The 68,722-nt window shown below is 42.5% G+C and overlaps 1 protein-coding gene across 2 annotated transcripts; it reads right to left on the bottom strand.

Moving 5' to 3' along the window:
- Positions 1 to 15,670: 15,670 nt before the first annotated feature.
- On the bottom strand, positions 15,671 to 50,924 carry LOC101141821 (small ribosomal subunit protein uS5m). Of its 2 annotated transcripts, XM_004031394.5 has the most exons (12): positions 50,624 to 50,924; positions 46,755 to 46,835; positions 43,189 to 43,326; positions 38,048 to 38,173; positions 36,309 to 36,542; positions 34,554 to 34,588; positions 32,762 to 32,852; positions 29,815 to 29,861; positions 28,987 to 29,044; positions 28,625 to 28,687; positions 18,548 to 18,684; positions 15,671 to 16,053 (listed from the first exon to the last, which is right to left on the bottom strand). In XM_004031394.5, the coding sequence occupies exons 1-12, from the start codon at positions 50,679 to 50,681 to the stop codon at positions 15,829 to 15,831; spliced, it is 1,293 nt and encodes a 430-aa protein (XP_004031442.3). In that variant the 5' UTR covers positions 50,682 to 50,924; the 3' UTR covers positions 15,671 to 15,828. The 2 variants fall into 2 exon arrangements, with proteins under 2 accessions (XP_004031442.3, XP_018876531.2); XM_019020986.4 differs by lacking the exons at positions 43,189 to 43,326; positions 46,755 to 46,835; positions 50,624 to 50,924 and having other exon boundaries at positions 36,388 to 36,542.
- Positions 50,925 to 68,722: the final 17,798 nt, after the last annotated feature.

Raw genomic sequence — 68,722 nt, 5'->3', positions numbered from 1 at the left:
TGTTCCAGATGAGACTGCAGAGGGCCGGGGAGCCAAGCACCAAGGGGACGTCAGGAGGGGCCATGAGGCCTCCTCTGAAGGCCACTGTGGCACCAGCATTTGCGAAGGGCCTGAATGACTCCTCTTTTAATGGACAGGCATCCAAGGGCTTCCAGAGAGCCACAGAAAGCCTGGCATGGAGGTTGCTGCTTGCCTTCTAGGAATGATCTTGGATGTGCTGGTGGCAATTCCCCCTCCCTTTGGTGACCCCCCTCACATCTGCCCCAAGCGACTTCTCCAGGGCCAGCCTTAGGAGGCAGAGAGATCCCGCTCTGGACTGCTGTCCCAGGCCCTGAGGGTGCCATGGGTTACATGTGTGTTTACATGAGTCTACAAGTTGAATCCCCATAAGCCCGGGGGAAGCACCATGTCTGAAGCAGCAGCTGCATTTGTAAGATGAAGATCTGAGCCAGTTTTTCATTATATCTGCAATGTTCATCAAGAAAGGGCCTCCGGGTTTGTGTTTACTGGACATGAATTGAGCTGCTCTCCAGAGATAAGAAAAAAATATTACAGCCCTGCTATGTGGGCACCCCACAGCAGCCCCTGGGGTTAAGGGGCAGCTTTCTTTCCAAGGAATCCCATTGCCAAAGATGAACCTTCAGGTAAGGGCTCAGAGCTGCTTGCTTGGGCAGATACTTCCAGCAGGGTTCCCAGGGATGTGAGTCCATCTCCCCACAGAGGAATCTGTGCTCAGGCGCTGTGCCCAGGGAATATCAAGATCTGCACCCTGGAAGCCTAAGGCTGTAGCCTCAGCCCCAGTTAAGGATCATGCGGTCTGGTCTGTCCCTTTGTTTTACAGATGGGGAAACTGAGGACCCAGAGGAAGCAAGAGCAGCCCCAGGCCACACAACCCTCTTTTTATTATTCATTCACTGACTACACTGCAGAGCTGGACCCATATCTCATTATTTGAATAGTAATTTGTTTTTTCTTCCTGACCCTTGGTCTGTTGGGTCTCTCATTGCGCCATGCATCCAAGAAAGAAGGTTCTGAAGCTTTCCAATGCCACCCAATCCCTGCATCCTACTTTACGCTTGAAAGTAAAGCTCATGGGTTTTTTTCTACTTCAGGTTGTTTAAATAACCACAATCGGTCGGGAGCGGTGGCTCACGCCTGTAATCTCAGCACTTTGGGAGGCCGAGGCGGGTGGATCACCTGAGGTCAGGAGTTAGAGACTAGCCTGGCCAACATGGTGAAACCCCGTCTCTACTAAATATACAAAAATTAGCCGAGCGTGGTGGCGGGCCCCTGTAATCCCAACTACTCGGGAGGCTGAGGCTTGAACCCGGGAGGCGGAGGTTGCAGTGAGCCGAGATTGCGCCATTGCACTCCAGCCTGGGGGACAAGAGCGAAAAACCGTCTCAAAAAACAAAAACAGTGGAAAAAAAAAAAAAACCACAATCAGTGCAGAGTGCTGAGCCCTCGGCCAGCAGTACCTCCCTCCCTCCCGGAACACCCTTCCTGGCTACCCTCAGGCAGGCCCCGCCCACTAGGTCACCCCTGGCAGGAGGGTGCCTCCTGGGTGCAGCTCACCTGGCGGGACCGGCGCCTCAGCACTCTCGTGAAACTCCAGTGCCCAACCCAGTTCGGGCCAGCAGGTGGCGTTCGCGGAGCAAACACCGAGTGGTGCTCGCTTACTCGCCCCCTCTAGAAAGCACCTTGTTCAGGCGGGGGCGTCTAGACCCGCACAGAACCTTCCTCAAACCAGCAGCAGCTAAGAGGATGAGACTGCCGGGGACACGGAACAAAGCCTCCTTCCTGCAGCTGAGCGCGCCGCCAGCCCGAGGGTGGGGGCAGGGGACGCTCCCCAGGTCCCAGCAGGCGCCACCAGCGTCCCAAACGCCAGCGCACTCCGCCCGCACCTCCCAGAGAGCCTGGCGAAACAGGGAGGTTTTCCTGGCCGCTATCCTGGCGGGGCTCCCCAACCTGCAGGGACCCTACCAGGGCTCAACAGCCCGCTGGGCAGAGCTGGGGGAGATTGGGGGGCCCCAGGACTACGGCGGGGCGTCCCACCCACCCTACAGGGGCCTGTGCAGCTGCCGGGGTCCTCTCCCTTCCCCCTCCCCACAAGCCTCCGCAACCACTATGTGTCCCACTGTACACAGCACCCTTGACATAACTAACTCCATCTTAGAAAAAGACTGCATTTTACGTATCATAGGACACTTTGCTAACAGGGACCAGATGTTTTGCCTGATCAATAAAGACTGCATCCAGCCAGACAAGGACATAACCAAGCACGCTCCTCCACTCAGTCCTCATCAGAGGACACTGTGGCCGTAAGAGCAGGACTTCAGCAGCCCCAAATGGCCGTCTTAACAGACCCAGTCTTACAGTCACTGGTGATCAGCACCTGACATCTGCTCACATCAAAGACACTTCCTAAAAGTACCGAAGATTGCACCAGCCCACACCAGGAGATTTCTTTTTCTCTGTTACTCTCCTTGGACTGGTTTGTTAACCTTTTTCCTGCCGCCCTTCTCTTCATGTTAAATGTTACTGTGTGCTGTGGAATGTTTAGTCTATAACATGTATATATTGATTAAGTATATATGACTCTGCATGGCTTGTAATACTGACGGGCTTGTGGAGTGGCTTGAGCATGTGTGCTCTGACTTGGGAAGTGAACAGAAAGTACTAAGGAGAACTGCCCCCTGGGGAACTCCATGGCGCTCATGGCTCCTGCGATTGAAATAACATCAATCAAAGTCTGACACTGTGGAAAGACAAAACGTGCAGACCTGGTTATCCTTGAATTTGCACCGTTCACGACAGATGGCTTGGGACCCACATGCACACAAAATCCAGCTTCAGCTCTGAACTAGCCATAAGCTCCCCGAGGCCACAGTCCCTTGGCCCTCTACCCAGTGTGTGCACGAACATGCACACACACCTCCTACTGTCCCTTATGACCCTACGCAAAAATCCTTTCACTCCTCAGTGCTCCTTGAGCTTTCTTTCAAAGGCCTTGAAACCCTTGCCTCCCCTCAACTCTCTGAGCTGGGATTCCCAGGTAAGGGAACTTGTCCAGCCTCATTGGGGCAGCTTGTCTTAGGAGCTGGGCACTGGAGCCAGCCTGCCTGGGTGTCAACCGTGGCCTCACCTCTTACTAGCTATGTGTTACTTTGAGCAAGTTTTTTAATTTGGGGATCTAAGTGCTCAAGGTTGTTAATTTAAATATGTAAGTGGATTACAACACTGTCAAGCACATGTCAAGTGTTCAATAAATGTCAGCACATAGAAAAAAAAAAGCCTTAAAGTCACAGGACACTAACACACACCAAACAATATTCTAGTTAAGAATGAGGAGCTCAATCAACATCAAAGTAACGAGCAAATCTCTGAGGGTCCAGAATCACTGATTTGAGTGCTAAGAAAAAGCCAAGGTGCTTCTCCCTGTCGCAGGCTGCAGAGCTGTGGCAGCCAGTGACAGCACTGTGCAGCATAGACACTCATTGCTTCTGCCTGCACCTAGAGCTCGGCTCTCATTTGCTCGCCTTTCTAAAAATAAATGAGCCTCTGGCCGGCGCAGTTACTCACGCCTGTAATCCCGGCACTTTGGGAGGCTGAGGCAGGAGGATTGCTTCAGCACAGGAGTTCAAGACCAGCCTAGGCAACAAAGTGAGACACTGTATCTACAAAGAGAAAAAAAAGATTAGCTGGGTGTGGTGGCATGTGCCTGTGGCCAGTTACACGGCAGGCTGAAGTACAGGATCACTTGATCCCAGGAAGTCGAGGCTGCAGTGAGCTATTTACACCACTACACTCCAGCCTGGTCAACAGACCGAGACTCTGTCCCTAAAAAAAATTAAAATTTTTTTTAAAAATGAGCCTCTTAGAAGTAGCAGCACTGGGCTATTGAGATGCTGACTCCAACTCACATGCCACAGGTCTAGGAGCTGAGCTGCTGTTTGTCCCCTGCAGCCCATCAGCCACCGATGACACACAGCAGGACGCTTTACTCTCCACCCATGCTACACTGGCTGACAGTGTGGATTTTATGTAACACTCACGCGATGGAGAGCTCATTACTTTCAGAAAGCTAAGATGGTGGTGGAAGGTGCTGGGGGCGGACAGAAGAGTTAAGCAACACGACTGACGTCACACAGCAAGTTGATGAGTTTTCAAGCTGCAGTCCCCAGATCCTGTGTGCGTTTTGCCTCTGCCCCACAACCCTGACTTACACTTTAGGCTAGTGATAAACTGCAGTGTGAATGCATGATCTGCAGCTGAAAGGTGTTTGAAAACCGCTCAGGAGAGGAAGAAAAGCAAATGCGATTCATTCAAGGTAGTCTTTGTCATGCAAATCTGGAATCATGTTGCTAGTAGGTATTTAGAGCTTGAAGATCCCACATCTAGCATTTCAAACAGAAGTGATTACCTCTGTAGGACACAAGCATTTTTCTTTTTTTTTTTTTTTTTTTTTTGAGATGGAGTCTTGCTCTGTAGCCCAGGCTGGAGTGCAGTGGTGCAATCTTGACTCACTGCAACCTCCGACTCCCGGGTTCAAGCGATTCTCCTGCCTCAGTCTCCCGAGTAGCTGGGATCACAGGCATCTGCCACCATGCCTAGCTAATTTTTGTATTTTTAGTAGAGACGGGGTTTCATCATGTTGGCCAGGATGGTCTCGATCTCCTGACCTCGTGATCCGCCCGTCTCGGCCTCCCAAAGTGCTGGGATTACAGGCGTGAGCCACCGTGCCTGGCCCGGACACAAGCATTTCTAACTGCAAACTACTTCACTAAAAGGAGAAATAGATTTCTACTAGAATCATCAATGTCTATATTGCAGCATCCAGCAAACAGGGACTGCTATATTTGGGAAGCTCTTCTTGCCCCCTGGTGGTTGTAAAGATGTTTAGATAAACTGCACACTAAAAAGTGTACTCTTGGCTGGGCGCGGTGGCTCATGCCTGTAATCCCAGCACTTTGGGAGGCCGAGGCGGGCAGATCACGAGGTAAGGAGATCAAGACCATCCTGGCTAACACAGTGAAACCCCATCTCTACTAAAAATACAAAAAATTAGCTGGGCATAGTGGTGGGCCCCTGTAGTCCCAGCTACTCAGGAGGCTGAGGCAGGAGCATGGCATGAACCCGGGAGGCGGAGCTTGCAGTGAGCCGAGATCACGCCATTGCACTCCAGCCTGGGCGACAGAGCAAGACTCTGTCTCAAAAAAAAAAAAAAAATGTGTACTCTTGGTGAAGTTTTGAGATATATATATATTTACACTGTGAAACCATCACACAACCAATTTGTTGAACATATCTGCCACCTGATCTGCAAAAGCTGCTTCATGCCCCTTTGTAATCCCTCCCTCACACCCATTTTATCCCCTCCCAGCCCCAGGCAACCACTGATCCACTTTCTGTTATTATAGACTAGTTTGCACTTCCTAGAATTCTACAGAAATGAAATCATACAGCATGTGCTCACTTTTTGGTCTTACTTCTTACACTCAATGCATTTTGAGATCCATCTGTATTGTGTATCAATAGTCCATTTCTTCTTTTTTTTTTTTTTGAGACGGAGTCTTGCTCTGTTGCCCAGGCTGGAGTGCAGTGGCGCAATCTCGGCTCACTGCAAGCTCTGCCTCCCAGGTTCACGCCATTCTCCTGCCTCAGCCTCCCAAGTAGCTGGGACTACAGGCGCCCACCATCACACCTGGCTAATTTTTTTGTATTTTTTTTTTAGTAGAGAAGGGGTTTCACCAAGCTAGCCAGGATGGTCTCGATCTCCTGACCTCGTGATCCACCCACCTCAGCCTCCCAAAGTGCTGGGTTTACAGGCGTGAGCCACCACGCCAGGCCCAATAGTCCATTTTTATTGATCGTTCATTTATCAAATGTATATCAACAGGTAAATGGCTACACAAATTGTGGTATATCCATACAATGGTTATTACTCAGCAATAAAAATGTAGCCATTTACCTGTTGATATACATTGGTGTTGTTTCCAGTTTTTATTACAAATTAAACTGCTATGGACATTTATATAAAAGTCTTGGTAAGGGCAGATGCTTTTGTTTCTCTTGGATACATACCTAGGAAGGGAACGGTCAGGTTATGTGGCAAGTATATCTTTAACATTTTAAGAAACTGCCCAAGTATTTTCCAAAGTGGCTGTACCATTTTACATTCCCACTAACAATGTACAAGAATTCCAGTTATTTCACCCTATCTTCACCATTTGGCAGAAGGATCTTTAGACATTCTGATGTATGTGGTGGTATCTCTCAGTGGTTTTAATTGCATTTCTCTAATGACTGATAAGCACCTTTTCATGGACTTATTTGCCATATCTGTATCTTCTTTGGTAAAGTGTCCAAATATTTTGCCCATTTTTATTGTTATTTTCTAATTACGAGTTTTGAGATTTATGTATCCTGAATACAAGTCCTTTATTAGATATGTCTGGCAAATATTTTCTTTCATGTGTGACTCACCCAGTCTGTGGAAGACTTTTTCAAACAATCTTTTCAAGAGAAGAAATTCTGAATTTTGATAAAGTTCAATTTATCAACATACAGATTGTGCCTTTGATATTGTAGCTATAGGTCACAAAGACTGCGTCTAGGTTTTTAGCAGTTTTAGTTTTGGGTTGTAAATATAGGTCTGAAACATCACTGGTTAGTTTTTGTATATAGTGTGATATATGGTTCAAAGCTCATATTTTGCATATGGATATCCATCTATTCCACCACTCCTATCTTTCTCCTATTCTCCTATCTTTTCTTCACTGAATTTCCTTTGCATCTTTGTCAAAACTCAACTGACCACATTTGGAGGGTGTATTTCTATATTCTATTTTCTTCCATTGACCTGTGTCTATCTTCACTGGTACCACAAGGTCAATGACTGTAGCTTTAGTCTGTTCAGTTCAAAATGCTAATTTCCCCCTTTTTATTTTTGTTCTTTCTCATGGTTATTTAGGTGTCATTTAGTTTCCAAATATTTGGATTTTCCAGATGCTACTGATTTCTAATGTAAACCCACTGTGATCAGAATATATACTCTGTGTGACTTAAATCCTTTTAAATTTATTGAGACTTGTTTTATGGCCCCGAACATAGTCCATCTTGGTAACTGTCCTGCATGCCCTTGAAAACAGTTATGTATTTTGCTGTTGGTGGTAGAGTGTTCTATAAGTCAATGACAGGCCACAGCAGGAGGATTGGTTGAGGCCAGGAGTTCAAAACCAGCATCGGCAAAAAGGTGAGGCCCCCATCTCTACAAAAAAAATTAAAAACTAAAAATCAGCTGAGTCCAGTGGCACATGCCTACAGTCCCAGCTGCTCAGGAGACTGAGGTGGGAGGATCCCTTGAGTTTCATTGTTCCAGGCTGCAGTGAGTTATGATTGTGTCACTGCACTCCAGCCTCTGCAACAGAGAGAGGCCCCATCTCTTAAAAATGAAAAGAAGAAAAAAGAAGCCAATGAAGTCCAAGCTGGCTGATAATGCTGCTCACATCTTCTATATCCTTACCAATTCTATTTGCGCCAATTACTGAGACAGGGATGTTAAAATCTCTACTAATTGTGGCTCTATTTTTCACTGTAGTCCGATCAGTTTTTGCTTTATGCATTTGAAGTTCTATTTGTAGGTGTCTGAATGTTTAGGACTGCTATGTTGTCCTGATGAATTATTATTATAAAATGGCCCTCTTTATCCCTAGTAATAGTCCTTGCTCTGAAATCTACATTGTCTAGTATTAACATATCCTTCAGCTTTCTATGAACTTACATTAGTGTGGTTTATTTTTCCACCCTTTTACTTTCAACCTATCAGTCTTCATATCTAAAGTGGATTTCTTATAGGCAACATATAGTTGGGTCTTGCTTTTTAAAAATGAAATCTGGTAATTTCTACTGTTTAATTGACATGTTTAGACTTCTGGTTTCTGGTCTGGTGTATAAGGAGCCTGGAGGCCAACACTCCATACTAATAAGTAAAAACTTAAATAAACTGAAAAATCAAAACCTCTTCTTATATTTACCAAAGAATTGAGTTCACAGGGCAAACTGGTGTCTCCAGAAGTTGAGAAATTGGCTAGACTCAAAGAATCACAACTTACCAGAGCAGAAACCCACTGGCAGAACCATTCCAGGAAGAAGTTCAGGGTAGGGAAACCTAACTGTAACTGATGAATTGCTAGACGCTCAGTGTGGCCAAATTTGAAAGGTGAAAACTCCAGAGGGACCCAGTCATGGTGGGGGACATTTCTACGAGTTTTACCTCCAGGAACTTACCATGTCCCCACAGTGAACACCTACCAGGCTCCTCCTGCTTCTGGCAAGGAAACGGGGAAAGTAACCATTTTGAAATATGACAGAATGCGTTCTCAAAAAGTCTTGCCCTTATGAGAAACTGTGTTATCAGAGCCTATCTGACCTGAGAGAAGGGAAATACTCAACTCTGTTATCCTGTTCTAAGTGGGTAAAAACCAAGGAGTACTTGTAAAGATTATGGCCCAAGGCCACAGATTCACTAAAAGACTAAGACCTAATCACAGGACTAGAGAAGCTGCTTCTATTCCTCACCTTAACTCGCCAGATCACTAAAGGCCTATTTAAAGGAGTTCCCTTTACCCAGTACATCATGTTTGTCCAACAACAAATTACAAGGCATACTAAACAACCAAAAACAGTCTAAAGACACAGAGCAAGCATCAGAACCAGACTCTGATATGGCAGGGATGTTGGACTCATCAGACTAGGAATTAAAACAACTACAATTAATATGCTAAGGCTCTAATGGAAAAAGGGGACAACCTGCAAAAACAGGCAGGTAACGTAAGCAGAGAGATGAAAATTCCAAGAAAGAGTAAAAAACATGCTAGAGATTGTAAAAAGTGCTATAGCAGAAATGAAGAATGCCTTTGATGGACTCCTCAGTAGACTGGATACAGCTGAGGAAAGAATCTCTGAGCTTGAGGACATGTCAGTAGAAACTTCCAAAACTGAAAATCCAAGAGAAAAAAGACTAAACAACAACAACAACAAAACTGGAACAGAATATCTAAAAACTGTGGGACAACAAAAAGTGTAACATACACCTAATGGGAATATCAGAAAGAGGAAAGAGAAAAAGGAACAGAAAAACTATTTGAAGCAATAATGACTCAGAATTCCCCCAAATTAACATCAGATATCAAACCACAGATCCAGGAAAACACACACACACACACACAAAGGTGCCAAAAAAGTACACCTACACGTCATTTTCACCCTACAGAAAATCAAAAATTAAGAAAAAACCTTGAAAGCTTTCTCTGCTCGCATGTGTCATGGTGGCATCAGGCACAGCCTCAATGTGCAAAACAATGCCTGCGAGTTCATGGACCTGAATGTGCCATGGAAATACTCTGCCAGCAACTGTGGCATTGGTGCCAAGGACCTCACGTCCATCCAGATAAAGTGGCCAAAATTGACAAGGTTGCAGACAGGTTTAATGGCCAGTTTAAAACCTATGCTATTGGCCAGGTGCAGTGGCTCACTCCTGTAATACCAGCACTTTGGGAGGCCAAGGTGGGCGGATCACTTGTCAGGAGTTCAAGACCAGCCTGGCCAACATGGTGAAACCCCGTCTGTACTAAAAATACAAAAATTAGCTCGGCGTGGTGGTGCACACCTGTAATCCTAGCTACCGGGGAGGCTGAGGCATGAGAATCGCTTGAACCCAAGGAGGTGGAGGTTGCAGTAGGCCAAGATTGCGCCACTGCACTCCACTTCAGCCTCGGCAACAGAGCAAGAGTCCATCTCAAAAAAACAAAAACAAAAAAAAAAACCTATGCTATCTGCAAGGCCGTTTGCACAACGAATGAGTCAGATTACTCGATTCTTTGAATGGCCAAGGCGACAGCATTGTTTCAAAGAACTTCTGACTAGAGAGCATCATGAATGTGCAGTATGTCTCATAAAGTTTTTAAAAAATCTTGAAAGCTAGAGGAAAAAACATCCTACCTATAGAGAGCAAAAATAGGATTATATCCAACTTCTCCCCAAAAACCATGCAAGCAAGAGTGGAGTGAAATATTTAAAGTAGTGAGAGAGAAAAAAACACCCCACCACCTAGAATTCTGTATCCTGTGAAATTATCCTTCAAAAGTAAAGGAGAATAAAGATTTTCTCAGACAAACAACAGGGAATTTGATGCCTTGTGAGAAATGTTAAAAGTTCTTTAGAGAGAAGAAAATGACAAAAGTCAGAAACTTGGTTCTACATAAAGGAAGAGCATCAAAGGAGGAATAGGTGAAAGGAAAATAAAAACTTTTCACTTTTCTTGGTTGATCTAACAGATAACAGTTTGTTCAAAGTAGTAATAGCAACAATGTACTTGATGAGTATAGTTTATATAAGTAAAATGAATGACAGCAAGGGACAAGAGGGAGGAATTAGGAATACTTTATTAATGCAAGGTACTCGCACTACCCAAGAAGCAATATACTGTTACTTGAAGTTGGCCTTGGATAGTTGTAAATGTGTACTGCAAGATCTAGGGTAACCACTAAGGAAAGCTTAAAAAAAAAAAATAGTATATGCCAAGAAAGGAGAGAATATGGAATCAAAAGGCAGAAAAAGTGGAAAACAAAAATAGGAACAAAGAACAAGGGCAGCATATAACAGTAATGTTATGGCAGACATTAATTCAATTCTATCAAGAATCACTTTAAATGTCAAAGGTCTAAATGCACGAATGGAAAGACAGATTGTCAGAAGGGGCAGATTTTGATTCTTGATCAAAAATCAAGTATATACTGTCTACAATAAACCCACTTTAAATATAAAAATGCATGTAGATTAAAAGTAAAGGAATGGAGAAAGATATATCATGCTAACACGAATCAAAAGAGAGAGTAGCTATATTAATTTCAGACAGAGGTGACTTCAGAGCAAGGAAAATTAGCAAGGATATGGGAAGATGACATGATGATAAGGGGTCAATTTTCCTAGAAGACATATCCTTGTTTTTTGGGGTACAAACATGGCTCATTACAGCCTCAACCTCCCAGGCTCCAACAGTCCTCCCGCCTAAGCTTCCCTGTAGCTGAGACTACAGGCACGCACCACCATGCCTGGCTGATTTTGTAATTTTTCGTAGAGATGAGGTCTCACCATGTTGCCTAGGTTGGATAACAATCTTTAATGAACAACAGAGCATCAAAAAATACATGAGGCAAAAACTGATAGAACTGCAAGGAGAAATAGAGGAATCCAGTATTATAGGTTAGAGACATCAACACCCCTCTCAGAAACAGACAGATCTAGCAGGAGGAACATCAGTAAGGACACAGTTGAAAGTTACCACCACCATCAACCAACTGGTTATAATGAACACATTGAGACCATTTACACTTTAGTGATTATGAATATGGCTGGGTTTAAATCTACTATCTTGCGTCTTGTTTTCTATTTATTCTACCTGTTCCTTGTTCCTCTTTTCCTGACTCATTTTAGAATACAGTCTTAAAACTTATCAATAAAAAAGTTTTAAGATTGCATTTGTATCCTCTTTGTTGGTGTAATAGCTGTAGCTGTGTCACTTCAGTGATTCCTTTAGGGCGAATTTCTAGTGCACATCTTTAACTTAAACGAATCTACCTTCATATGATACTACACTTCAAATATGTAAGAACCGCATGACTACGCATTTCCATTTCTCCCCTCTGCCTTTGTGCTATTATCATCTATTTTACTTCTACATGTTGAAAACCACAATACATTATTTTTGCTTTAAGTGGTCAATTAGGTGTTAAAGATGTCTAAATAAAAGGATATATGAAATCCTTTATGCATATAATAACCTACCTAGTTATCATTTCTAGTGTTCATTTATTTGCATAGAAGGTTTCCATCTGTTACTATCTTTCTTCTGCACGAAGAACCTCCTTTAACAACTCTTGTAAGGCAGGTCGGCTGATTCTTTCAGATTTTATGTCTGGAAAACCCTCCATGATGGCCTTCATTTTTGAAAGATATTTTCATTAGGTAAAGAATTCCAGGTTGGTAATGTCTCTCTTTCCCTACTTTAAAGATGGTGTTTCCCCATCTCTTACCTTGCATTGTTTCCTACAAGAAAGCTGCTGTCATCTTTACCTTTGTTCCTCTGTACCTAATCTTCTCTCTCTTCCTCACTTCTAAAATTTCCTCTTTATTGCTAGTTGAAATTTGATTGATACAGTTATTATATTTCTTGGGTCTCAGTAGTTGCCATCAATTCAGCTATTATTTCTTCAAAAAAACCTTTTTTTGAGACTTGCTCTGTCACCCAGGCTGGACTACAATGGCGCAGTCTCGGCTCACTGCAACTTCCGCCTCCTGGGTTCAAGTGATTCTCCTGCCTCAGCCTCCGGAGTAGCTGGGGTTACAGGCACCTGCCACCATGCCTGCCTAATTTTTGTATTTTTAGTAGAGACAGGGTTTCACCATGTTGGCCAGGCTGGTCTCGAACTGCTGACCTCGTGATCCACCCGCCTCAGCCTCCCAAAGTGCTGGGATTACAGGCGTGAGACACTGCGCCTGGCCATTTCTTCAAATTGTTTTTTATACCTCCCTTCTCCACGGACTCCAATTATACACATATTTGGCTCCCAAAGTTGTCCCATAGTTCTCTAATGCCCAGTTTCTCCTACCATCTCTTCTTCAGTCTTTTTCCTGTTTAAGTTGCTGTCTTCAAATTCTTTCATATCTCTTTCTGAGATGTCCAATCTGCTGTTAATCACATTCAGCGTTTTTCATCAGATATTGCAGTTTTCATCTCTAGAGGTTCAACTTGGTGTTTTGTATCTTCCATGTTTTTCTCTCTAGCTTTCTGAACATATGGAATACAGTCATAATACCTGCTTTAATGTCCTTGTCTACTGATTGTCATTGTGCCATTCCTGGGTCAGTTTTGATGGACTGATTTTTCACTTCATTATGAGCTTATGTTCATGCTTCTTTGCATGCCTAGTATTTTTGTTTTTGTTTTTGTTTGAGACGGAGTTTCGCTCGTTGCCCAGGCTGGAGTGCAATGGCATGTTCTTGGCTCACCACAACCTCCACCTCCCTGGTTCAAGCGATTCTCCTGCCTCAGCCTCCCAAGTAGCTGGGATTACAGGCATGTGCCACCACGCCTGGCTAATTTTTTTGTATTTTTAGTAGAGATGGGGTTTCTCCATGTGGGTCAAGCTGGTCTCAAACTCCTGACCTCAGGTGATCCGCCTGCCTCGGGCCTCCCAAAGTGCTGGGATTACAGGCGTGAGCCACCGCGCCTGGCTGCCTAGTGATTTATTAGATGCCAAGTATTGTATATTTTACTTTATTGGGTATATTTTTTGTATTCCTATATTCTTGAGCTTTGTTCTGGAACACAATTAAGTTACTTGGAAACAGTTGTGTTCCAGTTTGGTCTTGTTTTTAAGCTTTCTGAGTTGGCACCAGGGGTAGTTTTTATGTAGAGTTAATTTTTCTACTACTAGGGCATCTTAGTTCTCTTCCAATGCCACCTAGATTACAAGGTTTTCCACTGTGACTGTTGATAACAGGCACTATTTTCCACTCCAAACGCTGTTCCCTCTAATTCTTTTGGGTGAGTTTCCTCACCGGCATGCACTATTAGCGTGTAACTAAATATCTGATGGAAACTCTCTGCAGATCTTAGTTCTCCTGCTGTGCAACTCTCTCCTCAAAGGCATTCTCCCCTGTGAACTCTAGCCATTTCGACTGCCCAACTGCACCTCAACTCCAGGAGACCGCCAGGTCCTGATGGGGTAACCCTTCCTAGAACCACCGACTCTCCACAGATAGTAAGTACGGATAATTTTGTTTCCCCTCTCCAAAGGATCATTGTCTTTTATTGCTTAAAGTTCATTGTCTTTATATTTGTTAGGTACTTAAGAAAGAAAACTAACAAGACAGATAAGTTTTAGGAAATAACTACCTTACTCTAGCAAAATACCACACACAAAAAAAGGGGGCCCACCCACACCAGACAACGTCACAGGCTGAAAACTTTCACCATCCAGCCTAACATGGCCTGCTCCCTATCCCATGGTGCCATTAGGGTGCTCCTACTTCCAGCAGAAAGGCCTCAGCAGAGGTCCGGAGGACAGCGACAGGAGGAAACCTGGATCTCCATCCTCACCAGGCAGTAACGAGGCAGTGCCCCATCCCATACCAGCACTGTCAGAGGAAGCATGCTGAGAGATTTAAATAACTCCCAGAGCTTCATAACAGTGAAGATGACCAGGATACAGCCAAAGTCACTCATCATAACAAGAACTAGGACATTGTAAACTTGAATGAGAAAAAACCTCAAGGGATGTCAACACTAAGATGACACAGATGTTGAAACTTTATGACAATAATTTTTTTTTTTTTTTTTGGAGACAAGGTCTCACTCTGCCACCCAGGCTGGAGTGGCATGAACAAGGCTCACTGCAGCCTCAACCTCCTGCAATCAAATGATCCTCCCACTTCAGCCTCCTATGTAGCTGGGACTACAGGCATACACCACCATGTGTGTCTAACTTTTAAATTTACTTTTACTTTTTGTAGAGATGAGGTCTCACTTTGTTGCCTAGGCTGATCTCAAACTCCTGGGCTGAAGCAATCCTCCTGCCTCACCTTCACAAAGTGCTGGGGTTACAGGCGTGAGCCACCACACCCACCTGATGACAAGGATTTTAAAGCAGCCACCATAAAAATGCTTCAGTGAGCAATTATAAACACTCTTGAAGCCATTTAAAGAAAAAAAAAAGTCTCAGCAAACAGTCTAAGCAAATAGCCTCAGCAAATAAAGATATAAAAAATAAACCAAATGGAAATTTTAACTGAAATATACAATGACAGTCAAAGTTAAAGTACTGCATGGATGGTTCAAGAGCAGAATGGAAAGAGTAAATAACCAGTTATTCTGAAGATAAAACAATAGAAATTACCTAAACTGAGCACCACAGAGAAAACAGACCGGAAAAAAAAATAAACAGCGCCTCAGGGACTCATGGGACAATAGTAAAAGATTTAACATTTTGGTCATCAGTGTCCCAGAAAGAGGATGTGGGTGGGGCAGAAAGAGTATGCAAAGAAATAAAAATATATATATTCCACAGAATGGGTAAAAACTTCTGTAAAACATGTATCTGATAGGGGGGCTTATATCTAGAAACTATAAGGAACTCAATAAAAAATAACTTTTTAAATGGGCAAAGGCTCTGAATAGACATTTCTCCAAAACACATATACAAATGGCCAATCAGCACATGAAAAGATGTTCAACATCATCAGCCATCAGGGAAATACAAGTCAAAATTGCAATGGTATACAATTAATATACCATTTAACATTCCCAATAGTAGCCTACAACTTCCATTTCCACTGTGGAAAACGGTCTGGAAGTTCCTCACGGTAGTCAAGTTACTTAACTGCTCTGTAAAAGGAAGTTAATCACATTCACTGGATGAATGAGTTCATATATATTAGCTATAATTACTACAGCAATTATCATTGTGTACATTATTACTGATTGGGTCAAATTATTAACCCCGTCTCCCTAATTCATTTACTTTTGTTACTTTGGATGAATATTTAAAGTAGTCTTGAACTGAGATATGTATGTAAAGGTTCTATCACATTGGCATATAACATGTGCTCAATAAACAAAAGCTATAATTATTTATTTCCAAAGAGTTTAAAGATTAAACTTCCCTCAAAACAAACAAAAGGCAAGGCAACACCCCAAGCTGTGAGGGGCTGAGTCTCTCCTAGGTGCAGGGCAGCACAGGAACTGGCTGCACAAGGCCAGAGAGGTTACGTGGCGGCTCTCTTTAAATTAGACCACACAGAGCGCTTCATTCCCTGTGCAGTCTTCACGTCTTCCCAGTCCAGTTTGACGTCTGGAACCTCATCTTCTGGCTCTGGATCCTTCCTCAAGGCCCCCCGGGGGGACGCAACCACAATGGGCAGAGGGCCACATTCCTCCCGGATTTCCACAACATGGAGGCCCTTCTTATCAGCCAGCTGTTGATGGGTTTCCTAGGCAAGACCAAATTCAGAACAGGTTAGGTCTGAAGTACATTTGCAACATAAAGAGCAGGAACTTCCACAGGCCACAACAGTACAGCCTGGGGGGATTCAAAGGCCATTTCAGTGGATTTGGGTTAACGTGTTTTGTGGCTAAACTCTAATAACCTGTCATGGGTGGAGTCATTTCAGCCTCATCTGCTGCATCTGCCCGCCCCAAACTTGGACAGAGGAAGGGCCTTGGCCTCTGGTCTCTTGCCTTCTAAACCCTCCTGATTATGCACCATGCTGTGCCAAACACTGAACTTGAATCTCACCAACCCCCTAGATCTAACTACCAATTTACAGTAAATATAGGGGAGATAAGACATTAAGGACCCTACAGGTATTTTAGTCAGCAACAGGCCAGGAAGCACTACAAAACAAACAACCTGGTTTCCTCAACAAAAAATCATAAGTGGGGCGGGGATGGGGGAAGAGGAGGGGAACCTATTTAAAAGGCATAGCAAAAACATACATTAACCTGTTCTGCAACCTGATTCAAACACATTGTGTAAAAAAAAAAAAAAATTTTTTTTAATATAACAAATGGAATTTGCTCATTTGTATGAACATGGATTGGATATTTGATGATACAAGTTACTGTTAACTTTTTAGGTATGATAATAGTATTACAGGGTATTTTTTAAAATCCTTATCTTTTCGAAGATACATACTAAAATATTTAGGGTTGAAATAAAATGTCTGAGATTTGGTTCAAAATAACTGGGGGTGGTACTAAGAAGCAAGACTGGTCATGAGCTGGGTAACAGGGCCATGGGGATTCACTGCAGAGGGAAGCCACAGAGATCTGGAAGCAGGCAGATTAGTTCAGTAGATGTTATTCATGGTACAATGACATACCTGCTACGTCAATCCCGTGATCCCAGGCCTTATGGCTGCCTTGCACTATTCTAATTATATATCTAATGCCTTGCAGTATGTTTGAAATTAGAAAACAGATGAGCCATTTCATAAACAAAATAAAATAACTTATATTGGTGTATCTTTCAATCAAAGGCATATCACCTAAAGTGGTGGCATCTTTTCCTTTCTGAGTGACATATTAAATAATGCAACCTTTTATAGCTGATGGCATTTTAGGAGAGATGACATATGGTAACTATATCAGAAGGTTTAAAAGACTAACAGAAAACAAAGATATCACATAAAAGAACAAGTCTAGGCTGGGCGTGGTGGCTCACGCCTGTAATCCCAGCACTTTGGGAGGCCAAGGCGGGTGGATCACGAGGTCAGGAGTTCAAGACCAGCCTGACCAACATGGTGAAACCCCATCTCTATTAAAAATACAAAAATTAGCCGGGCATGGTGGCACGTGCCTGCAGTCCCAGCTACTCAGGAGGCTGAGGCAGGAGAATCGCTTGAACCCGTGAGGCGGAGGTTGCAGTGAGCTGAGATGGAGCCACTGCACTCCAAGCCTTGGTGACAGAGCGAGACTCCGTCTCAAAAAGAAAAAACAAACAAACAAAAAACCAAAAACAGAACAAGTCTACTGGATCATAAATACAACCTATCTAAAATCAACATCTTAATTAAACCTCTAATGTTTCAATTTACAAGCGCTCTGAAGGGTGTTTTAGACCGTAACACACACAAAAGCTGTTCAGAAAACAGAAGGCTTTTACCCAAAGCCTTCTTTTTCTTTTAATTTTCCTACTTTAAACAGAGACATGTAAAATTACTCCATGGATCACTTTACCTAAAACCCACCACTGTACTCCTGAAATGTCAGGAAGCCTGCCAAAGTCCTCAGCTAACAGAGTTCAGCAAATGGAGCCTATTGAACCTGGTTGTCTTTTCGGTTCATCCACCTATGCTAAGGTCTACCCATCCTTTCAAGAGACAGGCCAGCCCTCCTGGGTAGGTAGGGGAGCTGCCCAAGAATGGGGGCCTGGTGCAGTCACAGCCCTGCCCTCCATGGTGGGTGACTGGGAGCCGGGCCCAGGGCTCCCACCTATGAGGAAAAGTAACCTGATACGTTAATGTTCATAGTTCCCTACCAACTCAGGCATCAGTCCGAACCACCTACACAAGTAACAGGGAACTGACTGTGCCTGCCCTGAATGCAGAGGTGCCCTGGGTGCTTCATCCTAGCCCCAACTGAAAGGACTAAATTAGGAAATGAACTTTCTCTTTTGATTTTACTTTTCTATACTGTTGGAGCTTTAGAACAAGCAGGTGTTATTTTCATAATAACATGTAGACTGTAATTATTGGCTTTAAAAATGCTGCTTAGAAAAACCCATGAAGTACTTTTTAAAACGTAATTTTCATGAACTTGTCAGTGGATTTAACTAAACTTTGCAGTCACAGACAGCAAAGAATGCCCAACTCCTCAGGTGGCCCCAGGAAAGCATCTCCAGGAGGCCCCAGGGCATCGTAGCCCCAACACACACAACTGAAATACAAACTAGAACTTCTGTTTCAGACCCCGGGAAAGGATTACCTGTCTGGAGAGCCCACGGAAGAGGCCCTGGGTGAGGCTGAGCATATTAATGGACCCAGAGACCTTGGCATACATGTCTTTGATGCCAATGAGTCGGCAGATGGTGATGATGGCCCTGTGGCAGCGGAGGCCGTAACCTAGAAAAGGAGAAACCAGGTGAAACACAGCCCACTCGCCTGCAGCGGGAGGAGTCACCCTGCTGGCTTTCGCATGGCTTCAGGCTCTGGGCTTCGGGAAACTGGTTCATATTCTGGTATCACCACTTCCTAGTGAGCTGACCCTTGACAACTTACTTAACTTCCAAGATGACACTTACTCAAACAGGATACTACAAGGATTAAGAAGATGACATCTACAAATATCTTGAACACATTTTGAGGGCAAAAAAACAGGATTGTTATTGAGATTAATAAACATGCATGAAAATTCTTGGCACCCCAGACTCATTTAACTAAGGATGGAGGGACACATCTCTTCTCACCCTCCTTGATAGTTCCGTTGCCCTGAGCAGAGGGTCCACTTCCTCCTCCTGAAGAAGCTCCTCTTTTCGTTTTGGTAACACACCCTCTCCTGGATTTCCTCCTAGCTATTGGCCTGTCCTCTCTTCCTTGCTGGCCTCTAAATCTTGGGGGGTCTCCCGTCCAGCCACTTGCCCTACCCTTTTCTGCCTGTAATTCCTTCTCCAGAGAGCTTTAAAAACACAAACCAAACACGTTGCTCCCCATTTAAAGATCCCTCCTTCCCACTGTTCTCGAGATGAATATAAAGAACATCATGGCCTATTCAGAGCCTTCTGTGCCTGAGTCCTGCCCACCTCCCTGACCTCATCTAGAGACATGCCACCTCCTGCTGGCTTCCTCACCTTAAGGACTGCATTTGGGATTCCCTCTGCCTGGAATGTCCTCCCAGCTCTGCCCCCTTGGCTCCTTCTCACCTTCAAAGTCCCACTCAAATTGCTCCTCCTCAGACAGGCCTTCTGTGACCATGCTATTCAAGGCGGCATCCTTCCTTCTGCCTTCCTCCCTCCTACTCTAACACAGTACCCTGATTAGGGCACTCAACAAAACCTGTTTATCCAATGCTTCCCCTGAGTGGCAGATGGCTCCCATAAGGGCCAGGATATTGTTTACCGCGGTGTCCCCAGAGCCCGGAGCAGCACCTGGCAAATGCAGGTGGAGTGAGGGAGCTGCAGGGCCCAAGTTTGGCCTCTAACATTATTTGCCAGACATAAAACTCGGCACACACCTCTTCTGCTCCAAGGCAGAAGATCTACTCTGGAAATTGGACATTACTGGCTTTCTAGTTTGACTTTTTATGGTCAAAAACTATTCCTTCTACTTGAAAGGGCCAATGAACTGTGGCCTCCATAATTATGCCAGAGCATGCAAGAACTTAAGGGGATAGCTAAAGACAGGTCACAATGGGGTCCTCTGTTCTTCCAGGTGGAGTTATGTACACACAGAACAGGTGCCGCCGACGTGAACATAATGCACCCATGTCTGGATGAGCACTGGTGTGCACACACCTAGAGAGAGGTACACGTGGAAGGGGGTATCATGCAGATTCTGGAAGGAGCTGAGAGGCAGCCTCTACCCTGCCACTGCTCGCTGAATGACTGTGACAAGAAGATCCCTCCCTAAAACACCTACTTGGCAGTGCTGCTGATGAGCACCGAGATGTGTAATACACAGTACCTGGACCAGCACAGACACTGCATGAACACTGGCCACTGTGTGACACATACACAAACACCCGCGTGACAGTGGTCATAGTCCGATGGTAATGATTTGACTACCTTCCAGGCACAGACTGTCAAAAAACACTTGTTTAATAAATATGGCAAAGTTTTGCAGTGCTGTGTGTGGAACTGAATACTGTTCTATAGCCGAAGTAGAAGTGTTCCATGGTTAAATACATTTGGGAACACCACACCCTCCATTTCTCTTGGGAGATTCATATTGCATGGCAGTGCATTAAAGATTGCAACACTCACAAAGATGCAAAAACACTTTTGGTGTCTTTCCTTAATCCAGTTCTGCCATCTGGCATCCTTTTTGGAATAAAACCTTTTCTATCTCCTACAGAACTAGTAACACATAGGCACATCATTTAGGAAATGCCTATTTGTACACGTATGTACAAAATGTCTATAAATGTGTATGTATTCAGGAAACGTCTAAAAGTATTATATACTGTTTTAGCTTCAAAATCAGAATATTAACCCCGATACACAGGTAATGGTCTAGATCATACAAAAAACTGAAAAATACAGCTTTGATTAGAAGACAGGAAAGATTTTAAAAGGTAGCTTCTTCAATTAAATTAAAATTACAGCAGTCATTTGAATAGGATTCCATTCCAAGATGGCCGAATAGGAACAGCTCCAGTCTGCAGCTCCCAGTGTGACTGACGCAGAAGATAGGTGATTTCTGCATTTCCAACTGAGGTACCTGGTTCATCTCACTGGGACTGGTTGGACAGTGGGTGCTGCCCACGGAGCAGGGCAGGGCATCGCCTCACCCGGGAAGCACGAGTGGTCCAGGGATTTCCCTTGCCTAGCCAAGGGAAGCTGTGACAGACTGTACCGGGAAAACCAGGACACTGCCATCTAAATACTGCGTCTTTCCAATGGTGGTAGCAAACGGCACACCAGGAGATTATATCCCAGGCCTGGCTCAGCAGGTCCCATGCCCATGGAACCTTGCTCACTGCTAGCGCAGCAGTCCGAGATCAAACTGTGAGGCAGCAGCCCTGGCTAGGGGAGGGGCGTCCGCCATTGCTGAGGCTTGAGTAGGTAAACAAAGCGGCCAGGAAGCTCCAACTGGGTGGAGCCCACCGCAGCTCAATGAGGCCCACCTGCCTCTGTAGACTCCACCTCTGTGCGCAGGGCATAGCTGAACAAAAGGCAGCAGAAACTTCTGCAGACTTAAACGTCCCTGTCTGACAGCTCTGAAGAGAGCAGTGGTTCTCCCAGCATGGTGTCTGAGCTCTCAGAATGGACAGACTGCCTCCTCAAGTGGGCCCCTGACCCCCGTGTAGCCTAACTGGGAGACACCTCCCACTAGGGACCGACTGACACCTCATACAGCCGGGTGCCCCTCTGAGATGTAGATTCCAGAGGAAGGATCAGGCAGCAATATTTGCTCTTCTGCAATATTTGCTGCTCTGCAGCCTCTACTGGTGATACCCAGGCAAACAGGGTCTGGAGTGGACCTCCTGCAAACTCCAACAGACCTGCAGCTGAGGGACCTGATTGTTAGAAGTAAAACTGACAAACAGAAAGGAATAGCATCAACATCAACAAAATGGACATCCACACCAAAACCCCATCTGTAGGTTACCATCATCAAAGACCAAAGGTAGATAAAACCACAAAGATGGGGAGAAACCAGAGCAGAAAACCTGAAAATTCTAAAAACCAGAGCGCCTCTTCTCCACCAAAGGATCCCAGCTCCTCGCCAGCAACAGAACAAAGCTGGATGGAGAATGACTTTGACAAGTTGGCAGAAGTAGACTTCAGAAGGTCGGTAATAACAAACTTCTCCAAGTTAAAGGAGAACGTTCAAACCCCATCACAAGGAAGCTAAAAATCTTGAAAAAAGATTAGACAAATGGCTAACTAGAATAAACAGTGTAGAGAGTACTTTAAATGACCTGATGGAGCTGAAAACCATGGCACGAGAACTACGTGATGCATGCATAAGCTTCAGTAGCCAATTCAATCAAGTGGAAGAAAGGGTATCAGTGATAGAAGATGAAATGAATGAAATGAAGCAAAAAGAGAAGTTTAGAGAAAAAAGAGTAAAAAAACGAACAAAACCTCCAAGAAATATGGGACTATGTGAAAAGACCAAATCTACATTTGATTGGTGTACCTGAAAGTGACAGGGAGAATGGAACCAAGTTCGAAAACACTCTTCAGGATATCATGCAGGAGAACTTCCCCAACCTAGCAAGGCAGGCAAACATTTAAATTCAGGAAATACAGAGAACACCACAAAGATACTCCTTGAGAAGAGCAACCCCAAGACACATAATTATCAGATTCACCAAGGTTGAAATGAAGGAAAAAATATCAAGGGCAGCCAGAGAGAAAGGTCGGGTTACCCACAAAGGGAAGCCCATCAGACTAACAGCGGATCTCTCAGCAGAAATTCTATAAGCCAGAAGAGAGTGGGGGCCAATATTCAACATTCTTAAAAGAATTTTCAACCCAGAATTTCATATCCAGCCAAACTAAGCTTCATAAGTGAAGGAGAAATAAAATCCTTTACACACAAGCAAATACTGAGAGATTCTGTCACTACCAGGCCTGCCTTACAAGAACTCCTGAAGGAAGCACTCAACATGGAAAAGAACAACTGGTACCAGCCACTGCAAAAACATGCCAAATTGTGAAGACCATCGATGCTAGGAAGAAACTGCATCAACTAACGGGAAAAATAACCAGTTAACATCATAATGACTGGATCAAATTCACACATAACAATATTAACCTTAAATGTAAATGGGCTAAATGCCCCAATTAAAAGACATAGACTGGCAAATTGGATGAAGAGTCAAGACCCAGTGTGCTGTATTCAGGAGACCCATCTCACGTGCAGAGACACACATAGGCTCAAAATAAATGGATGGAGGAAGATCTACCAAGCAAATGGAAAGCAAAAAAACAGCAGAGGTTACAATCCTAGTCTCTGATAAAACAGACTTTAAACCAACAAAGATCAAAAGAGACAAAGAAGGCCATTACATAATGGTAAAGGCATCAATTCAACAAGAGCTAACTATCCTAAATATATATGCATCCAATACAGGAGCACCCAGATTCATAAAGCAAGTCCTTAGAGACCTACAAAGAGACTTAGACTCCCACACAATAATAATGGGAGACTTTAACACCCCACTGTCCATATTAGACAGATCAATGACACAGAAGGTTAACAAGGATATCCAGGAAGCAGACCTAATAGACATCTACAGAACTCTCCACCCCAAATCAACAGAACATACATTCTTCTCAGCACCACATCGCACTTATTCCAAAGTTGACCACATAGTTGGAAGTAAAGCACTCCTCAGCAAATGTAAGAGAAAAGAAATCACAACAAACTGTCTGTCAGACCACAGTGCAATCAAACTAGAACTCAGGATTAAGAAACTCACTCAAAACTGCTCAGCTACATAGAAACTGAACAACCTGCTCCTGAATGACTACTGGGTAAATAACAAAATAAAGGCAGAAATAAAGATGTTCTTTGAAACCAATGAGAACAAAGACACAACATACCAGAATCTCTGGGACACATTTAAAGCAGTGTGTAGAGGGAAATTTATAGCACTAAATGCCCACAAGAGAAAGCAGGAAACATCTAAAATCGACACGCTAACATCATAATTAAAAGAACTAGAGAAGGAAGAGCAAACAAATTCAAAAGCTAGCAGAAGGCAAGAAATAACTAAGATCAGAGCAGAACTGAAGGAAACAGACACACAAAAAAAACCTTCAAAAAAATCAATGAATCCAGCAGCTCATTTTTTGAAAACATCAACAAAATTGATAGACTGCTAGCAAGACTAATAAAGAAGAGAGAAGAATCAAACAGATACAATAAAAAATCACCACCAATCCCACAGTAATAGAAACTACCATCAGAGAATACTATAAACACCTCTACACAAATAAACTAGAAAATCTAAAAGAAATGGATAAATTCCTCGACACATACACCCTCCCAAGACTAAACCAGGAAGAAGTTGAATCGCTGAATAGACCAACAACAGGCTCTGAAATTGAGGCAATAATTAATAGCTTACCAACCAAAAAAAGTCCAGGACCAGACAGATTCATAGCCAAATTCTACCAGAGGTAAAAAGAGGAGCTGGTACCATTCCTTCTGAAACTATTCCAATCAATAGAAAAAGAGGGAATCCTCCCTAACTCATTTTATGAGGCCAGCATCATCCTGATACTAAAGCCTGGCAGAGACACAACCAAAAAAAAAGAGAATTTTAGACCAATATCCCTGATGAATGTCGATGCAAAAATCCTCAATAAAATACTGGCAAACCAAATCCAGCAGCACATCAAAAAGCTTATCCACCACGATCAAGCCAGCTTTATTCCTGGGATGCAAGGCTGGTTCAACATACGCAAATCAATAAACATACTCCATCACATAAACAGAACCAAATGTCAAAACCACATGATTATCTCAACAGATGCAGAAAAGGCCTTCAACAAAATTCAACAGCGCTTCATGCTAAAAACTCTCAATACACTAGGTATTGATGGAACGCATCTCAAAATAATAAGAGCTATTTATGACAAACCCACAGCCAATATCATACTGAATGGGCAAAAACTGGAAGCATTCCCTTTGAAAACTGGCACAAGACAGGGAAGCCCTCTCTCACCACTCCTATTCAACATACTGTTGGAAGTTCTGGCCAGGGCAACCACGCAAGAGAAAGAAATAAAGGGTATTCAATTAGGAAAAGAGGAAGTCAAATTGTCCCTGTTTGCAGATAACATGATTGTATATTTAGAAAACCCCATCGTCTCAGCCCAAAATCTCCTTAAGCTGATAAGTAACTTCAGCAAAGTCTCAGGATACAAAATCAATGTGCAAAAATCACAAGCATTCTTATATACCAATAACAGACCAACAGACAGCCAAATCATGAGTGAACTCCCATTCGCAATTGCTACAAAGAGAATAAAATACCTAGGAATCCAACTTACAAAAGATGTGAAGGACCTCTTCAAGGAGAACTGCAAATCACTGCTCAATGAAATAAAAGAGGACACAAACAAATGGAAGAACATTCCATGCTCACGGATAGGAAGAATCAGTATCGTGAAAATGGCCATGCTGCCCAAGGTAATTTACAGATTCAATGCCATCCCCATCAAGCTACCAATGACTTTCTTCACAGAATTGGAAAAAACTACTTTAAAGTGCATATGGAGCATATGGAACCAAAAAAGAGCCCGCATTGCCAAGACAATCCTAAGCCAAAAGAACAAAGTTGGAGGCATCATGCTACCTGACTTCAAACTATACTACAAGGCTACAGTAACCAAAACAGCATGGTACTGGTACCAAAACAGAGATATAGACCAATGGAACAGAACAGAGCCCTCAGAAACAACACCACACATCTACAACCATCTGATCTTTGACAAACCTGACAAAAACAAGAAATGGGGAAAGGATTCCCTATTTAATAAATGGTACTGGGAAAACTGGCTAGCCATATGTAGAAAGTGAAACTGGATCCCTTCCTTACACCTTATACAAAAATTAATTCAAGATGGATTAAAGACTTAAATGTTAGACCTAAAACCATAAAAACCCTAGAAGAAAACCAAGGCAATACCATTCAGGTCATAGGCATGGGCAAGGACTTCATGACTAAAACACCAAAAGCAACGGCAACAAAAGCCAAAATTGACAAATGGGATCTAATTAAACTAAAGAGCTTCTGCATGGCAAAAGAAACTACCATCAGAGTGAACAGGCAACCTACAGAATGGGAGAAAATTTTTATAAGCTACCCATCTGACAAAAGGCTAATATCCAGAATCTACAAAGAACTCAAACAAATTTACAAGAAAAAAATCAAACTACCCCATCAAAAAGTGGGCAAAGGATATGAACAGACACTTTTCAAAAGAAGACATTTATGCAGCCAACAGACACATGAAAAAATGCTCATCATCACTGGTTTTGCAAATCAAAATCAAAACGAGATACCATCTCACACCAGTTAGAATGGCAATCATTAAAAAGTCAGGAAACAACAGGTGCTGGAGAGGATGTGAAGAAACAGGAAGGCTTTTACACTGTTGGTGGGGCTGTAAACTAGTTCAACCATTGTGGAAGATAGTGTGGCGATTCCTCAGGGATCTAGAACTAGAAATACCATTTGACCCAGCCATCCCATTACTGGGTATATACCCAAAGTATTATAAATCATGCTACTATAAAGACACATGCACACATGTTTACTGCGGCACTATTCACAATAGCAAAGACTTGGAATCAACCCAAATGTCCATCAATGATAGACTGGATTAAGAAAATGTGGTACATATATACCACGGAATACTATGCAGCCATAAAAAAGATGAGTTTCATGTCCTTTGTAGGGACATGAAGCTGGAAACCATCATTCTGAGCAAACTATCGCAAGGACAGAAAACCAAACACCGCATGTTCTCACTCATAGGTGGGAACTGAACAATGAGAACACTTGGACACAGGGTGGGGAACATCACACACTGGGGCCTGTGGTGGGTTGGGGGCAGTGGGGGAGGGATAGCATTAGGAGATATACCTAATGTAAATGACGAATTAATGGGTTCAGCAAACCAGCGTGACACATGGATACCTATGTAACAAACCTGCACATTGTGCACATGTACCCTAGAACTTAAAGTATAATTAAAAAAGAAAGAAAGAAAACATGAATATAATACATAAACATATGGGGACCTTGCCAGAGAAATAAAAATTATTATTATTATTATTTTATTTATTTATTTTTTTTGAGACGAGTCTTGCTCTTTCACCCAGGCTGGACTGCAGTGGTGATATCTCGGCTCAGGGCAAGCTCCACCTCCCAGGTTCACCCCATTCTCCTGCCTCAGCCTCCCGAGTAGCTGGGACTACAGGCGCCTGCCACTGTGCCCAGCTAATTTTTTGTATTTTTAGTAGAGACGGGGTTTCACCATGTTAGCCAAGATGGTCTCAATCTCCGGACCTCGTGATCCGACCACCTCAGCCTCTCAAAGTGCTGGTATTACAGGCGTGAGCCACCGTGCCCGGCCAAAAATTATTTTTAAAATTAAAAAAAAAAAAGTTGTAGCAGTCATTCAAATATCATTGAGATATAAATGTGTCTAAACTATGCTGCCCAACATAAACATGATCCAAGCCGTAAGCAGAAGCCATATATATAATTTCAAATGTTCTCATAGATGCATTTTGAAAAGTTTTTTTAAAAAGTTTATTTAGTGATGTGTTTTATTAACCCAATATGTCCAAACATTATCATTTAAAATGTAGTCAATAATATTTTTGAGATATTTTATATTCTTTTTTTGTACTAGGTCTTTGAATTCTGGTGTGTATTTGATAATTAGAGCACATCTCAATAGCCACATATTACGTGCTCAATAGCCAGGCCCGCTAGTGACTAGTGGCTGCTGTATGGGACAGCACAGATCTAAACCTTGAAGTCCACTCAACACCTTTTCTAATGACAAAACACATGGTTTTTATCCAGCATTTAAATGATTAATTATGGCTTTAAAGCAGAAGGCAAGTTCTAGTGCATTAACACAACTGATTCTGTATTTGAGGGTTTTTTCCCGATTTATTTCCAAGCCATGGCTCTAGCAACGTTGTATTAGAAGCTTTGATATGAAATTTTAAATATAATGTTTCATCTCTTCTGACTCACACTTTTTGAGACTTATATACCAAAAGTTACATAAAATCATTTTTTACTGTAGAACTACAGGCGAAATGCAAATCAGCAGGTTCAAGAATCCTACACTCAGAGACCACTAGGCATGACTGCCCTAGCCCATGACCCTGAACTCTGCCTGCCTGCCTGCTTGTCCACAAAACAGGAAAGGCCATCTCTGCATCATCCCTAGTGCTTAGCATAGCACCCAGCTCACAGAAGGCATCCAATCAGAATTTGATGAGCACTAAACCTGGACCTGAGTCAGAACTGAAACACCTAAATGCATCAATGAATTCCCTATGAGGAACTAATGTTCCCACTCCTCCAAACCCTACTACTCACTCAGGTGTTATTTCCCGTTTCCAATGTGCTCTCCCCACCGTAAATTATTCCTGGAACAGGCCTGTGCTCACAGTAGCCTGTGTGCCTTGACTATTCTTATTTCTCCAAGAGCCTCATCGTTCTTAAATCTAACATAAGCCTTTTACATTCTGGTGTTTCCAAGATGAGTTCAACTAAAGATGAACAAAAATAGAGAGGACAGAACTGTTATAATTTCTCTGCTTTATCATCAACAAATGGTAAGAGTTTTAAAGTTACCTTTGGGTTGTTTCTTCATCTTGATATGCGTCCTTTTAAATCTTAATGAAATATCATGGAATACTGGAGGGTAAAAACATAAACACAAAAGGATTAGGTATGTGGCTTTAATGAGCCTTTGCAAATATCACAAAGCAATGTATACTAGCCTCAACAGCCAGCACATATTGACCAAAGATAAATGGTAAGCTCTGATTTCATTCATTTTAGTAACCTTCTTAGGAGATTTGTTTTCACACTTCATTTATTTGTAAGAATGTAATAAGAGAGAAACACAAAGATACCTATAGAGATACATTGTCACACAGACTTTAACAAATGTAATCCTGCAAATTAAAAAAAAAAAATAGATTATCACTCACTTGTATGGTCTTCATATCGTTCTATATAATGCAAATGGTGAACTGCTCTGTTCTTTGCCTGAAAGGAAAATGTTTTTCTTAACTCTATTGTTGAAATTTACATCTTTTCAAGGATTCCAAAAACACTTTTAATAAAAATGTTTCATTATCAAAAATTCACTTACGCAAAAAGGTTAGTATATACTTCTAAAACATAAGGACTTATTTTTTAAAACTCTTAACTACAATATCACTATCACCCCTAAAAAAATTAACAATAATTCCTGGCTAGGAATGGTGGCTCACATCTATAATCCCAGCACTTTGGGAGGCCGAGGCAGGCCAATCACTTGAGATCAGGAGTTCGAGACCAATCTGACTAACATGGAGAAACCCCATCTCTACCAAAAATACAAAAGTTAGCTGGGTGTGGTGGTGGGCACCTGTAATCCCAGCTACTTGGGAGGCGGAGGCAGGAGAATCACTTGAATTCAGGAGGCGGAGGTTGCAGTGAGCCGAGATCGTGCCACTGCACTCCAGCCTGGGTGACAAGAGTGAGACAACATCTCAAAAAAAAAAAAAAAAAAAATAACAATTCCTTAGTATCTTCAAACATTCTGTCAGTGTTCAAACTTCCACAATTGTCTCATAACTTGGCTAGACAATTACAAATCTGATAAAAAATGGTGCAAAGGAATATAAGTATTTTATGAGCTAATTAACCCTTGACAGCAAGCCTCATGGGAAGGTTCTGGGACAAATTATTATTGTTTTGTGGTTCCGACTGTGTCTGGCATATAACTTACTAATCTTTTACTGAGTGTCAACAAAGAAAAAAAATGTACATACTTTCCTGAAAGCATCCATCCGATCAGTAGCTTTCCCAATAGAAAAACCTTTAAACAAAAAAGCAAAAATAAGAAAAGAGACAGAAATTTGGCCCATGTGGTTTTTGCCACATTTCAAGTTTCTGCTCCTACAATATTTCATAGCACTTCATCTTTCCACCACCCACAAAAGACTTGCTATACAAAACCAGTAACAGGCTGGGTGTAATGATTCACATCCGTAATCTCAGCACTTTAGGAGCCTGAGGTGGGAGGATCGCTTGAGCCCAGGAGTTTGAGACCAGCCTGAACAACACAGCAAGACTCTGTCTCTATTAAGAACAAAATTTAAAAAATTAGCCAGGCATGCTGGTGCATGACTGTGGTCCCAACTACTCAGGAGGCTGAGATGGGAGGATTACTTGAGTTTAGGAGTTTGAGGGTACAGTGAGCTATGACTGTGCCACTGCACTCCAGATAGAGCAAGACCCTGCCTCAAAACAAAAAAAAACCTAACAATAACAAAGCACGAGGCTAGAGATCTGTTTTGAAGCATTCTGGAAATAACAAATTTAGATGTATTTATAAAATCCAAGGTTAGATGCTGCCTTTCAAAAATAGCTAGATAAAATACACTCAATTCAAAAAAAACTAAATATGCTTTAAATGAATTAGGCAAATCACTTTGAACATTTAAAGATAGATTAAAATAATCAGAAAGGGGCCAGGTGCAGTGGCTCACGCTTTGGGAGGCCAAGATGGACAGATTGCTTGAGCTCGAGTTCAAGATGAGCCTGGGCAACATAGTGAGACCCCATCTCTACAAAAAATATAAAAATTAGCCAGGCATAGTGGTAGGTGCCTGTAATCCTTGCTACTCAAAAGGCTGAGATGGCAGGATCACTTGAGCTCAGAAGGTTGAGACTGCAGTAAGCCGTGATGGTGCAACTATACTCCATCCCGGGTGACAGAGCAAGACCCTGTCTCAGGAAGGAAAAAAATATCAGAAAGGTTGGGAAAAAACATCCACTACTATAGAGTAAAACCATGATTTCAATGGAACTTCGAATGGAATTCAGATTTTAATTAGCCAGGAAACCAAATCAATGACTCTTTAGTTTATGAACACTTCACTATGAAATACAGTTTACCAGCAGTTACAGAGATACTGCCATTATCTGCTGCCACTGTATTTTGTTTTGAACAACGTATTTTGTTTTTAAATTATACATGGGAAAATAACATAAAACAATACTGCTCTATAAGATACAAGGGACCTCTGAGACCTGGGACAAAAGAGGATGTGAATGCCAATTCCTAGTTTAAACAAAACAAATTAAACCATGGAAGTCCTAGGGGAAAACATGGGGAAACTTACTAACATTTACAATCTTCAAATGAGGCTTTCTAAGCAAGACACAAACCCGAAGTGATAACTAATTTATAACCCTGTAGTGATACAAGACTGATAAATTTGCCACAGAGCTTAAAACTTCTGTGTGGAAAAAAATTAAAACCTAAGTCAAAATATCTGACTGACAAAGGGCTAATGTCCTTAACTTACAAAGAGCTTATACCATTCAATAAGAAAAATAATAACCACCCAATAGAAAAATGGGCAAAGCATATAACGAACAGATCTCAAAAAGGAAATAACAACAGCCAATAAACATGTAAAATGGTGTTCAAGCTCTCATAATTTAAAAAATGCAAATCAAAACTGAGAGATTTGTTTCACAGATCATACTGACAATCAGTAAGGTCTGATGAAACCCGAAGCTGGCAAGGGTGAGATGGTGTAGAGGAACACAGACATTGATGCAACCTTTTGTGGGGAGGCAATCTAGGAATATTTATCAGCACTTAAAATACATATAACCTTGGGGCAGCAATTTTACTGCAAGAAGTTTCCCCTATTGATATACTTGCAGAAGTAAAACAAATTACACATACACGAACTGTACAGTTTTTTATAATTAGTAAAAATTTGGAAACAACTTAAATATTCAGCAGTAGGGAAAAGGTTACAAAAATTATCCATGCACAATGGAACACTTTGCAACCAGTACAACGAATCAAGGAGAATGTTTATGTTAATCTGAGTATTAATATCTCTGAATATAATACTATGTAAGAAAATCAAGGTGCAAAATTATGGCTATAATGTGATCCCTTTATGTGAATGTTTTTAAAGATGTATGATAATAATATGAACATAAAATTTAGGAAAATTACAAAAGTAGCTGTTAGGCCTGGTTTCCTTTGGCCACATACTATATATATATGTATTACTTTTGTTAAATGTCAGTATGGGCTAACTAGGCCATTTTCCTGTGTTCTTTTCCTTCAATAGACATGAATACATTTCAAAAACAGGTGTCCACTATGGTAACTATACATAGGAGAAAATTTAAATCATCAGCAAACCTACTAATTGGAGTAAACACTATTAACCTTTACAGTGTATAGTTTTCCAGTCTTTTCTTGGCACATAAATATACTTTTAAAAAAGAAAATAACAAAACTAGGATTTTATATGGTCTTATATAACGTTTTTGTGTTTTTTTTTTAACTTAGCATTATTTTAAAAGTAATTTCCCATAATTCTTTAATGGATACAGAATATTACAGTGTATGGCTACACTGTTTTTATAACCATGGCCCTATTGAATATTTAGTGTTTTTCTCCCTAATTTTCCACTATTATACATAATAAAATAATGTCTTCAGCCTTTTATAATATTCCTTTTCCTCAGAGGAAAAGGCAAGTACAGTAGAATCTATTCTCTCTTTTCTCTCTAAGGGAAGTCACGGACTTACCACAAGCTTTGTGAACCCAAACCACTAAAAGGTTTAATCAATGGAAAAAGTCCGGCCAGCAGCATGAGCCCATGGGCTCCACAGCACGGCCCGTTCCACGCCTTTCCCTGCACACCACCGCCACTGTGATGCCATCACTCCCCATTCACCTGCAGCTCCTTTTCCGTTCCCCACAGCCACCAGGACACGGATCGACTTCTTTCTTCCCTCTTTCGCAGTCATAGTGAAAACGTTTCTTACCTAAAAGGCAAAATGTCTCATAGATATTGCACATTAAGAAAATCTGAAGGAGGGAACTGGAGGGAGCCGCCTTCCTTGCAGGCATACACGGTGAACAGGCACACACAGAGAACAGGCACACCATCCTCCAACTCCTGAGCACAAGTAACAGCCTTTTTCCAAACAAAACCTCCTCCTGGACTGCTTCAGGAAGAAAACAGAAATGAGACTTTCTCTTCATTTCACAGGCTTATGAGGTTTAACTGAGAAAACCTTTAAAGGAATTTGACATTATACATCTCGATATACCCTATCTTAATGAATGTATTACAAGAAAGAAAAAAGTTGCTGATCAAACTTTGATGTAATTTATCACTGATTATAAGATGTAGCCCAATGTCAGAGATGTTAAAATGTGAGGAAAATGTACACCTCAGAAATTATCATATGCAGTATATAGACATAACCAGCACAGGGCTGGCCTCTACGCTAAGGATTAACATATTTGGAAATACCTGCTTATTCTGTGTATTTTTTTTCTGTGTATTTAAAAGGCCAGGAACAGCCGGGCACAGTGACTCACGCCTGTAATCCCAGCACTTCGGGAGGCCGACGCGGACGGATCACGAGGTCAGGAGATCGAGACCATCCCGGCTAACACGGTGAAACCTCGTCTCAACTAAAAATACAAAAAATTAGCCGGGTGTGGTGGCAGGAACCTGTAGTCCCAGCTACTCGGGAGGCTGAGGCAGGAGAATGGCGTCAACCCGGGAGGTGGAGCTTGCAGTGAGCCGATACCACTGCACTCCAGACTGGCAACACAGCAAGACTCCGCCTCAAAAAAAAAAAAGGCCAGGAACTATTGAACTGTTAACTAAACTGCTTACATGGCAGCTGGCTCTCTGGTGCATAGCTGTCTCTTCCCCATAAAATGGGGTTAAAAGAAAAGGGAGCTTGAATCCACCTCTGTGGATCTTATAGAAAATCACCCACATATATACGAATTCTTCAAAGAGATTAACTTCCAAAAGCTGTAAGTGGGAATACCAAAGACATAATATGTGTAAACATTTTAAATCCTACAGTGCAATTGATATTGAGGAAACAATACATATATTCAGAGGCTCAATCACAAACTCAATAAATGATTATTCCACATGGTATTTAACACTGAGCATTCAGTGCCAGCTCAAAGGGAAGTTGGCTATTTTAGAGAATGCTCCGCAAAGTGACTATAGTTTACCTGATACAGACTTTAGTTTCAAGGGCCTGTGAGCAACCCAGAGACCATTTCCCCATCAAGAACCAGACAGGCACCACAACTCTTAAGCTTTCTACTCTGCCCAGGGCTCCCTGTAATCCCAGATCCCTGCATAGACTGCTAGACACAGCTGGTTTATAATTCAAACATAGACTCCCAATGCTACTTTAGCCTTAGGAAGGAGATAATTTAAACCTCATCTCCAAATCCTGTAGTTAACAATACCACCTTATGAGACCTCAGTGGCAGCTCCCCCCCCCCCCAAAGAGAGTAGTAGTCAGAAGAGCCAGTATCAAATAACTGAAATTAAAGTTGCATAATTTTCCTTACCCAGATCAGCTGTGTGTCAGAAATAGTCATGCATCCAAGGCCTTCCCTTACAGTTCCTCTTGCCCTGTCCCTGCCCCACCCACCCCAACCTCTCCAAAGGCTTAACCAGGTATTTAATTCTGCATGCCTACCTCAAGTATCCTGCTATCAAAATCCTCATATGTTTCTGTAGGGAGAAAAGAAACAGGGATTCAGATGAAATGTGTGTACACAACTAACATGAAAGCATTTTCAACACAGGCACCATCACAGACCTTTCGGGGAGAAAGAATCTCAGATCTTTTGGTCCCACTCTCAAGGCCATGCTCCAGTCACCCCTCATCACTAGAGACTGCTCCACCAGTAAGTTCATAAACTCAGTCACTGATCTCCCCACCTGCACCCTCCTCCCCATCCATCTCTCATCAGCTCCTGGCCCCTCCAGACCCTGGATCCCTGCTCTCCCTTCTCCTTCCCTCCCTCTCACGGCCTCTCCCCCTAGGCCAAGACACCACAGTCCATCATTTCCACCAAACCTTGTGATGCCCTCAACCCCTTCACCCTTTGCTCTCTCCACCACACTAGCCAGGCCTGAATCCATGCAGCTCTCTGGCCACTCCTGACCTGCTGGGTGCTGCTGGAAAGAAGTCAAAGTATGCATACACAGGGCCCACTAAAAATCCATGAACCCCAATTCCGTCAAGTCCTCCCTGCTGCCAGCTGGCCTTTATGTCCTTTCGGTTAGGTCTCTCTCAGTTCACCACTGCAGCCATTTCAAAGACTCCCTACGTTCTTTTATTTTTTAAAGATTTTTATCACAGACAATTTCAATCAAACAAAAATAGAACAGCAGAAAGCTTATGTATACATTAGTCAGCTTCCACACGCATCAACTTACAGCCAATCTTTCCTCTAAACTCTGCTCAACTCTCACTCCATTGGATAATTTTGAAGCCAGTTTCAGATACTCTACCTTTTCATAAAGAAATAATCTGGAGGCCATAATCATCAATGTCCCCATCTCACTCTCCGCAGATGATTCCACCTCTTCCTTACAGACCAACTGCGGCCACATCACACAACACCCCCACCTACCTTTCCACTACAACCCCACAGGCTCACCTGATTCTGTGCCCTGCCCTTCCTTCTGTGAGCAAGTGAAGCCACTTCTCCAGACTCTGGATCTGGGCTGTCATTAGGGACTTGGTTCATGGATTTTGTTCTCTCCCTTCCATACCTTCATCCTCCTGACTGAAGCATTTTGATCAGTTCTAAGCATGTTCTTTGGAATCTCTCCCCTCCAGTTTCAACCTCTCCCCTCCTCTTTAAGCCAAACTTCTTAAGAAAGCGGCGAAACTCTTACCTATTTCCTCTTCTCCCACTCATTGACAAGAACACGTCTCTTGGATGATTTTTACTGCTTTACATACTCAAGGAGGGCTGGGGGAAACTTTGTTTTCAAATTTGGCCTAAGTATTTTCAATTTTTGCTTCATTTGTGTTTTTATAGGGTTAACATGACAACTATCTGCTTTGCTGATTTCTAGTACAGAAACAGCATTCCCAAGCCATGCTGCTCCACAGGTGCCCGTGTGGCCACCTGTGTTTTGGAAACAGTGTATCCTATAGGCAGCTCCTGTAGGTCCACGGTGCACATCCCCACGTTTAAGGATCTGAGAAGGTACATGATAAATACCAGGAACCCAGTGCTTTCTATCCTGTTAGTGGAATACTTCTGCACTCCACAAAATATAGTTGGGATATTGATGTGATATGTTATTTCAAAGATGTTCAAATCTTTTTTGGAAAAAGGTAGTATAAACAGACAAGTAATAACACCATTTCAAGGAAATTCTAAACTACAAGTACTCTCTGTCACAAAGGCAAACAAAACCAGGAGTTTGCTACCTCCACAGGGACCAGGGTCAGGGGGGCCAAGACTGATGCCTCCCCATGAGTTTCCACTCCATCCTCGCTCCCGTTTAACCTTCATCTTCTTCTTTCGGTCCCACTCTTCTCTCTGCTGGATCATGTCTGCCTCCACCTTCTCCTGCTCTTCCTTGCTTCTTTGGGCAATGGTCCGCACTGCTCCGTTTTTCATTAGAGGGACATTCAGTCCAGGCCATAGAAAACCATAACGCCCTGAAGGTTTAAAAATATAAATAATAATTTTTTTAAAGCACTCATTTTTCAAGTGTTAAAATGTCAGGCAATGCATGTACAGATAATGATGACACACTGTTCACTGGAGCTTAAGCTAACATTATTAACTTGGTAGGTCACTTGGCACAATCAAAATTTTAAATATACTTCATGGTATTACCTAGAGAAACACTCACATACAGGTACAAGGCATATGGATGCTTGGACAAGGACGTCCACTGAAACGTTATTTGCAAAGGCAAGAAATGCAACTAATACAAATGTCCAGCAATTATGGACTGGTTAAATGAACCACAGTGTCTCCAGCATAGGAAACACTCTGCACTAAATCAAAAGAACAAGGTAACTCTCTAGGTTCTGATGTGGAATGATTTCCAAGACCTATTATTAAGTGAAAAAAGTAAACTGTAAAACAGCATGTACCATGTGATATAATCTAAATTTTTTTTAAAAAAGAAGATATCTATTTCTTTTTAGGTATTTATATATAAATTAATAACAATTTAATACATAGTACCTTTTGTATTAATCTTTTTAGGTATTTATGTATAAATACCTAAAATTTAATACATAAATACCTTTTTAGGCATTTATGTATTAAAAAACTGAAGGAAACACACCAATATGAGGCCAGTGGTTTCCTTGAGGGAGACAATAGGATTGAAGAAGGTAGAAGAAGCATCCAGGGGGACTTCAAGTTTCTCTATAATCTACATTTTTTACTGAGAAAGTATAAATACATGATTCTTATAATTTAAAAAAAAGTGTTAAAAAATAAGATATAAGTAATAAAGAAAAATATCCAAGTAGACACGCGATGCTGGAAGTGTGGTGCCAGGTGTTTTCTTTATCCCTGAAGGCCACTACTATCAAAGATGGTTTGTCAGCAAGCACAGGACAAGACGGGCTGATTGAAGTACAATACACTATTTTTACTCTTCCAAAAGCATGAGTATAAACAATCACGCGTTCTAGGTGTCAACAAACTAAGGCCCACAGGCCAACTCAGTTCGTGACTTGTTTTTGTAAATGAAATTGTACTGGAACATAACGATGCCTATTCGACTGTGTGTTATCTGTGGCTGTTTCTGTGCTACAACAGAAGAGTTGAGCAGTTGCAAAACAGACTATGTAACTCACAAAGCCAGAAACATTTACTATCTTCCCTTTGCAGGGAATATTCGCCAACTCTCCATTTAGTCTCTATTTTATCACTAATTATAACCTATTTGAGGGCAGGCACTATTATAGGAGATGACACCTAGGGACATTTAATGCTTGCTGAATGAACAAATCCATTTCTATGGGATTTTCCTCCCCCAGAATCCTGGGGCAATGAGTAAGTCAACTGGTTGAATTCTAAAACCACAGATCGTAGTGCCCTTCATAAGAAATGTTTTGATGCTTCTAGTTTGTAAAATATCTATAAAATCTGGGGTAAGAAACTTACAAAGCACTTTAGCTATTTTTATAAATAAGTTTACCTTCACCAATGATCTGACCCCTGTTCAGATCCTTTCTTTTCTTCTTTTTAGTTCTTTTGCCTCTTCCTTTTTTTGCTCCAGCACCAGTCTCTGCTAAAGCGCCTTTCCACAGCTCATCTGCAGTCACTGTAACGAAACAGGGTTTCTTTTCTTAATTCTGTACTTTTCAAGCAATGGTCTATGATCTCCTATTGAATAATAAGAGAAGTGGAGGTCAGCTTACAGCTTTACCCATGCATCACTGAGGTAATGAAAGCAAAATTAAATCATCCTTTGCACACATCAAACGGTTACACTTGGAAAGCCCAAGAAGAGACAATTCTATTACTTTCCTCCACAAAACTCTCACTAAATATTTTATTTTTCCCTCTAACTGCTTAAAAGCCAGCATTCAAATCTCAGTTACTTACCAATAGGTTCGTTTCCCTGACATTTTATCAACCATGATATAGGCGTCTTCCCTGTCCTCTTGCCTCCATTATAACCACTAAGATAACTAATAACTATCCTTCCTAAGTATAAGTTTTCTAGTCCAAACAAGAATCAACATTTCAATCTGAACCCATAAATCTGGAACACAATCTATGGTTATAAAATCAACTGTTGGCCAGGTACAGTGGCTCATTCCTGTAATCCCAGAACTGTGGGAGACTGAGGCAGGAGGATCACTTGAGGCCAGAGTTGGAGGCCAGACTAGACAACATAGTGAGATTCCATCTCTACTAAAACTTCAAATATTAGCCAGGTGTGGTGGCATGTGCCCATGGTCCCAGCTACTGGGGAGGCTGAGGTGGGAGGGTCGCTTGACCCCAGGAGTTTGAGATTACTATAATCATGCCACTGCACTCCAGCCTTGGGGACAGAGTGAGACCCTGCCTTCAAAAAAATAATTGTTCCATTACCAATTTCTTTAATAAAGAATCGGAACCACAAAATGTTACAACAGTAAAAAATCTAAGACACATTTATATCTATATAACTGAAATACTAAAGAAATTCTAGAAGATAAATGAGTACCTTCCTTCTCTTATGAATGCTTAGAGTTTAAAACTTCTACCTACTTGCTTCCTGCAAGGTCTTAGGCTGATCCTCCAGGTAGATAACACGAAAAGAGAAAAATGTTTTAGGGTTATAATACTTTTAAATGCTTTATATCTGTATAGCATCCAATTTTTCAAAAACACACACATACATCACAGCTGGTCTTCGTAAGTGAGGCTCAGGGAAGTGAGATTCCACATCACATGTTGTTTTGGACATCCCTGATCAGAACAAAGGATTCGGCTCAACTTTAAGCCAACTCTAATTCACCTTAAAGGACCACAGGCTCAAAATAAAAGTACCAGCCTCCAACCAAACTCTCACTAAGGATTTGATTTTTCTCCCTAAGTGCTAAAAAATGGTGGTACCTATAAACGCCATGGAAAACTTGAAAGTTCACTTGTAATGCAGGCATACTAAGAGGCCAATCAATCACAGAGTTTTCTTTCACTTAGAATCAGAACTCTTAAATCACTCATTAAGATGAAGAGAGACTCAATTTTAAAAAGAACTTGACATTGAGACAAAAATGTAAAAAGACTGAATTAAGAGTTTAGCTCTTTTATATATATATAGTAAGAGGAAAATAAAATATCTAACTATATTTGAAAAAGACAGCAAGTCATTAGTTAACCTTTGAATGCCATTATGCTATTAAAAATGTTTTTAATACTTTTTCAAATTATAAAATAGTTATTTTTAAAAATCTGGAAAATACAGAATGCAAAAATAATCATAATCCCATTACCATTGTTAGATAAGAATGTATATTCTGCCTTTTTCTTTATGCATGCATACATAGTATATATTTAAGCAGAATTATACCATATGCACATTTGTATCCCGTTTTTTTAATTTAATATTACATTGTGAGTCTCTTCCCATATTCTTAAATATTATTCATCAACATAATTTTGTAATGGCTGCAAGGTGAATTAAGTTCTTTTAACAGAGATTTTACTATTTTTACCTCAGGTCTAAGATTCTAAATAACCTAAAAGGCTAGTTAGAATACATCTACTATCATTTCAATTCTTTCTGTCATTTTTCCACAAGGGTGCAGTTAGGTTAATATATACACCTATTAACTATAAAATATTAAGTTCATGTTTTTTTTTTTGGAGATGGAGTCTCACTCTTGTCGCCCCAGATGGAGTGCAATGGCACGATCTCGGCTCACTGCAACCTCCGCCTCCCGGGTTCGAGAGATTCTCCTGCCTCAGCCTCCCGAGTAGCTGGGATTACAGGTGCCTGCCACCACGCCCAGCTAATTTTTATATTTTTAGTAGAGACAGGGTTTCACCATATTGGTCAGACTGGTCTCCAACTCCTGACCCCAGGTGACAAGCCCACCTCAGCCTCCCAAAGCGCTAGGATTACAGGCATTGAGTCACTGCACTCGGCCTCATGTTATGAATATATATACACACACACACATACATAAATCCACTGTAGTGTCTAATCTTATACACGGAGTTATTTCCCTCTTAATCATGCTAAGTAACACAGATTGCTAATTTGAATCAAAGGGATTTAAACAGTGGATCCTCTACAGAAAACAGATAGGTTTATAAGATTCAATATTCATAGGAAATCATTTTTGAAAAAGTGTGTCCTTCTGTTTCTTGGAGATTCAGAAATCAAAGACCATTTCCTACTGAAACAGCAAAAACTAGCCCCATGCTAGTTTCAACTGAGTTGGCCCAACTGGAGCAAATCTTACTGTGACTTGGAGCCATAAACCCACACAAGTACTGAGTCAGGCCAGGCGCAGTGGCTCACGCCTGTAATCCCAGCACTTTGGGAGGCTGAGACAGGCAGATCACGAGGTCAGGAGATCGAGACCATCCTGGCTAACAAGGTGAAACCCCATCTCTACTAAAAATACAAAAAAATTAGCTGGGCGTGGTGGCGGGTGCCTGTAGTCCCAGCTACTTGGGAGGCTGAGGCGGGAGAATGGCATGAACCCAGGAGGTGGAGCTTGCAGTGAGCTGAGATTGTGCCACTGCACTCCAGCCTGGGCGACAGAGGGAGACTCTGTCTCAAAAAAAAAAGAAAAAAAAAAAAAAAAGTACTAAGTCATGTCACTGAGGAAGAAGAGGAAGAACACCAGTGAATGAAGAGAGTCCGAGGCAGGGGTGGGACAACCATGAAGGATGAGGTCTTGGAGAGTAAGGCCACCTCTAGAACAAGGCTTTTTAGAACAGGGAAAAGGCTATTAAAAAACAAAAATTCCCAGCCAGGTGCAGAGGCTCACACCTGTAATCCCAGCACTTTGGGAGGCCGAGGCGGGTGGATCACAAGGTCAGAAGATCGAGACCATCCTGGCTAACACGGTGAAACCCCATCTCTACTAAAAATACAAAAAATTAGCTGGGCGTGGTGGCACGCGCCTATAGTCCCAGCTACTCAAGAGGCTGAGGCAGGAGAATCGCTTGAACCCAGGAGGTGCAGGTTGCAGTGAGCCGAGATCACGCCACTGCATTCCAGCCTGGGCGACAAGAGCAAGACTCCGTCTCAAAAATAAATAAATAAATAAAAATAAATAAAAATTCCCAAGGCTTGTAAATCTGATATACCCACTAAAGTACAAAGTCAACTCTTAGAAAAAACTGGGGCTATGGATACTAAGAGGAGAGACTAATGGCCCCAACTCTATCCATCTCTCTTTTCTCTGTACTGGAATCTGTAGTTGCAACTAAGCCTATGTTGCTTAATCCTCTACCAAGTCTTTTCTGTGTTGTTGCTACACAAATGACCTACTAGGAGACTTCCAAATTAAAGTGAGCTGTATCCATACAATGAAATACTCTATGGTCATAACGTCGCACTGCAGAAGTCCACAGAAAAATGCAATATACATTAAAAAAAGCAGAAGGCCAGGCACGGTGGCTCACGCCTGTAATCCCAACACTTTGGGAGGCTGAGGCAGGTGGACCACAAGTTCAAGAGATCAAGACCATTGTGGCCAACATGGTGGAACCCCATCTCTACTAAAAATACAAGTATTAGCTGGGTGTGGTGGCACGTCCCTGTAGTCCCAGCTACTCGGGAGGCTGAGGCAGGAGAATCGCTCGAGCCCAAGAGGTGGAGACTGCAGTGAGCCGAGATCACACTACTGTACTCCGGCCTGGTGACAAAGCGAGACTCCACCTCCCAAAAAAAAAAAAAAAAAAAAAGGCAGCAAACTCAGTATTTCATAGTAGGAATACAGGTGATTATCTCTTTTTTATTTTTCTGTATTTACCAAATATTCTAAACTAATCATGAATTGCCTTTATAATCCTAATTTCTTTTTTTTTTCTTTTGGAGATGGAGTCTCGCTCTGTGGCCCAGGCTGGAGTGCAGTGGCACGATCTCAGCTCACTGCAAGCTCCGCCTCCCGGGTTCACGCCAATTCTCCTGCCTCAGCCTCCCAAGTAGCTGGGACGACCTGGGACTACAGGCGCCCGCCACCATGCCTGGCTAATTTTGTTTTTGTATTTTTAGTAGAGACAGGGTTTCACTGTGTTAGCCAGGATGGTCTTGATCTCCTGATCTTGTGATCGACCCGCCTCAGCCTCCCAAAGTGCTGCGATTATAGGCATGAGCCACTGCGCCCGGCCAATCCTAATTTCTTTTAATTTGCCTAATGCTGAGTTTTAAACTCAATCTCCATTTGTTACCTGACAAGCTAGTCTCAGTTCAGATTAGACTCTTTTAAATGCTATCACAAATAAGAGTAGTGTTAGTGAACAATATCTCCTTACAATTAACTTTTTCCAATTAGATGTCCTGTCTCCTCAACTAAGGCACAAATGAAAACATGAGTATATTCTTCGTGTGAATCTAAGTCAGCAAGAGATATGGGCCATGATTCAATACCCTTCAGGCCTCAGGTGCCCCAAACGAGGGGACTAAAGCAAACTAGTACTCCCCAGAATACAACTGGTAGCATGTGAGATGATTCTAGGATGTACATCAAGGAACATTTTCATTTTAACAGTACATTGTAAACTAATCACTAAAATCTTAATTCATGTAAAAAAGAAGAAAAATTCAGATATAAGAAATCCTTCTCCTGTTTCAAGAAACAGGAAGTTTGTGGCCATTCTACATACATTTAGTGAAGAAACTATATGGTCTATACTGCTGGCTCATCAGGTGACTGGGAGAAGAAATACAGCATTGTGTCTGCAGTGCACGGCTCAAGCTGGCGTAGGGATGGGTGTCTCTGGTTCCCAGTGATGGCAAATGGCCTGTAGGCAGATGGGTTAAACTTTGAGTTAGATGTTTCACAGCTGTGGAAAAACACTGCTAGCATCAAATAATCATTACTAACAAAAATAAGTCTCTAAAATCCTGAACTTTTAAGAATCAGATTTTTAGGACAGTCTTTCTTTTAAAAATAAAACTTTTGATCAATAACAACCTAAATGCCCAGCCTAGTTGGGAAAGTTATAGTTCATCCGCACAATGGGGGCAGCTGGGTAAAGAAAGAAGCAGATTTGTCCATACCGCGGTTTCAGCACTGCATTCGCTAACCTAGGTCAGCAGTCTACTCTGGGCAATTGGCGCCCTCTGCTGTAAACAGCCAGCAACGTATCGCTGTGGAAAGACCTGCAACTGGCCAGGTCAGAAGAGCAAGGTGCAGGAGAGCATGTACACTATCCTACTCTTCATGTTAAAAAACAAGGAGCGGGTGTGAATGCATTTTATAGACTAACCCAGAAGTATGTAAGAACCTGGAAACAACGGTTGCCTCTGGGGAAGAAATCTGATACATTTAAAACTGGGTATGAGGGACTTGCTTTTTTGTATTTTTTGGAATTGTTATCATCAAGCGCACATACTACTTAAAAAGTTTTTAAACATCCATGTCTTAGAGGCAGCATCTAATCAATTCATGGAGGGTAAAGTTCTGTGAGGAAGAGGGGAGGGTGAGAATTGGTGGATGTGAAGAAATGGGAACACTGCTAACAAAAACAGTGTACACACTCTTAAGCTTTGCATTTCAATAGAGAAACTAGTGACTCCAAGAGAAGTGATGAAGGGAATTAAAACAACCCTTGAGAAAAAAAAAAAAAAGATTTAAGAATATTAGGCTTGAAAAATAGAAAACCAAACAGTGACAACAACAGCTATTTTCAAGTCTATGTGAAGTTATGAAGAAGATGGTAATAGCTGCTTTATGGCCACAGAGGGCCATACACCAGCAATGATCTTACGTGGCAATAACAAGTAGTATTAAATGGTTACAGTAGGCTATCGAAATATCTCCATTGCATATAGACACTGAAAAATAAAGGAATAACCTCCCTTTAATTAAATTAGATGATCTTTAAAATCATTTAAATATCAAACTTAATTAAAAGGTTATTCCTCTTTTAATTAATTTAAATGATCTAATTAAATTAGATTATTTAATCCAATCCTTTCATTTTACAAAACAAACTTAGGCCTATGAGGTTAGGGACTTGCCAAAAGTCACAAGACTAGTTAGTAGGTGGGATTTAAACACTAATTCTAATTCCAGATGAATTACTCAACTGCACAGAGGCAGACAGATGACACACTGAGTTCCCTCTTAGCTCACTTAATGAATTAGTCAATAAAAAGTAGACAGGAAATACTGGCTTTTCATTTTTAAACTCAGGACTTCATCATTCTAAATTCCATCATGCAGCATACACTTTAGCTTTAGCTTTTCTTGTATGCTCCTTAATTTTCTTTTTTTTTTTTTTGAGACGGCGTTCTGCTCTTGTCACCCAAGCTGGATCGCAGTGGCGCGATGTCAGCTCACTGCAACCTCCACCTCCCAGGTTCAGCGATTCTCCTGCCTCAGCCTCCCAAGTAGCTGGGATTACAGGTGCCCACCACCACACCCAGCTAATTTTTGTATTTTTAGTAGAGACAGGGTTTCACCATGTTGGCCAGGCTGGTCTTGAACTCCTGACCTCATGATCCACCTGCCTCGGCCTCCCAAAGTGCTGGGATTACAGCCATGAGCCATCGCGCCTGGCCAGCTCTTTAATTTTCAACAAAATATCTTATTTAATATTAACATAAGTAACTTAATATTAAATATTAATATTTAATTATTAACTTAATATTAAATAAGATATTTAATCTTGTACTGTTTAGCACTGCAATCTCTGATATACTTCAAAAAGTGTAAAATCATTACTAATAAATTTAGAATTCTTTAACTTTTTTTGAAAGCCTGAAATACTTCTCCTATCTAATAATGTACCTTAAAAGGTCCAACTGTCAAAAGCAGAAAGAAATTGACTTTAGATTTGAGGAACAGTCACTTAAAATACACTGTTAAAACCAACTTTGTTTAAAACGTGTTATAATTTTTATAACAAGAGATGGCATCAGCTTATGCTGAATTACTCAGTTACAGATTATCAATGATCAATTACCAGTTTTGGTTTTGTTCTTATTCTCTGAATTATTATTAATTTCAGACCATGAAGTCCCCATCTCAGGAAACAATTGCCCTGGAATCCAAAATGGGCCAAGCCCAAAAAGCACCCTCGTGTGGCTCAAGTCAAAGACATGCAGAGTCCTTTGGGAAGCCAAGGCGGGTGGCTCACTTGAGGTCAGGAGTTCGAGGCCAGCCTGGCCAACATGGTGAAATCCCGTCTCTACTAAAAATACAAAAATTAGCTGGGTGTGGTGGAGCACGCCTGTAATGCCTATAATCCGAGCACTTTGGGAGGCCGATGAGGGCGGATCACTTGAGGTCAGGAGTTCGAGACCAGCCTAGCCAACATAGTGAAACCCCGTCTCTACTAAAAATACAAAAATTAGCTGGGTGTAGTGGCACATGCCTGTAGTCCCAGCTACTTGGGAGGCTGAGGCAGGAGAATCGCTTGAACCCAGGAGGCGGAGGCTGCAGTGAGCCAAGATCAAGCTATTGCACTCCAGCCTGGGCAACAGAGCAAGACTCCATCTCAAAAAGAAAAAAAAAAAAAAGAAACATAGTCTGACCTCAAGGAGGGTTTTGTTTCAGCATTTACGGTTTTCACCATGATGAACTTCTTCCTCCTAATTTAAATCTCATCTATTAAATCAAACCAGCTGATCAGTGACGTGTTTGAGAGATTTTAGAAAATTATTGCTATTTGTCTGACCAATCTATTGCAGCATTTAGAAAAATACTGTAACAGGTACTAAGGAAACTGTTGTAGGAAAAAGAAAATGTAATGATAGAATTCTACCTAACTCAGCTGTAAATATATACACAAACTTAATAATAAAAACACTGACCAGAGATTCATCAAAATTGTGCTTCTAACTATGTTGGAGAAGACAGGGACAATGAAGAGTTAAATTTTCAATTAACATAACAATTGATAAATTGAAAATTTAATTCTTCATTGTCCCTGCTCTAAGCCTAATACACAGAAACTACCCCGTAATTGTTATTTAGTTACTATTTCATAAAGCCTTGAACTATAACAATTGCAATCATAAGAAATCTGAAAATACTCTTCAGATCCTATGTAATCGCATCATAAAGAATGTGATTATTGCAGTAAGACTAACCAGGCTAAAAAATGAAAAAAGAAAAGAGAGAAAAGAAAAAAGCAGGTGATTACTTATATTTTTTAAAACTACAGAAACTACTCCGACATTAGATCTTATGAGAAAAGGTAGTAGCATTAATGAATCTCACCATTGCTGAGAACACTCTTCCATGCCAAAATGGAAGCTGCTGGTAAGGTGTTTAGGGAACACTGCCTCCCCAATAAATGACCTGCAAATTGGAAAAAAAAAAAATTTAAGATACATTTCTACATGAAAAGGAACATTTTAAACAGTAACACCCACAAAATATATCTATAGAATAAAGAACCAAGACGAGGGAGTAAGTAATTTCTGGGCTCCAGGACAACTTGTCAAGTAGCTGACACCATACCTCAACTTCTCCCTTCACCCTCACATCCAACCAGTTACCAAGCCCTTCAGTCTCCTCAAAAATCAATGCACCTGCCAGCTGTACCTTTTCCTGTGGCCTCAATGCCCCTTCTTTGCTCAAGCCTCATCACCACTCAGCCACAGAGTAACAAGTTTCCTAGCAGGTTTCCCAATTTCAGTGTCTCCCCCTCTGCTTCATGGCTTTTCTAAAATAACAGGTCTGGTCACTTCACAGCTCTGACAGATTATTCTCTGGCTCCCTAATATCTTCAGAACAAAGTCAAAACTCCTCAGCATGGCCTACAGGCCTGCCACATGGCCCCAAGCTTCCACACCAGCCTGCTGCCCCACCTTTCTCTCCTCCACCTTCCCTCTGGCCATGCCAGACTTGTAGTCAGTCTTGAACCTACTGTGCTCTCGCATACTTCTGTGTCTCTGCTAGGTTCTCTGTTTGTCTGAAACATCACCTCTTAGTGAAGCCTCCCTGATCCTACAATGTTCCCCTTTCCCTCTGGAACCCCCGCAGCACCACGCTGACTGTACTGTGTACCCTCTCACACAGTGTGGTACTCCAGAACAGGCTCTGACACAGCATTTATGGGCAAGTGATTTTTGACAAGGGTGTTGAGACCATTCAATGAGGAAAGAATCATGTTTTCAACAAGTGGTGCTGGGACAACTGGATATCAACACGTAGAAGAATGAAGTTGGCAACCTACCTCACACCATATATGAAAATTAATTCAAAATGGACCAAAGACTTATAGGTAAGAGCTAAAACGATGAAACTTAGAAGAAAACATAGGGATAAATCATCATGACCTTGGATTTTGCAATGGCTTCTTAGATGAGACACCAAAAGCACAGCAACAAAAAGAAAAAAAATAGATAAATGAGACTTCATCAAAATTTAAAACTTGTGGCTTCAAAAATACTATCAAGAAAGTGAAAAGACACACAGAATGGGACAAAAATTTTGCAAATCATATATCTGATATAAGGGTCTTGTACCTAAAAAACATAAAGAACACCTACAATTCAACAATAAAAAGACAACCCAATATAAAAGTGGGCAACATATTTGAATAGCTATTTCTCAAAAAAAAACAAACAAACAAAAGAAAACATATACAAATGGCCATTAGCACATGATAATATGCTTCTTATTCATGAGGGAAATGCAAATCAAAACCACAAACTGATACCACTTCACATCCACTGGGCTGGCCAGGTAAGGAGGCTCATGCCTGTAATCTCAGCACTTTGGGAGACTGACGCGGGAGGACTGCTTGAGCCCAGGAGTTCAAAACCAGCCTGGTCAACATTGCAAGACCCTGTCTCTACAATTTTTTTTTTTTAATTAGCCAGGTATGATGGCACACATCTGTAGTTCCAACTACACAGGAGGCTGAAGTGGGAGGGTCACCCGAGCCCAGAAGGTTGAGGCTGCAGTGAGCTGCAACTGTGCCACTGCACTTCTACCTGGGCAATGGGACAAGACCCTGTCTCAAAAAAAAAACAAAAACCCACATCCACTAAGATGGCTATAGTAAAAAAGACATTAAGTGCTGGCAAGGAAGTAGAGAAATTGGAAGCCTCATACACTGCTGGTGGGAATGTAAAATGGTGCAGCTTTGGAAAACAGTTTGGCAGTTCCTTGACACCTAAACATACATGTCACATGTATGGCTCACACCTATAATCCCAGCACTTTGGGAGGCCAAGGCAGGAGGACTGCCTGTGCCCAGGAGTTAGAGACCAGCCTCGGCAACATAATGAGACCCACTCTACAAAAGATAAAGAAAAACTAGCCGGGCATGGTGGCATGCACCTGTAATCCCAACCACTCGGGTGGCTGAGGTGGGAGGATGGATTAAGCCCAGGAGATGGAGGCTGCAGTGAGCCGTGATCGTGCCAATGCACTCCAGCCAGGGCGACAGAAGGGGGTTAAAAAAGAAACATTAAACACAGTTTCCATATGACCTAGCAATTACAATCCTAAGTATATACCCAACAGAAATAAAAATATACTTACAAAAACATTGCACACAAATGTTTCTAGCAAAATAGGCCTAAGAGCCAAAAGGTGGAAACAACCCAAATGTTCAACTGATGAGCAGATAAACAAAATGTGGTATTCATACAACAGAATATCATTCAGCCATAAAGGATGAAGTGCTGGTACATGCTACAAGGGTGAACCTTTACATTATGCTAAATGAAAGAAGCCAATCACAAAAGACTACATATTACATGATTCTACTTATATGTAATGTCCAGAACAGGCAAGCTACAGAGAGAGAGAAGGAAAGTACATCAGTGGTTGTGCTGCAGGCCAATGGGAAGCTGGGAAGTGACAGCTAAAAGGTACAGGTTTTCTTTTTACAGTGATTATAATGTTGGCTGCATTGCTCTGGTGATATACTAAAAACCACTGAAATGTACACTTTAAACGGATTAATTGTATAGTATGTGAATTATGTCTCAACAAGGAAGCTGTTACCAAAAACAAAAAACAGGCTTCGGAGCCAGGTGATATGGGTGCAAAAACCTGATTGTCCACCTAGCCTAACCTTAAGCAAGTTTCTGAAACTGTGTGCCTTAACTCCCTCATCTGTAAAATGGGAACAGCAGTATATACCTCATGAAGGCATTGCGAAGATAAGGTGAGGAAAATGAAGGAAAGCTACAACAGCTAGGAGCCATTTGAACAGGGCCTTGAAAAAGCAGGAGACGGCCGGGCGCGGTGGCTCACACCTGTACTCCCAGCACTTTGAGGCTAAGGCGGGTGGATCACGAGGTCAGGAGTTCGAGACCAGTACGACCAACATGGTGAAACCCCGTCTCTACTAAAAATACAAAAATTAGCCAGGCATGGTGGCAGACGCCAGTAATCCCAGCTACTCAGGAGGCTGAGGCAGGAGAATCGCTTGAACCCGGGAGGCGGAGGTTGCAGTGAGCCGAGATCGCACCATTGCACTCCAGCCGGGGCGAAAGAATAAGACTGTCTCAAAAAAAAACAAAAACAAAAACAAAAAAACAAAGGAGACGGAGACAACACGGACAAAACAATGTTCAAGTCAGATTTTCTGCCAAATGACTTCAGGTCAAAGATTACAGCTAAATGAGTTTTAAAATACACATATTCGGGCTTTAGGGCTCTTCAGATTTCGAAACTACAAACGGTGGATTGTGGACTTCCAGTAAAACTGAGCAAACAGAAAATGCAAAGTCAATCACGGAGCGTCTCCTAGAGATAAACGTTATGCTGGAGGACAAACCCACGCCAACATCAAATGAACCCGGGGGTCGCACGCGCCCCAAAGGCGATGCTTGCCAGTTTCCGCTCCTCTTCGCCAAGCACGCTCAAGCGGTTTCGTGAACTGGGAAGAACCCTGAAGAACGACGTCCAGTTCCCCCTCATTTTACAGACAAGAGCTCCGCGACCCAGAGAGGGAGAGGACGCGCGCAAGGTCACACAGCGGCTCCGGCGGAAGGTGGGGGCACGGCGTGAAGAGCCGGGGGCCGCGGCTTCTCGCTTCCCTCCGCCCCGACTTCTGCAGGCCCCAGGCGAGCCCCCCACTCCCGGCCGCTCAGAGCCCCTGCTCCCGGCGTCCCAGCTCTCACCTGCCGTCCCGCTACAAAGCACGGGGAGGCAGCCCACAGCACGCACCGCGGTCGCCATGCTGGAGTCCGAGCCGCGCCTCGGCCTCCGCCCAGGGCAGCCTTGCCCACCGCCTACCGCGACTGCTCCTCGTCAAACGGCAAGCCTTGGGCCGCAGCGGAATTCCTGAGGCCCGAGTCCACGCAGCAGCGCAGGCCGGGGTGAGGGACTGTCCGGACAGGTCACACGGCACGCGGAGCCCGGCGCGGCCGCGGACAGCCCCGCGGGCGCCTGGCGTTAGGACCCGAGGGCGGGGCTTGGACTGGCGGCCGGGCGTGGGCGGGGCTAGCTGGCGCCTGCCGCGCCGGAGAGAGGGCACGACCGGCTGGGTGGATTTGGCCGCTCGTGCAGGAGCTCTGGAGGGGTCCGCTGGCGGGGGACCCTCGGACTTACCCAAGCTGGCACTGCGGACCCCTGCGAGGTTCATAGAAGCACGGAAGGGGGCCAAGTGCAATGAGGATCCAAGGGATGAATAAGCGAGGAATGTAGAGAAGGTGTTCATCCCCAACTCCAGTAAAGCTCTGAGTTTCGTTAGATTAAGCACTTAAATGACCTGCATTTCACATACACTTGTGGATTCATACTGATTCTAACGTTTGGTCACACATGCATATCTCAGCCCTGGGCCATGGTTTTTTATTGCCTCCATACCATCTACGCCTACTCAAGTGACCCACGCACCTGCAACACAGAAGGGCACAATGTCTTGTAAGAGGGTAGCCTGCTCAGATACAATGTCTTTTAAGAGGGTAGTCTGGTTTTCGAGTCTAGCATAAAAATTTTCAAACATACCGAGGAGTAAAAATACTGACAAGCTAGAGTTAACGATTATCAAGAGGAACACAGTTGTTTCATCTATTATTTTCCCATTTTCTTTGCTGAAATAGACAACTTATTTCACTCCAGGTTATTTTGATGTACACCATTTTCAGCAGGCCTTTTATATATTGAGTTGGCGAAATTAAGAGAAAAGAGATTGATTACACCTATGTGTAAAGCCAACTGCTTCAGCATAATTGGGAACATGGTAAGACCAGCTAATTCCATGAGCAAGGACCTACTGCCACACTTCATTTGCTGTGGAGTGAGTTCCTAAGTCAGAGGCAACAGTGTGTGAAATAATTAGGTATTAAGTCCAAGCATAGTTGTTTTGGCAGATGCATTGTGGGCAGGAACAGCAAATCCATAACCAAAGTGTCTATTCTACTGAGAACAGTTGCTGCCCCTTCCATGGTCCAACCTACAACCAGATAGCTGGCTGAGCCCCCAGGAGTGTTGCCATATCAGGAGCTGTAGCCAGATTGTCCCTGGCGAGTGAAAGTCCACGTTGACCCCATGTGTAACCTCCATCCCTAGCCCTTTATTCATGAGTCCATTTGGCTAAGTAAAGAGGCTGACTGACATCCACTAAATGGGTTATTCTATCCACCTCATTAAAATCCTCTGTGGAGGTCGCCCTTTGATAAGCACTCGTGGGAAATAATTATCTTCACATTCTGGGCTGAAGTCCATCCACATACCTGTTTCCTAGACCTCTTTGTCACCAACTTCCTAATTATGTTCCTCTCAAGTACTGACCATCCAGCCAAGTCATTAGCCACTGCTCATGAAAAAGTATAGATCTATACTTCCAACCAGGCAAAATGAACAACCAGGCACATTACTCTTATCTTCTTCCCACTGGGAGGATTTCCCTTCACCGCCGTCCTTCAGAAGCATCCCAGAGTGGGACTGCAGTACTGCACCTGTCCACTTTCAGGTGATACCAACAGATCATGCAGAACCATGAGTAAACCAAGCCCAAGAGTTTTCTTCTTCAGGCAACTGGTCACAGGTAATTCCTCATGAAGCTGTGGGTAGGGGTTGAGAGAGAGAAGATCATGTAGCTTGCATGTTCAGGTCCTGCTCCAGTTCAGTTTCATATGTACCACTTCCATTCGATGATGGAGTGTTGCTGTGCACACACAACTTTATGGCTTGGTGATCATACAACAGCCAGTTCATGATGAGCAGCTTAAACTGCATGGTAAGTTGCTGGTCAATGGTCAAGCCTTCAGACTCTGTTAAGGCCCAAAGCAAGTTTTGATTACTTAGTCGTTTGTTTCTAACTTTTAAATTTGAAATAATTACAGATTCAAAGATACAGATAGGAAGTTGCAAAAATAGTACAGAGAGGTCCCATGTATCCTTTACTCAGTTTCCCCAAATGGTACATCTTACATAACTATAGTACAACATCAAAACCAGGAAGCTGACATCGGTACAATCCATAGATTTTATGAGTTTTACATACACTCATTTGTGTATGTGTGTGTAGTTCTATGCAATTGTGTCACATGTAGATTTCTGTATCCAGCACCGCAATCGAGATACAGAACTGTTCTATCTCCAAGACCACCTGTGCATCTCCCTTCGAGTCAAACCCACCCCCTCTTTTATCCTCTCCTCCACCATCTTTAACCTTTGGCAACCACTAATCTGTTTCTCATCTCTATAATTTTATTATTTTGAGAACAATATATAAATGGAATCAGATAATACATGATCTCATGACTGGCTTTTTTTCACTCAGCATAGTACCCTTGACATCTATCCAAGTAGTTCCATGTACCAATAGTTTCTTCCTTTACATTGCTGAGTAGTATTCCATGGCACTAACATTTGTTTAACCATTCACCCATTGTAGGACATTTAGTTTGTCTCATATTATTATTTTTATTTTTATTTTCCTTTTCCTTTTCTTTTTTTCCTTAAGACAGAGTCTCGCTCTGTCACCCGGGCTGGAGTGCAGTGGCATAGTCTCAGCTCACTGCAACCTCCATCTCCTGGGTTCAGGCGATTCTTGTGCCTCAGTCTTCCGATTGGCTGGGATTACAGGCGTGTCCCATTACACTCAGCTAATTTTTTGTATTTTTAGTAGAGACGGGGTTTCACCATGTTGGCCAGGCTGGTCTCAAACTCCTGGCCTTTAAGTGATCCACCCACCTTGGCCTCCCAAAATGCTGGGATTACAGGCGTGAGCCACTGCACCCAGCATGTCTTCAGTATTAACTATTTCAAACAAAGCTGCCATCAACATTCATGTATGTGATTTTTTGATATTTAGAAATTTTATTTTATTTTTATTTTTTTGAGACAGAGTCTCACTCTGTCGCCCAGGATGGAATGCAATAGCGCGATCTCGGCTCACTGCAAACTCCCCCTCCCAGGTTGAAGCAATTCTCCTGCCTCACCCTCCTGAGTAGCTAGGTACAGGCCTGTGCCACCATGCCCAGCTAATTTTTGTATTTTTGTAGAGACAGCATTTCACCATGTTGCCCAGGCTGGTCTCAAACTCCTGACCTCAAGCGATCCGCCCGCCTCAGACTCCCAAAGTGCTGGGATTACAGGCATGAACCACTGTGCCCAGCCAGAAATTTTAAAATTGTGGTAAAATACACATAACATAAAAATTGCCATCCTTTTTTTTTTTTTTTGAGACGGAGTCTCGCGTCGCGTCTCGCTCTGTCGCCCAGGCTGGAGTATAGTGGCATGATCTCAGCTCACTGCAACCTCCGCCTCCTGGGTTCAAGCGATTCTTCTGCCTCAGCCTCCTGAGTAGCTGGGACTACAGGTGCCCACCACCACGCCCAGCTAATTTTGTATTTTTAGTAGACACCTTGGCCTCCCAAAGTGCTGGGATTATAGGCGTGAGCCACCACACCTGGCCCATCTTAATCATTTTTAAGTGTACAATTCAGTGGCATTAAGTACATTCACGTTGTTGTGCTACCATCGCCACCATCTATCCACAGAAGTCTTTTATCTTTCAAAACTGAAACTGCAGCCATTAAACAATAACTCCCCATTCCCCTCTCCCTTCATGTAAGTGCAGTTATATAGTATTGTCCTTTTGTGACTGGCTTATTTCACTTAGCATGTTGTTCTCAAGGTTCATCCAGGTATAGCATGTGCCAGAATTTCCTTACTTTTAATATTATGAATAATATTCCGTTGTATGAATAGATCATATTTTATTATCCATTCATCTGTCAATGGACACGGGTTGCTTTCACCTTTTGGCTATTGTGAATAATGCTGCTGTGAACATGAGTGTGCAGATAATCTCTTCAAATCTCTGCTTTCAATTATTTTGAAATATATCCATCATGTACATGATTTTGTGTGGCTGTAAATTTTAATTTGGGGGGATAAATGTCAAGCCGTGAGATTATTAGATTGTGTGGTAAGTATATGTTTAGTTTTTAAAGAAACTGCCAGCCGGGCATGGTGGCTCACGCCTGTAATCCCAGCACTTTGGGAGGCCAAGGTGGGTGGATCATCTGAGGTCAGGAGTTAGAAACCAGCCTGGCTAACATGGTGAAACCCCATCTCTACTAAAAATACAAAAATTAGCCAGGTGTAGTGGCGCACACTTGTAATCCCAGCTACTCGGGAGGCTGAGGCAGGAGAATCACCTGAACCCAGGAGGTAGAGGTTTCAGTGAGCTGAGATCGAGCCATTGCACTCCAGCCTGGGCAACAAGAGTGAAACTCCATCTCAAAAAAAAAAGAAAGAAAGGAAGAAAAAAAGAAAGAAACTGTCAAACTACTTTCCAAAGTGGCCATTCCATTTTATATTCCTGCCAGCAATGTGTGAAAGATCTAGTTTCTCTGTATCCTCACTAACATTCAGTGTTGTCCCCATTTTTTTTAGCTGCTCTCATAGGTATGTTGACATATCATCATGGTTTTAATTTACATTTCCCTAATAGCTAATCATGTTGAATTTCTTTTCATGTGCTTCTAGAATTGCCATCTGTATACCCTCTTGAGTAAAATGTCTGTTCATGTCTTTTGCTCATTTTCTAGTTGGATTGTTTGGTTTCTTTCACTGTTGTGTTTTGAGAATTCTTTGTATATTCTACATGTGAGTCCATTTTCTTTTTTTTTTTCTTTTCTTTTTTCTTGGAAACAGGATCTTGCTGTATCGCCCAGGCTGAGTGTACTGGCACTATCATAACTCAATGCAGCCTCACACTCCTGGCCTCAAGCAATCCTCCTGCCTTGGCCTCCCATAGCTACAGGAATAACCACGGGATGGGTTCTGGGACATATTGCGCCCACCGTGAGACAGACCTGACCTAAAACCCACCAATCACCTGATCTCTTTATGCCTCTGCTCTGACAGGTCACTGTGACATTTTGGGTCTCCAGGAATTGGTGTCAGCTCAGAGGCACTGGTGAGTAATCCTTAAAACATCTGGATATTTTTCTGTCCTTGATGCATAGTCACCCTGGTAAATGGCTACAAGTACCTTTGGGGAAGGCTGAAAGGAAGATTAACTGTACATTTTTGGTAGTGTACCAATGCCCTTCCTGAAAGGGGACCCAGCCTGCCGTTCACTCAAGGGACTCTGGATCTGTGAATTCACTCAAGTCTGGGAATTGATTGAGGAGACATGACTCCCTCTTTTGGTGATTCAAGTCAGACTTCTGTTCACTAGGCCTAGATCTTTTCTGCCTATACAAATCCAGTAAGACTTCAGTAGGTTCTCCATCTCTTTTATTTCCAGAAACACCAAAGGTCAACACCAAAGGTCCTGGTGAGCCTGGCCATTCTGATGACTGTGTTTGTTCTACTGTCCATATGGTAACCATACCCAACTTCTGTTCAGTGATTAAGTGCCACCACATAGTGCCTGTCACCTCACTATCTTCATTGTGTTTAGTGTTTTTTGGGGTTTTTTAGTTGTTTTGTTTTTGTTTTCGTTTTTGTTTTTGTTTTTTTGTTTTTTGTGTTATGTGTTTTGTGTTTTTTTTTTGAGACAGAGATTTGCTCTTATTGCCCAGGCTGTAGTGCAGTGGCATGATCGCAGCTCACTACAACCTCTGCCTTAGTGGTTCTCCTGCCTTAGCCTCCCGAGTAGCTGGGATTACAGGTGCCTGCTTCCACGCCTGGCTAATTTTTATATTTTTAGTAGAGACAGGATTTTAGCCTGTTGGCCAGGCTGGCCTTGAACTCCTGAACTCAGGTAAGCCACCTGCCTCGGCCTCCCAAAGTGCTGGGATCACAGGCGTGAGACACCGCACCCGGCCTAGTGTTTTAGTTTGATGGTAGCTGTTCCCTCTATATTTCTGACCTAAAGAGCCATGGCCACATGCAGTGGCTCACACCTGTAATCCCAACACTTTGGGAAGCTGAAGTGGAAGGATCACTTGAGTCTGGGAGTTCAAGACCAGCCCTGGACAACACAGTGAGACCCCACCTCTACAAAAAGTTTTTAAAATAAAAAATTAGGGCTGGGCGTGATGGCTCATGCCTGTAATACCAGCACTTGGGGAGGCTGAAATGGGCAGATTGCCTGAGGTCAGCAGTTCAAGACCAGCCTGGCCAACACAGTGAAACCTCATCTCTACTAAAAATATAAAAAGCCAGGCATGGTGGCAGGCGCCTGTAATACCAGCTACTCAGGAGGCTGAGGCAGGAGAATCACTTGAACCTGGGAGGTGAAGGTTGCAGTGAGCTGAGATCCCACCATTGCACTCCAGCCTGGGTGACACGAGCAAGGCTTCATCTCAAAAAAAAAAAAAAAAATAGCTGGGCATGGTGGTGTGTCCCTGTAATCCCAGCTACTTGAGAGCTGAGGCAGGAGAATTGCTTGAACCCAGGAGGCAGAGGTTGCAGTGAGCCAAGCTCGAACCACTGCACTCCAGCCTGGGCGACAGAGTGAGACTCCGTCTCAAGAAAAAGAAGAAAGAAGAAGGAAGAGGATGAGGAGGAGGAGGAGGAGGGAGAAGAAGAAAGAAAAAGGAGGAGGAGGAATAAGGAAGAAGAAGTAAGAAAGAGGAAAATGAGGAGGAGGAAGAAGGAGAAAGAAGGAGGAGGGAGGAGGAGTAGGGGAAGAAGGAAGAAGGAGGAGGAGAAGAAGAGGGAGAAGGAGGAGGAGGAGGAGGAAGAGGAGGAGGAGGAAAGGTGGAAAAAGAGAGCCATCACAGAGCTCTTCAAGGACGCTGAAGCTCATCTCACAACTTATTTCTCACAACTGTAGTGAAAGAAGGATCCACCGACCCTCTTAAGGTGGGTGAGCAGTTCTCATAAGATAAATCCACTCTATCATTCTAATCTCCCCAAGCCTTTGGATCGCTTCTTCTGTAGTATACCAAGGAAATTCTGGTATTTCATTTTCCTCTGGTATAGGCCACTCTGGGCTTACACTTCCGTCAGTCTACGAAGAAAACTGTTGGTGACATTTTTAGCCTCTTTAGTCAAAACATTGACTCTGAAAGTTTTGCTTAGGGAGGAGTTTCACTTCCAGGGTGGCATGGTGAGGAGTTATGCAGACCCACTCCTCAGTGAAATAAGCATAATTGGTGAAAACTATTAAGAAGCTTTTTAATCTCTGGAAATTGTCCTAAGGACGTGCAGCAAATGAAGAAACATTTATTCAGGAAGATCTACTAAAACTCAATAAGAACAAGAGTCCATGGCACTTGAGCTACAGTCCACTCCAACCCTCAGCACCCTCCTTCCCAGCTCAGCTTGATGAAGGCTCCATTCTCGACAGGTGTGATGAAGAAGACAGGGCTCACCTCAGCTCCTAATCAAGGGATGTGGTGTCTCACTGGGAAAGGTAGACCACAAGATTCTTCATCTCCTCCAACTCCTAGTTGAAGAGGCTAAATTCCTACTATGTGTGGCTGAGAGATCAGAGGCTTCCTTTCTCCAAACTGCCCCCACTTACAGGATAAGCCTGGATCACTGGTGCACCAGGATGAAGAGATAGGGGCTCCCATTGCCCTCATCTCAGTTCATTCATTGGACAGGGATTCCACACCAGGAGAATCAAGCCAAGAAGATCTGAGGCTATCACCCCCACCCACTGCCTGGGAGTAGTGGCTCAGAGATTTTGCCCAGTAGGAGAGAGAGTCCACAAGACCAGAGAGCTCCAAAGCTACCCCTCAAGGAACTGACTTTATTTAAAACAGAGTTTGGGGAAGTTCAAACCTAAGGGAACTCTTAAGAACAGTGATTTTGTTGGTCAGCAAGTAGGAGGAGTCTGGTAACACCACTTAATTAAGCACAGCCAGCTAGGTCAGCCAGAAAGAGACACCTAAGAGGCCTCCAGGGGTCTCTTATTTATTTATTTATAATCAAGAATATGTGGTTTTGGAGGAGGATATCGGGGGACCCGCCCCGATAATCACGTAGGTTCTTTTCTATTTTCCTAAGCGTCGACTGGCTTGAGAAATAAAAGGGCAGAGTACAAAAGAGAGAAATTTTAAAGCTGGGTGTCCGGGGGAGACATCACACATTGGTAGGATCCATGATGCCCCACAAGCCACAAAAACCAGCAAGTTTTTATTAGGGATTTTCAAAAGGGGAGGGAGTGTGTGAATAGGTGTGGGTGACAGACACCAAGTACTTAACAAGGTAATAGAATATCACAAGGCAAGTGGAGGCAGGGCGAGATCACAGGATCACAGGACCACAGGACTGAGGTGAAATTAAAATTGCTAATGAAGTTTCGGGCACCATTGTCATTGATAACATCTTATCAGGAGACAGGGTTTTGAGATCAACGGGTCTGAACAAAATTTATTAGGTGGGAATTTCCTCTTCCTAATAAGCCTGGGAGCGCTATGGGAGACTGGAGTTTATTTCACCTCTGCAATCTCGACCATAAGAGACAGGTATGCCCCGGGGGAGCCAGTTCAGAGACCTACCCCTAGGCGCGCATTCTCTTTCTTAGGGACATTCCATGCTGAGAAAAAGAATTCAGTGATATTTCTCCCATTTGCTTCTGAAAGAAGAGAAATATGGCTCCGTTCCCCCCGGCTCACCGGAGGTCAGAGTTTAAGGTTATCTCTCTTATTCCCTGAACAATTGCTGCTATCCTGTTCTTTTTTCAGGGTGCCCACATTTCATATTGCTCAAACACACATGCTGTACAATTTTTGTAGTTAATGCAATTATTACAGGGTCCTGGAAGGATATACATCCTCCTCAACTGACAGGATTAAGAGATTAAAGTAAAGGCAGGCATAGGAAATCACAAGGGTATTGATTGGGGAAGTGATAAGTGTCCATGAAATCTTTATAATTTATGTTTAGAGACTGCAGTAAGGACAGGCATTAAGAAATTACAAAAGTATTAATTCGGGGAACTAATAAATGTCCATAAAATCTTCACAATTCACGTTCTTCTGCCATGGTTTCAGCCGGTCCCTCTGGGATCCCTGACTTCCCGCAACAGGAGGATAGACAGATTGACAGAACAGATTAGAAAATCCAGCAATACACAAATATGCCTGTTGTGTAAGGCCTAAAATTAAAGCCCAATAATATGGACTGCTGCCTTGACATCTGGTGAAATCAGGAGGGCTCCTAATGGCCTAACTGTAAGATCTACTCCCCACTCTTCCTCATGGATAAGAACCAAGCAATGCTCTATATCAAAGGGACCAGGCACAGTTTCTGCTTATCTCAGAGTAATGGGGTTCAGTTCCTGCCAGCCCACAGAATTATTCAAACAAACCGGTACATCCTCCCACAGGAACCGGGAGTTATCTCTCCCTCTTAATACTACAAAGCCTGTTTCCCACAGCCCTTGCTGGTTCACTCTGTTCCCAAATGCAGCCCCCATGTTGCCCAGTGGGCATGGGGTATCCTCCTCTCAGTACATGTGAGTCATAGACCACTGTGGAGCTCTTCTTTCCAGTGTCGGGTGTCAGGTGTTCAGCCATCCCCAAACCCCAGAGCTGGAATCTTCCCCTCACCAACAGAGTGAATGAGAGGGCATTAAAACAATGCCCAACTTATTTTTTTACTAAGAGGCCAAAGCAATTCAGTGAGGAAAAGATAGCCTTTTCAACAAATGGTGCAGGAAGAACTGGACAACCACAGGCAAAATAAATAAGCAAGCCACAACCTGAACCTTATACTTTATCAAATAATTAGACTTCCCCAAATTTTTTATAAAACATTTATTCAATGAAAGACTCCATTAAGAGAATGAAATGGGCCAGGTGCCGTGGCTCACACCTGTAATCTCAGCACTTTGGGAGGCCGAGGAGGGTGGATCGCTTGAGGTCAGGAGTTTAAGACCAGCCTGGCCAACATGGTGAAACCCTGTCTCTACTAAAAATACAAAAATTAGCCAGGCATGGTGTCAGACACCTGTAATCCCAGCCTCTCAGGAGGCTGAGGCAGGAGAATTACTTGAACCCAGGAGGCAGAGGTTGCAGTGAGGCAAGATTGTGTGCCACTGCACTCCAGCCTGGACGACAGAGCAAGACTCTGTCTCAAAAAAAAAAAAAAAGAAAATTAAATGACAAGCTACAGACTGGGAGGAAATATCTGCAAGCCACATACCCGACAAAACACTAGTATCTAGAATTTATGAAGAATTCTCAAAACTCAACAGTAAAATAACAAGCAATTTGATTAGAAAATGAGGAAAAGACATTTCACCAAAAAAGATGTACAGAAGGCAGAGGTACATGAAAAGATGTCCCACCACAGTAGCCATTAGGGAAATGCAAATCAAACCCACAATGATATATCCCTACACACCTATCAAAATGGCTAAAGTAAAAAGTAGTGCCAACACCATAAACTGATGAGGATGTGAGAAACAGGATCACTCATACATTGCTGGTGGGGACATAAAATGGTACCGCCATTCTGGAAAACATTTTGGCAGTTTCTTAAAAAGCTAAACATGCAGGCCAGGCACAGTGGCTCACACCTGTAATCCCAGCACTTTGGGAGGCGAAGGTGGGCGGATCACGAGGTCAGGAGTTCAAGACCAGCCTGGTCAACATGGCGAAACCCCGTCTCCACTAAAAATACAAAAATAAGCCGGCCGTGGTGGCATATGCCTGTAATCCCAGCTACTCAGGAGGCTGAAGCAGGAGACTCGCTTGAACCCAGGAGGCGGAGGTTGCAGTGAGCTGAGATCATGCCACTGCACTTCAGCTTGGGCAACAGAGCAAGACTCCATCTCAAAAAAAAAAAAAAAAAGCTAAACATGCTTCTACCCTACTATGCCTAGCAATTGCATTCCTGAAAATTTATCTCAGATAAATGGAAACTCCTATTTACACAAAAAAAACCTGTTTATGAATGTTCATGGCAGCTTTATTTGTAATAGCCTTCAAACTGGAAACATCCCATGCATCTTTCAATGGGTGAATGGTTAAACACACTCTGGTAAATCCATGTCATATACTCCTACTCAGCAATAAAAAGGAGTAAGTCATTGATACACACAATTTGGGTGACTCTCCAGAGAATTATGCTAAATGAAAAAAGCCAATCTTGGCCAGGCACGATGGCTCATGCCTGCAATCCCAGCCCTCTGAGGGGCTGAGGTGGGAGAATCGCTTAAGCCCAGGAGGTTGATGCTGCAGTGAGCTGTGACAACACCACTGCACTCCAGCCTGGGCGACAGAGCAAGACCCTGTCTCAAAAAGAAAAAGAAGAAGGAAACATCAATTTCAAAAGGTCACATACTGCATGGCTTAATTTACACAATGTTCTTGAAATGACAGGCATAGAAATGGAGACCAGATGAGTGGTTGTCAGGAGTTAGGAAGGGGGTGGTGGCAGGAGGGAAGTGGTGTGGCTATACAAGGGCAACATGAATCCTTGTGGTAATGGAAGTACAGCTGGCCCTCCATATCCATGGGTTCCTTATCTGTGGATTCAGCCAACCAAGATAAAAAATATTCAGAAAAGAAAGGATGGTTGTGTCTGTACTAAACATGTACAGACTTTTTTCTTGTCATTATTTCCTAGGCAATACAGTATAACAACTACTTACATAGCATTTACATTGTATCAGGTGTTATAAGTCATCTAGAGATTAAAGTCTACAGGAGGATGTGCATGGGTTATATGCAAATACTATTATATGTCATTTTGTATCAGGGACTTGAAAAGTCACAGATTTTGTTATCTACAGGGGTCCTGGAACCAATCCCTCAGGGATATTGAGGAATTACTATATTCTGTATCTTAACTGTATCCATGTCAATATGCTGGTTGTCATATTGTTATTGTTTTGCAAAGTGTTACCATTAAGAAAACTAGGTGAAGGGTACATGGGATTTCTCTGTATTATTTCTCACAACTGCATGAGAATCTACAGTTATTTCCAAATAAAAATTTTAATGTAACAAGTATATGAACTCAAAAAAGTTCAGCTGACCATGAGAATGAATATCTTATACCAAGGACTAAAGGAATCTTTTCCCCTACCAAGAATCTTGGCCAAAATTTTTTATTGGGAGTTGATAGCCTCTCAAAAATCATAAACTTTGTGATTTTTACGAAGGTTCTTTCTGGTGGTCCCCGGATGTCCAAGCCACATCTCATCACCCTTACTCATTTGCTCAAACCAGGCCAGCAAATTAAGCCTCAGTCTTAGGGATCACCTCTATTTCTGCACCCTGGTTATTCGAACTGCTTTTTAAGGCCTCCCTCCCAGGTGTTTCCCTGGAAGGACTCGCTACCAATGCTCTGGAGAGCCAGATACAGGCAGTTCAGGCCACGGTTAAGGCTCCCCAGTTCCCTAGGGCTGACCTCATCCCCTTTTATAACAGCTACATTTTGATATATTTCACCTACCACACAATTCACTCATTTAATGTGTAAAACTTGGTGGGTTTTAGTGTATTCACAGGACTGTGCACCCATGAACAGAGGCAGTTTTAGAACATCTATTATTACTGCGAAAAGAAACCCCATACCCTTTAGCTGTTTCTCCCCTAAACTTCGTCCAGTCTGTCACCCTAGCTTAAAGAAACCACTAATTTAACTAAGAACCCACTGCCAAATCTGAGGTCATGAAATTTATCCGTTTTCTTCTAAGAGTTTTACCATTTTAGCTTTGATGCATTTTGCATTTATTTTTCTATATTGGGTTAGGTAAGAGTCCAGTTTTTGCATGTGGCTGTACAGGTGTCCCAGCACCATTTGTTGAAAAGACTATTCCTTCCCCATAGAATGGTCCTGGCACTCTTGTTGAAAATTAGTTGACCATAGACACATAGGTTTATTTCTGAGCTCAAAATTCTATTTTGTTGGTCTATATATCCATACTTTTACCAGTTCCACACTATCTTGACTACAGTTGCTTTATAGTAAGTTTTGAAATTAGTAAGTGTGAGTCCTTCCACTTCATTATTCTTTTTCAAGATTGTTTTGGCTATTCTAGATCCCTTGCAATTTCATATAAATGCTAGAATCAACTTTTCAATTTCTACAAATAATATAGCTGGGATTCTTATAGGGATTGCCTTGAATCTGTAGATCAATTTGGGTAGTATTGTTATCTTGACAATAGTAAGTCTTCCAATCCATGAACGTGAGATGTTTTTTCATTTATTTATATCTTCTTTAATTTCTTTCAACAGTGTCATGTAGCTTTCAGAATATGTTTTGCCACTTCTTTTGTTAAATTTATTCCTAAGTATTTTATACTTTTTGATGCCATTGTATTACACATGGAATTGTTTTCTTTCCTTCCTTCCTTCCCTCCTTCTTTCCTTCGTTCTTTCTTTTTTTTTCTCTTTTTTGAGACAGGGTCATGCTCTATTGCCTAGGCTGGAGTACAGTGGCATGATCATGGCTCACTGCAGCCTCAACCCTCTGGGCTCAAGCAATCCTCCTACCTCAGCTTCCCAAGTAGCTGGGACTACAGGCCCACACCACTATACCTGGCTAATATTTGTATTTTTTGTAGAGACAGGGTCTCACTATGTTGTCCAGGCCAGTCTTGAATCCCTGGGCTTAAGCAATCCTCCTGCCTCAGCCCCCTAAAGTGCTGGGATTACAGGCATGACCCATCACGTCTGGTCTGGAATTGTTTCCTTAATTTTATTTTTGAATTGTTCATCACACATGTATAGAAATATTACTCATTTTTGGCCAGGCACGGTGGCTCATGCCTGTAATCCCAGCACTTTGGGAGGCTGAGGCAGGTGGATCACAAGGTGAAGAGATCGAGACCATCCTGGCCAACATGGTGAAACCCCCTCTCTACTAAAAATACAAAAATTAGCCATGCGCGGTGGCCTGTAGTCCCAGCTACTCGGGAGGCTGAGGCAGGAGAATTACTTGAACCTGGAAGGCAGAGGTTGCAGTGAACCGAGATCGTACCACTGCACTCTAGCCTGGCGACAGAGCGAGACTCCATCTCAAAAAAATAAAAATTAAATTAATTAAGTAAATAAATATTATTCATTTTTGTATATTGATCTTGTATCCAGCAATGCTGCTAAACTCATTTACTCTAAAAGGTTTTTAATGGATTCCTTAGCATTTTCTATACACAAGATCATATCATTTGTGAATAGAAATAGTTTTTCATCTTCAACCAACTAATTAAACATTTACAATGCTTTTTTTTTTGAGATGGAGTCTCACTCTGTTGCCCAAGCTAAAGTGCAGTGGTGTGATCTTGGCTCACTGCCTCCCAGGTTCATGGGATTCTCTGGCCTCAGCCTCCTGAGCAGCTGAGATTACAGGCACACACCACCCCACCTGGCTAATTCTTTTATTTTTAGTAGAGATGGGGTTTCACCATGTTGGCCAGGCTGGTCTTGAACTCCTGACCTTAGGTGATCCACCCGCCTCTGCCTCCCAAAGCTCTAGGATTACAACCATGAGCCACCACACCTGGCTCTATTATTCTCTCCCTCTGACATTTCTGTTCACCACTGCAGCACTCTGAATCCTGCCATTCTCCTGCTCCTAACAGGGGGAAAAAAAAAAAAAAAAGAGGGAACTCACAATTGTCTTACCTAACAGAAAGTTATGGAACTTTCTGTACCTCACTCAGATCCATCAGAGACTCCTGTGAGAACCATGGCCTAATATTTTTGTTGTTGTTTATGATGGATGATACCTTAAAACTGAAACTGGAAGTTATTAAGCAGGATAAGCTATTATTAATTTAAGTTCTCTTTAGAATATAGTCCCCTATCTGAGGTAAAATCAGCCCAGATGGCAGAACTTATCTCAGTTACTATATAGAGCTCATCAACTAGCCAAATACCAGAGAGTAAACATATATACAGATAGCAGACATGCTTGGGAGGAGTATATGACTTTAGGGTACTCTAAAAACAAAGAGAGTTTCCTAACCTCAGATAGAACCCTCTTCAAAAATGAACAACAAATTAAAGAACTTATATTAGGTAGATGCACTCCTACTTCTTAGATTGTGGCTGTTATGAAAGCTAAGGCTCATGAAAAGATAGTATGAGAAGTGATAATACGAAAAAGATAATATGGAAGTGAAAGAAAATGCTCTAGCTGATTACCACGCCAAAGAAGCAGCCTTAACCAAGGCTGTGTTCCTAACTGAACCCTCAAAGGATCCATCTCTGGAGGAATTCCAAGAGATTCAAAAATATCAACATTAAGGCCCTGATTCTGGAAATGAAAAGTGTTAAAAATTATAACCTTCACTCAAATAATCCCTAGTGTTCCCAAAATGGCCATATGGTTGTGCCAGGTTTTTTCAAGTGGGTATCAGCTAAATTTCTCCATTATATTATCCATTATGGTACATATGACTGTTACTATCTTAAATTAACATTGATGCAGAAACTTTAAAGAACAGCTTTTTAACAGTATTTTTAGGTTGCACACCATCTGTCAACATAGTCCTGGAAAAACTGTAAAGGTAGGACATGGCCAGGAACCAAAGTCTCAAGAGCCCTCTGGAAACTTTCAGATGGATTTTATCCAGCCTCCTCCCTTCATGATATTTGAATATGTTTTAGTTATTGTATGTTTTAGTATTGTATGTATTATATTAATGGGTTGAAGCATTTCCTTTCTGAAAATTTGCAGTCCTTACAGCCACTAAGAAGTTTCCAACCTGGAACATCCAAACTTTTATAGCAAGTGATCAAGGCACATACACTTTAGGGGAACTGATAAATTAATAGTTTGGATATTTGTCCCCACCCAAATCTTATGTTGAAATGTAATCACCAATGTTAAGGTTGGGGCCTAGTGGGAGGTGACTGGATCATGGGTGTGGAGTTCTCATGAATGGAGTGCATTCTCATGAGATCTGGTCATTTAGGAGATACCTGCCCCCACCAACTCTTTCTCACTCCTGTTTTCACCATGTGATGTGGCTACTCACCCTTCACCTTCCACCATGATTGTAGCTTCCTGAGCCCATACCCAGAAGCTGAGCAGGTGTCAGCACTATGCTTCCCATAAAGCCTGCAGAACTATGAACCAGTTGAACCTCTTTTCCTTATAAATTACTCAGTCTCAAGTATTTCTTTATAGCAATGCAAGAACGGCCTAATACAGAAAATTGGTATCCAGCAGTGGGACATTGCTATAAAGATAACTGAAAATGCAGAAGCAGCTTTGTAACTGGGTAACAGCAAGAGGGTGGAAGAGTTTGGAGGGCTCAGAAGCAGACAAGATGATGAGGGAAAGTTTGGAACTTCTTAAAGACTAGTTAAGTACTTGTGACCAAAATGCTTATAGTGATATGGACAGTGAAGTCCATGCTGCCAAGGTATCAGATAGAAATGAGAAACATATTGAGAACCAAAGCAAAGGTCACCCATTATGCCTTAGCAAAGAACTTGGCTGTATTATATCCATGCCCTAGGGATCTGTGGAAGTTTAAATTTCAGAGTGATGATTTAAGGTGTCTGCCAGAAGAAACTTCTAAGCAGCAAAGCATTCAAGATGTGGCCTGGCTGCTTCTAATAACCTATGCTCAGATGTGGAAGCAAATACATGACTTAAAGTTGGAATTTATATTTCAAAGGGAAGTAGAGTGTAAAAGTTTGGGACATTTGCAGCCTGACCTTGTGGCAGAGAAAGAAAAAGCTTTATTGGGAGAGGAATTCAAGCAGGATGTGGAGCAACTACTTGCTAGAGATATTTGCATAACTAAAAAGGATCCAAGTGCTAATAGCCAAGACAATGGGAAAAAAGCCTCTAAGGCATTTCAGAGACCATTGTGGCAGCCCCTCCTGTCACAGGCCCTGAGGCCTAGGAGGACTGAATGGTTTTATGGGCCAGGCCCATGGCCATGCTGCCCTGCACAGCCTCAGGACAGTGCTGCCTATATCTGCTGCTTTAGCTCCAGCTGGGGTTCAAAGGGGCTCAGGTACAGCTCAAGCTGCCACTCTGGAGAATGCAAGCAGTAAGTTTTGGTAGCTTTCACGTGGTATTAAACCTGTTGGTGTGCAGAGTGCAAGAGTGAAGAATGCTTGTCAGCCTCCATCTAGATTTCAGAGTCTGTATGAGAAAGACTCAGTGCCCAGGCAGAAGCCTGCTGCGGGGGTGGAGCCCTCACAGAGAACCTCAACTAGGTCAGTGTCAAGGGGAAATGTGGGGTTGGAGCCCCCACACAGTGTCCCCAATGGGGCACTGCCTAGTGGAGCTGTGGGAAGGGGGCTATTGCCCTCCAGATTCCAGAATGGTAGAGCCACCAGCAGCTTGCAATCTCAGCATGGGAAAGCCACAGAGGTGGAGCTGCCCAAGGCCTGGGAGCCCACCCCTTGCAGCAGTGTGCCCTGGATGCAGGATATGGAGTCAAAGGAGGTTATTTTGGAGCTTTGAGATTTAATTACTGCCCTGCTGCATTTCAGAGTTGCATGGGGACTGTAGCCCCTTTCTTTTGGCCATTTTCTCCCATTTGGAATAGGAATATTTACCCAATGCCTATACACCCCTTGTATCTTGAAAGTAAATAACTTGTCTTTTTTGTATTTTTTAGGCTCATAAGTGAAAGCACTTGCCTTGTCTCAAATGAAACTTGAGACTTCAGACCTTTGAGTTAACTCTGGAATGAGTTAAGACTTTGGAAAACTACTGGGAAGGCATGAATGTATTTTGCAATTTGAGAAGGACATGAGATTTGGAGGGGGCCAGGGACAGAATGAAATGACTTAGATATTTGTCCCCACTGAAATCTCATGTTGAAATGTAATACCAATGTTGAGGGTGGGGCCTGGTGGGAGGTGATTTGTTCATGGTGGTGGAGTTCTCATGAATGGAAAAAGTGCTTACAAGATCTGGTCATTTAA

The sequence above is a fragment of the Gorilla gorilla genome, chromosome 12, assembly GCF_029281585.2.
Source record: "Gorilla gorilla gorilla isolate KB3781 chromosome 12, NHGRI_mGorGor1-v2.1_pri, whole genome shotgun sequence".
Lineage (NCBI taxonomy): Eukaryota > Metazoa > Chordata > Mammalia > Primates > Hominidae > Gorilla > Gorilla gorilla.
Note: the sequence above shows the minus strand (reverse complement) of the source record. Positions and strands in the feature narration are given on the sequence as shown.

Excerpts from the sequence above, each read along its gene's own strand:
- LOC101141821 (XM_004031394.5), bottom strand. The coding sequence starts at position 50,681 with ATGGCGACCGCGGTGCGTGCTGTGGGCTGCCTCCCCGTGCTTTGTAGC. Across the intron at positions 32,853-34,553 it reads TTGATAGCAGGATACTTGAG|GTAAGAAACGTTTTCACTAT; the intron begins GTAGGCATGCAG and ends TTTGCCTTTTAG. Across the intron at positions 16,054-18,547 it reads TCCGTGGGCTCTCCAGACAG|GAAACCCATCAACAGCTGGC; the intron begins GTAATCCTTTCC and ends GGTCTTGCCTAG.